The following is a 72,089-nucleotide window of genomic DNA, read 5'->3' as shown; positions in this document are numbered from 1 at the left end:
AACCATTAGAAATGTTGAGTAAGAACTTGGAAGCACACTTTTAATAGTGTCAATTTTATCCCTTTCAGAAATTTCCATTTTCATCTTGTCCATTTCAGCAATTAAATGACTAAATCTTGTAGTCATCTCTTCAACTGTTTCTCCCTTCAATAAATTAAAGTTTCGAAACTGAAACTTGAGCATCACTTTCTTACTCTCAGCTGTGTTTCCCATACTTCTCATACGCAGATGTTGAAATAAAGACGCACATCTCTTGATACTACCAACTTGATGAAAGATATTTTCTGGTAATGTCATAGTCAGAGTAGAATAGGCTTTTATCTCGATTTCTAAAGCTTTCTTCTCTTCTTGTGAGTATTGAGAAACAGCTTTAGGAGTATACCCAATAGTATCATCACCAATCATTGGTGCAACATAAACTTCATCAAGACAGTAAGAACAATCAGGATGAACAGATCCCAAATGTGCACGAAACCGAGGTTCCCACTTGGCAAAGTCACTGAACTTCATCAATCTTGGACATTTAGAATGCGAACCTATCTCGGTATCAAGTTGCAACATCTGTTGCATCAACATGTTTTGAGACGCTAATGCATACATGCCGGCCATTTTTGAAAAGTTTCAAAAAATTAAAGGTTTAACGAATAAGAATTAAGATTTAACGAACTGTAACTGTAGCAAACTGCAAACAGTTGTAGCGAACTGTAAACAGTGTCTAACGAATCAACCCTTAACGAAGTTAAGATTGATCAGTGGCGAAGTAACTTAACGAATGAGAAACTTGTTTAGCGAATCACAAGTCAAGTTAACGAATCAGTGAACAGTTATAGCGAACTGTGAATAGTGTAGCGAATCAAGTCTTAACGAAGTTAAGATTGAAAGTTAACGAATCACAAATAAGGTTAATCAACCAAATGACGAAACAGATAACGAATGACAAGTCAACTTAACGAATTAACCAAATGAATAACAAAGGATTAGTTTAGCGAATCAGATGATAATCAGCAACGAATCACTAAGGAATGCTTAGCGAAATAAGATAACGAATCAGCAACAGTTGATAGCGAATCAACTATAACGAATCAGGTTGTTACAACCGTTTGTAACAAACTTCGACACCTTATGCCATGTGGCAAAGGTTGTTATTACACAAATCCCAACGTGGACGCGTGTCACACGAATCAGTTAATCTAGTTAACGAACTAGATAACACGAACCAATAACTCACACGAATTGATTAACGAACAAAATTGACAACGAATCACAGATAAACATATAGCGAATCACCATACAGATGATAGCGAATTACTTTCATCTTCAAATCTTCAAATCTTCAAACAAGTTTTCCAGAAATTTTGAAGATCAAACCCAGAAACCCAGAAATATCAAATTTGTAATACTCTTCCAAATCTTAACCAAATCGTACAAGTAACCTATCAATCTTCTCGTAATCAAATTCCAAATCCAGTACACTAAACCTCGTAACCGATTAACATCAATAGCCAAACCAATTTTGACCAAAACACAACCCTGTTTCGGACTTAAACTGAAATCAATACCAAACCACTCAAATTCAAATCAAACCTCAAATCCTCTAATCCGAACCTATCCAATACCTTAAACACCACAAATCCTGTCCAATCTAACCATAATTCCATCAATTCAATCCAAAATTGATTCAAAACCTCTTAAACGAAAAACTTAAACATATCGAAATAATTAAAACACCAAATCAAGTGTAATGAGCACCAACAGCTCTGATACCACTTGTTTTAACCCGTATCAATAACGATTACAACTAACAGATCTCAGATCTGTGTATATACGATTAATATGATTAAGGATATAGCTCATAATTAACATCGATTCAGTGTTATAAATATGTGTATATATTATCAATATATTATCTGCATAATATTAAGGTGAAGCTTGAGAGAGAGAGTTTGGACGACAATTCGTTAATTAACTCAAAACTTTCTAAAACTCTCTGTAAAACAGTGAACAGGAGTTCACTATATATAGAAGGTGATCTGGTTCGCTAACATCCCCTAGCGAACCAGCTTCCCCTTCGTTACATAAATAATCTTAGCGAAACACCCCCTGATTCGTTAACATCCCCTAACAAATCAGGAGGGAATACATTACTTGGCTAGTTCGCTAACATCCCCCAGAGAACTAGCCTTTAACTTAGCGAACTGATTAATAAATAAACTATTTATTACATTAAACATAAACAAAAACGTTAACGTTAAATACAAAGACTCTAGACGCAAAACCGTGCACTAACAGAACATGAAATCATATTGTTTAAGGTGTTGTCACAAGGATTCATGTTCAACATTATTATGCCATAAAGAAGTAGGTTAATAGCATGTATAATAAACTTAGCATGATTTTCATTGCATCAATGATACGAGTTAGGTTTAGTTCGGCATAAATCTTAGATGGACATCACTTATGGACCTATGATGCCTCCTATCTCTTCACAAAGCGTATTTGGCTTTCCCCAGACCATCCCCATTTGACTTGAACCCCTTAGTTCTTGATCAAAAATTTAGGAAACAATATGAAACTTAGAGCTTTAAGCTTATCGAAAGACAACAACACAAATTATATACATACTTAACTACTCAACATCATTCATCAATTCTTTTTAATAAAAATAACAAGCACCTGCAAGTCCTGAATCTGGATCACTACAGTAAGATAGCACAATATTTTTGGTGATCAAGACAATAACAGGCTCGTGTATGACTGGGTAATTGCTTTTCTGCCTATCATTCGGAGAGATGTATATGGAGACATGCACATGTCTTCAAAATGACTCTCCACAGTAAGTTCAACATACTTAGTTTATATCACTTCTACTTTTACGAATCATGGAAAGCTACCATACAAATCAATGACTGTTCTAGAGTTTTTTAAGCTTAATAACTTCACCCGTTAGGCACACAGAAACAATTTATCTATCATTTTCTAAAGGTTGGATCAATTTTCATTTGAAAATATTTTGAAGCTTCTAAAAAGCTGTAAACTGAATAATCATATAATTTCCCAGAGAGTTACATAAAACACACATGTTAAGAACTCAGTCACCCCGGTCACTCTTAGCTTTCAGGTAAATGGCTATCCCGTATGACCACAAGTAGTTAACAAGACCAAACATATGAAGATACATGTCCTTCCAACTTAGAGTTACCGACATAATTTTAAGTGAAAGGATTCAGAACACGAAAACACATCACAATCGCTCAGATGCTTTCAGTCTTTAGATAAATGGCTATCCTGTGAATCTACAAGTAGATCACCAAGCCAAACATATACAAGTATATGTTCTTCAAACTTGAGCAACCGACATAATTTTAAGTGAAAGTGATTATTTAAAAAAAACACACACACACACACTCTTTTTGAATTTTTTTAATTTTCTCCCCCTAAATTTGTGCAAGTTAAAAAATATGTACAATTTTATTCCCAAAAAGACTCAATCCTCGAAACGAAGCATTTTAAGAAAACTTACAAGCACATTAAATTTGGCTGTTCCGACTGGTTTTGTAAATAAGTCCGCCACTTTATTATCAGTGTGAACTTGTTCAAGATGAATCAATTTTTGGTCGTAACAGTCAGGAATAAAATGAATTTTAATATCGATGTGATTGGTTTTAGAGTGTTGAACCGAATTCTTAACAATTGCAATGGCAACATCATTATCACAAAAGATAAGGGTGTAAAGAAATTCCAAACAGTAATCCAGCAGTTGGTTTTGCATCCAGATAACCTGTGAGATATCAACGAATCTAGATGTTGGTGCGGAAATACAACACTAGATGATTCAAGAACACAAAATACATACACTTAGAACACAAGGAATTACTTCAAAACACACGTTATATTAAACGTCGGGTGCTTAAGCACTATGATTACAACTTCGTCTAAACAACCTTAGACGGCCAAAACTACTAACTGAACGAACAACTCAACAACCCTAAACAATAAGTTCTATATATATGGTACCCAACATGCTAGCCCAAAGCCCACCAAGATCCATAAAGATCTCGGTTTACATACAACACCCAATAACAAGACAAACTAAGTACAACCCATCTAATCTAGGCTCAACATACAACCGTGTCGAAATTTTCATATCAAATATTTGGTGAGATTAATTTTTAATTTAATGAGATGTTATAACCCGTTTAAGGTTATCTGGGTTTGGTGAGACCCATACCCATGCATTCGGGCCAAATGTATGAGAAACCTTCATTTACAAATAAAGCAATTTGGTGGCTTGAAAAAAAGTAGGGAGCAATCAGAGAGCTTTTAAAAGTTTCGTTTATATATATTATAGATAGATAGAGAACTGCATATTTATACAATAAAAATAAAAACAAATAACACAAAATGTTAAACTATCAAAATTGAGCCGTGTAAATTGTAGATTTGTAAACCGGCCAACTTTTCTCCATCTATATGATTCAGCTAGTATTAATAGTAAACACTCTTATAGACAAACATATATAGGTTTTTAACTTTTTAATGATGCAATTAGTAATTCAAAGGTGAATGTAAGTTGGTGTTCTTCAGGAAATCAGCTCGAATGGGTTTTAATTAGGCTTTAACCTAGACCCAAGGTCATATTGTCATGTTCGAAAACACAAGTAGCTATGAATGAAAATGATTACTCACACAAGCCCATTGTCTAAGCCCACTCTACTTTTGTTATTCAATATTTCAATATATTAAAGGGCAGATTACCCTAATATTTTAGATATAATTCAATTTTCCATTAATAAAAAGCATTCAAACGATTCAATTAAGTGGAAGGTAAATGAGCAACAACCTGCGCCGCAACCCTCTTTTAGATAGCAAACCCAATCCTACTAAGAACAAAGTTTTGGTTCTCAGGATCCGAAGAACTACTATGCACAACCCGTTGAACCCTGTTTAGAAAGTCCACGGCCTCCGGGGATAAGAAACCAAATGTGTCAAAGGAAAAAGGGATAAACACGTGTTGATTCTCTAAACAAGCTTTCTCGTGTTTAGCAACCTTACCTGATGCTGCCCTCACCGCAACCTGACCTGCCACGAACCCGGTGTCCCTAAGCCCAACAAGAGGGAACACCCCCATGAGGTCCACACAAGCGTGTTTCCCTCCTACCCACCTAAAAACAAGGATATCATGTAACAACATTCTTTTGATGATATTAAATAAAAGAATTTTGTTTGTTTGTTGGTGTTTTATTATTTAATTGAGTTAAATAAAAATAATAGAGTGTGAAATTGGACAATAAAAGATGGAATAAGGGATGATGATGGGCCTTAGGTCCATGAGCTTAAGGGTATATAAACCTCCTTAAACCTCCCTAAAACCCTCATTTCCATCTTCTAGCCTCCATAACACACACATAAACTCTCTCATCATTTTAGACCTAGATCCGAGCTGGAGAAAGGTTGAGTTTCGTGTTTAACATCATTAACCAACGAGAGAAACACGTCCAGATTCACGAGTTGAATCCGATCCGAAGCAAAATCAAACTCAAAAGGTACGTTTTAGAGTAAAGGTTACGTTTTTTAGGTTGGTTTTCCCTAGGATTTGACATTAAGGAAAATCGGGCCTCATTATGTAAGAAAAATGTAAACTTGAACATAAACGAGATGTTTTGAATGAAACAGGACAAACGGGTAACGTTTGGACCGGATTAGTATAAGGAAACAATAAGGTTGAAGTCCTAGGCTAATTCCTTATGCAAAACTGGCAAAACAAGTTGAAAAGTAAGGCTGGAAGTGAAGAGCATAAAATCATATTCGAACAAAAAGTAATCGAATCGAATGGATAAAGTAATCGAATCGAATGGCAAGGTAATTGAATCGAATGGACAAAGTAATCAAATCGAATGAGCAAAGTATTCGAATAGAATGGGCACAGTAATCGAATCGAATGGGCAAAGTAATCGAATCGAATGGACAAAGTAATCGAATTGAATTGGATTAAATTAGAATAAGTTATTCGATCAGAATCAGTCATTGGATTAGAATCAACCATTCGATTAGATACAACCATTTGATTAGAATGGTCATTCGATTAGAATTATGGTCCGATTAGATTGGTTCAAGCTTCAGTTTTCTGATGAATTTTTAATAAAGGACTGTTAATAAAAATAAAATTTTTCCAAGCTGACTTGGCAGCTCAAACCCAGCCAGGGGTGTCACACTCCAACCTAAGGTGAAAATACTGGGGCGCGAACTGATTGCTCACAACTCACAAGGTATTATCATGCAAATTAATAAATGACAATATCTATTTAATTTATTTAAATTAAACAATTTACAGTTAAGTACATCAAGTATAAAAATATTACAACATGATCAATTAATTACTGAATAAGTTTGTATCCTAAAAGACATCTTTAAGTGATATTCATCTTGCTGAACAACCAAGCTGATAACCTGCAAATGCGTACGAAATATATTTTTGTCAACACGAGGTTTAGTGGAAATCACCAGTTTTTGACACTACAATATATATATATATATATATATATATATATATATATATATATATATATATATATATATAAGCAAACTGTTATCTGTGAGGATATACAATCAAACCATAGCAAGTAACATTGTAAACAAATAATGATAAACGGGCTAAACCGTTGACATGCGAATCGGGCATTGGTTACCATAAATGAGTAATTGATTTGTCGGTGGAACCATTGTCATGCGATCGGACGTCGGCCACTACGCCATGATGTGAATATAATGATGGACCTCTCCGGATGCGGTAAATAAACACATAAACAAATAACAAATAGCAAGTAGTCATTTAGTTGTTACATAACACAAATATTAACAGTTTGCATTTGAGAATATAATACAATGTGTAAAAATGAAGTTTGATAAAAGTACGCATAAGTCCCCAAAACATTTTAAATAAGGAAAATAGGGGAATGATTACTCACCTGACTGGATAAACGAAATACAAATGATGATGGGATAGCAAACAGTTAAATATAATACAATATAAATTTATTATAAAAGATATAACATGATTTAATGAATTTAGATTTCGATGTGATTTGAGTTAGGTTTTTTTTATTAGAATGTTTATTGATCGAACGATTGATTTCTATTATTAATAATATTGCAAACCGTTATTATTGTTATAATTTTAAAGAATTATTACTTTTATTATTTTATAGAATCACCATTACGTGTATTTGATATTGTTAGACTTATATATATATATATATATATATAAAATTTGAATAAACAATTTTAATGTAAAATGTGGTTATAATAATAATATTTAAATAATAAATAAATAAATAATTATAAAAATAAAATAATTTGGTCAAATATAATTTTGAGATATACCTATAATTATTTGAATAAATAAAACACAAATATATTAATATTTAAATAAATAATTATAATATGTAGTAATACACATAATAATATTTAATAAATTTTTATCTTGAATCTTTAACGAAATTTAACGGTAAACATTTATTTTTATTTATTTTAAATTTTATATGTTATATTGTTGTTATATATATCTATATATAATACATTACATATACATATAGTTAAAAAAATGTTCAACGACGAGAAAACGTTAAGTGTCGGTTACGTAAAAATACATTTGTTTATTATTAATATTAATTATAATAATTAAAATTCATATAAAAAGAAATAATAACAAAACTGGGTTAAGGGGAATTCGGAGCCGCGCCCCTGACGGGTACTCAGACACTAAACCAGGTTGCACCAGCCATAGGAGCCAGTGGCAAATTGGTTAAAAATTGAAACCATTAATTTATAAGTAGAACCCAGATTAATCCCCAATTTATTAGAAACCCTAGAATACAAAATCCTTCAATCCAAGCTATGATTGTTTAATTAAAGATAGGGTTAATGTTATTCGATAAAAAAAGAACTCGATGCACAAAGTTATTACCTTAAATGACGATTAATTGATGACGAATGACCAAAATGAAGCCGCGGCCAAAAGAACGAACTGGTTTGATGATATTAGTAGATTATATTCCAATTAAACTTAGGGTTATGATTGCGAGGTGAAGAAGAAGCTGCAGACCCGTTTAATTGCGTTATAATCAACTCAAAAGGGTAAATCGTTATAATGGTAATGACGATTTGATTATAATTATTAATCCGTATCATGAAGGTCACGTTTTCCAAATTTTTTATGACGGTGTGATCGTAATAGACGTATGAACGATCTCTAAATATCAATTCTTAATTTATTATGAAAATTAAGCTTCAAAAAATCAAAACGGGTTGTGGGTTTGGTCCAAACGGGTTGGTCAGCTTGCAAATCATCAACAACTGCATCAACTGTTGCATCTGGTTTGGGATCCTCATAAACTAGCTCACAAGAATCATTAGATTCATAGCCAGTATAAATAAGTCTCCAACACATGGAATTATGCTTGTACATTCTTCAATGACTGTTTCTCTCTTCATGATAGTCACTTGAGTTTCATATTTTGGCTTCCAAAGAAAACCATGTGGTTCAAAACCATTCTTCAACATAAAATTTTCATCTCCAGTCAGTGCATTTGATTTTCTTTTGTTGACCTTTTTCTTCTTAACTTTGCTCTCCCTTTCACAACTTGTTGACTTATCAGAGTCAGCGGATTTCATAGAAACTTGAGACTGAACAGAATGTTATCTGTTCAGTTTCTTAAGCAATGGAGCCTTTTTCTTGTCATCCACATCTCTTTTCTTTACTGATCTATTTCACTCTTGACTTGATTTTCTACCATCTTCTCACCCTTGCTCAAGTATTCATTGTATCTTCTCTTGTAGAATGCAAAGTCCTGTCCAAATTTGTATGGTCAGGGAAATGAAATGGTTCAGGTTTGAACGGTTCCTGACATGAGTCAGTGTGATGACCATAGACATCACATACTTTGCATCATACTTGTCCCTTGAAATTTTCACTTGAATTACCCTTCTTGTATCTCTCACTGGGTCTAGGTGTATCAACACCAATAGTCTTCTGATGAGTAATGAGACCATTAAAGTTAATTGCAAATGGCAGAAATTGCTCAATTTTTGTTTCTTCTCTAGACACAGTACCCTTTACAAAGTTAATTTTCTCTATCTTGATTGGGCTATCTTGTTTATCACTTATTTGTCTTGACCATCTTCTGATGTATTCATCTATGCTTTCCACCTCTCCAACATTAAATAGTTCTTGATTAAAGAAAACTAGATAAACAGGAAGAAATAGATCATCATTTTTGATGGTTTCTTCATTCTTCTTGTTGTTCTTGACACTTTCCCTTTTGATGACACTTTGCTAGTAGATATTTCAATGTTTTTCTTTCTTTAGATCCACCAAAAAGATCAAATATTGTATGTTCTCTTCTCATTTGCTCAAGATGTTTCTTCATCTTTGGAGTAATCTTAGGTAACAAAGGGATCTTTTTCTTTGACTTTTGTTTACCCCTTTTCACTTCATTTAGACTTCCATAGCTTGAACATTTGTCACTTGAATCACTCAAATCATCCTTATTCAACAAATCACTCACTTGTTCTTCTAATGAAACTTGTACACCAACATACTTTTCAACGTATCTTTCTTTTGTTTCAACAACCTTCATCACAAACTCACCTTTCTCATTCACCGCAATCCTTTTATAGTTTTCAACAACCTCCTTTCTATCTTCAAACACATATCTGAATTGATCAAGATAAGCACTTCTCTTTTCCTTGTCCACCTTTAATGAGTAATTATCATTAAAGGGTGAAGGAACAACTTTGTACTTATCTTTCTCTTTGATTTTCTTTAACTTTCCACAAATGTTTCATGTGGATACCAGATTCTTTAGAAAATCAACTTTAACTTGAAGTTGAGTATTTTTCAACTTCTCATCAAGATACATTTTCTTTAAACCTTCAATTTCAGTGGTATATCTTGACTGAATGTTGTAACTATCCATACAGTCCTGTTCCAAACTTTTGATTTGGTTTTCATATGTCAACTCACTGAACTCATAAACATTTATCATGCTTTGTTTCTTAAAGCACCCACTTTGCAATTTACCAACTTCCTTTCTCAAAGTATCATTCATTTCAAGTGATTCAAAGTTTGTGGAATTTGAATGTACCTGAGATGAAGAGGACTCAGCTTCATTTCCAATCTTTTCTATGAATGCTACATTAGCCTTCTCTATGTCTCCAAAATGGTTGCTCCAGTCAAACACACCATCTTGCTGTGGTTGAGCTAAGGCAACATTTCCTTGATTTCTTGGCTGATTGGCATTGTTCCTGTTTTGATTGGTAGGAGCTTGTGGAGGGATTTGTTAGTTTCTTTGAAATGGTGGTTGTGGGACTATTTGTTGTTGAAAGTTATTATTGTTGAATTGTCTTTATTGGCCTTGATTCTGATTTTGTAATTATAACTAGTTTCTTTGTTGGTTATTATATAGAAATTAACTTGGCTGGTTGCATTCTCTTGCAAAATGACCTGGTAGTTGACAATTATAGCAAATTGCTTTGGACTTGTTAAAGCCAATTCTGTCATTTGGTCCAGAAACCAAAGACCTACCAGTTCTGTTGTATAGCCTTTTACTTCTCACAACCAACATGGAAGCTTGCCACTTGAGATCCACGTCCTCCAAATCATCAGCATCAATATGTTCGAGATCTTCTTGCACTAAACTTGTGTGAATTAAATTATTGGCCACAAATGCATTGTAAAAATCAGTGAACATTGAGAAGAGAGCTTGATAATCATTTCCATAATTAATATTTCTAACAACATAGGGAGCATGTCCAGTAGCCATTGAGGATGTATCATTATCATCCATCAGTTGAACATTAAACCTTGACTGCCCACTTTGATTTCCAGACTTATCAGCTACAAAAACTCTTGGGGTTTCAGCATTAAACTCAGTTGGTTCTTCAATTATAGGGACTTGATGTTGGTTCTTTGCTGACAGATTCCCCATATGTGCAATTAGAGAATTTGCAACTTGGAAGCTTGGCTAATCATCCTTGATCATATGATTCTCAATCATTTCATGCTCAGCAGCTTGTAAAAAGCAGATAACATCATCAAGCTTGAAGGCTGGGAAATTTTCCTTTTCTTTGAAGAACTTGCTTGCAGTGTACCATTCTCCAGACATAGATGATAACAACTTCTTATTTAGGTTAAAATCTGTTATTGCAAGGTTAGTGGTTCTGATTTCATTGATAATAGCAACAAACCTTTACAAAACAGATTCAGCATCTCTCCTTCCTTGAACTTGAATCTCTTCAGCTGTTGCTTCAATTTTTCTTTCTTGATTTCTTTAAGCTCAATACTTCCTTCAAACATTTCAACAATTGCATCAAACATGTCCCTTGTTGTAATGTGATGAGCCACATTTGCCAAGATCTCCCATGACAGAACAAGTTTCAGCATAGACAATGCTCTATCATCCTTCTTTTTCATCTATCTTTCCATGGTCTGATTGTTGTTTGTGCCATCAGGGACATATGGGCCATTTTTGATGAATTCAACACGTCAACATCGTTATAGCACACAGCCGCCTCAAAACAAAACCTTCCACTTGATATAATTCTCCTATCCTAACAATCTCGGGATCTTGTTAGTAGACACTTCCTGATCATCTATTACTCTAGCCATATTGTTGGTATTTTGAAAAGGTTTAGAAATCAAAATTTACTCAAAACTTGATAAACTTTTTTTTATAAAAATAACTAGATTTGAGAATAAAGCTCTTAGATCTAATGAGACTAGATGTATATGATCAAGGTCTAGACTCAAAAAGAAAATAATTAATGTAAATATGAGGATAGAGAACTTTTAAACCTCAACAAACAATAGATATGTGAAAATGAAGAACAGATTTGCCGACGTCACCGATCAATGGAACAGTGCTCACCTGACGTTATCATTCTTCTTCTTCAAAATCAGCAAAATACTCAGTAAATCTCACAATCAACAACAACAAATCTTCATAAGTGCAGAGACGAAGCTCTGATACCACTTTTCACGACCGATCTATCAACCACAACAATCAGTCTCGTAACCAACAACAACGTGTTGACATCACGATTATGAGTTCTGCTCTTGTGAAGATCCAATGAACATTAAATTCATAATCAATAATATTCAAAGTGTTGCTAGACGAACATAAATGAAACAAACACACAAAGTAACTCAAAAGATTTCCATTACTAATGTCAAGGTTACAATGAAAATTGATTAGGGTTTCTAGGTGGAATTTTTGTATTTTAGACAGCTTTCCGTACAAAGGTATTCTTTTACAAGAAAGTGTCAACCGTCAAATCACAATATTCGCTTTGTGTCCGTTGTCATAAATGTGCCTTAAAGTTTCCTTAAATAGTCACACCTGATATCTTCTAGAAACCCTAATGATTGGTACATTACATATTCGAACGTATTCAAAAATACTACAAGTGTAAACAGTTCTTCGAGTAAGCTTGTAAGCTTATATCCTTAACGGAAAAACCTTGTAACCATAAGTGTGCTTGGAACAGTTCTCCGAGTAAGCTTTACTTAGAATATTTTCCTTAGAAAATATTCTTCAAGCAAACTTTAATCTTCATGATATTACCAAACTTTGCTTGATAAAATACTACGAGCAAACTTGTTCTTCATTGATCCTTTAAACCTTTAGTCTTTAACTTATTATACCAAGTTAAGTGTGCTGGTGACACTATAGCTTGCTCGGGTTGAACATTGCTCATTGGAAGTCCTTAGAATAATTTCTTTAATAACTTCCTTCAAGTGTGCTTGGACCACTGTTTCTTGATAAACCTTGCTCGATATACCAAAATACTTGGTTTCAACTTGGATAAGTCAAGGGTTTGCCCTAAAACAAACCTTGCTCAACTTGAAGAACAACCTTGCTTGATGAAGTGTAGTTTGCTCGAACTAACACTTAGAAGAATTATAGAAGATAACTTTGCTCAAAAGTAAAATACCTTGCTTGAATAAGTTATAGGCTAGCTCGAAGGGTTAAGTTTGCTCATTTTCCATACTTAGCCATTTCTTGAGGAGGTTGAGAAAATTCCAATCTTTCCTTTATCGAATCTTGATCCCATTAGGTTGGATAAAAGCTCCAATGGATAACCGGTACACTTTGATGCTTTGTTTAAAAATGAGTTTTGAATTAAAAAAATTGTAAACAAGTATAAAAACATGTTTGGAGGTTCTAGAATAATTATGGGTTGAGTCTTGGTTTGTTTGGATGGTTACAACATGAGTGCGGGCCTTAAACGAGCTTAAACGAACCAAAAAAACGTTAAAACTTATTATTGTTTTTTTTGCTGAGCGGTGGGCTCCTGCACAGCGGGTTGACGCCAGCCCTACGTGCCACGTGAGTGGGGTTTTTAGCCGAACTTTGTTTTTTGGCAATTTTAGTCCATGTAGCTCGTTTTAGGTCGTTTTTAGCACAGAATAAACGTTTTAAACACCGTTAAATACTTTGGAACAAAACGAAAAGTATGAAACATGATTATAACATAAAATTCTTTTTTATTAATATCCAATTATCAGATAGCCAAAGCGGGTCGGGTTTACAATACAAAAACGAGTACAAATGCGAACCGGAAATGACAAATGTCATAGTATTCCTTACTTTTTTCTATGACAAAGAGATGCAGGTACTTTTCTTTCATAAAGTCTTCACATTCCCAAGTAAATTTTGCGTCGCGCCGTGATTCTCAACCCGATTTAGACTAACCGGATGCGGCTTCTCTTGGTTTGTTTCTCATCACGATCCATGATTTCAACCGGTCTTTCAGTTATTTGCATTGTTTCGTCAACACGTACTTCTTCGAGGGCAGTGTGAAGATTACCCTCAATTAAGCACTTTTTGAGGATCGAGACATGAAAGGTCGGTTGAACAATGGTAAGTTCTTTTGGTAAATCAAGTCTATAAGCCATTTTTCCAATCCTTTAGGGAATCTTGAATGGGCCTATGAAGCGGGGTGCTAGTTTTCCTTTATTTCCGAAACGGACTACCCCTTCCAAGGGTATATTTTGAGAAGGAAAAATTTGTCAACGTTGAACTCGAGAGGCTTTCTCTATTTTTTGACATAACTCTTTTGACGACTTCTAGCAACGAGTACGATCGGTAGTGTCTTGAACCATCTCGGAACCAGTGATTTGGGCTTCACCAATCGCATTCCAACAAATCAAAGAATGAAATTTGCGACCATAGAGAGCTTCAGATGGAGCCATACCAATGCTAGAATGGAAGCTATTATTGTATGAGAACTCAATAAGCCGAATATAAGAATCCCAATTTCCACCATAATCAAGCACACACAATCGAAGTATATCCACCAGGGGTTGGATTGTATGTTCGGATTGGCCATCGTTTTGAGGATGATATGCGGTACTAAGATCAAGGCGAGTTCTCAACGCATCTTGAATTGATTTCTAAAATTGAGAGGTGTAACGAGCATGACAATCGGAGATAGTAGTCAATGGTAAACCATGGTGGCACAAGATTTCACAAACATAGATTTGAGAGAGTTGTTCCAAGGAGTACTTCTCTCGAAACGGAATTAAGTGAGCCGATTTGGTTAATCGATCGATGATTACCCAAATAATATCATTTTGCTTTTGAGTGGAGGGTAACTTGGTGATAAAGTCCATAACAATGTCTTCCCATTTCCAAACGAGAATCGGGTTTGCTCGAGTAGACCAAATGTTCTTTGATGTTTGGCTTTAACTTATGAGCATGTAAGACATTTTGAAACGTAAAGGGCCTCGTCCTATTTCATATTTAGCCACCAATAAATGGAACAAAGACCAAAGTACATTTTATCCACATCGGGATGTACAGAATATCGCGACTTATGAGCTTTGTTGAGAATCAAAGTATGAAGTTCATCAAGATCAGGAACCCATAAACGGTTGAGGAAATAAAGTAAGCCATCGGGTTTGGTTTCGAGATGAAGTTCGGCTCCACACGACATTTTATCGTACATGTTGCTTCGTCAACAAAGGCGTATTGGGCTAGGTAGATGTGGTTTTGAAGATCGGATTGGATGATGATGCTATGAAGCAGAATGGATTTGACATTAACCTTACGAAAAAGGCATGTACCATGACATTCGTTTTATTGGGATGGTAGCAAATTTAGATTAGGCCCATGGTCGTTGTCCCATGTTGAGATCTTTTTGGTTGAAATTCATTGAAGACTTTTATGATCGGTGAATACCACAAATTTTGTACTATAAAGGTTTTGTATCTATATTTTTAGAGCGAAAACAATAGCACCAAATTTGAGATCGTGAGTCGTGTAAATCTTCTCTTGAAGTTTAAGTTTCCTTGAGGCATAAGCGATAACCTGACTTCATTGCATAAGAACGCAATCAATACCTCGGTTAGATGCACCACAAAATACCACAAAGTCGTCGTTTCCTTCGGGAAGGGATAAGATGGGAAACATTGCAAAGCATATGCTTTAGATTTTGGAAAGCTTCTTCTTGTTTCGATCCCCGTTCATAAGGTTTTCCCTTTTAAGTTAATGCAGTGAGGGGTAAACCGATTTTTGAGAAGTTTAGAATGAAACGACGATAATACCTGGCCAAAACAAGGAAAGATCGAACTTCTGTAGGTGTGGATGGAGTATTCCAATCTTTTACGGCCTTAATTTTGGAGGCATCAACATGAATTCCTTTATCGGTGACGACGTGACCCAAAAATTGAACTTCCTTGAGCCAAAATTCACATATTGAGAATATGGCATAGGTTATTTTCTTAGGTTATCGAGAATGGAACGTTAATGATGCTCATATTCGGCTTTGGTTTTGGAAAAATTGAGGATGTCATCAATAAAGAGAATTACGAATTTGTCAAAAAAATGGTTTGCAAACAAGATTCATGAGATCCAAGAATACCGCAGGTGCATTGGTTAATCCAAATGACATAACCAAGAACTCGTAATGTCCATACCGATTACAAAATGCAGTATTGGGAATGTCATCTTCGTAAACACTCAATTGATGATAACCCGATTGAAGATTGATTTGGAGAAACAAGTTGTCCCTTGTAGTTGATCAAAGAGGTCTTCGATTCGAGGAAAAGGGTATCTATTTTTGATGGTGAGTTTATTGAGCTCTGATGTGTGCTGTGTTGCGTTGTTGGTAAAATTATAACGGATGTATTGGAGATTTAGCTTTTCACAAGATCGTGTTTTAAATTTATAAAAATGATTTCTACTAAAACTAAACACACACAAAATAGGCAAGTGTACCTATCGTATATGTAGGATAGTATTGGTAAGAACCAAGTATTGATCCGTCGACACAAATGTTTCTAATAATGAATCTTCGTTTTAGTTCAATCGGAGAGTTTTAATCTTTTTGAGGTTGATTTTCATACTTTTTCTAAAATATAAATGCTTATATGTAATATATAGGTGACAAGAAGTGAAATTCTAAACAAGTAGTTCAATTATATGAAGGTTACCATCTAATATCAAGAATCCACTCCATTTATTCTTGATGATTATAAAGTAGAAGGCCTATATTTATAGATCATCATTAGAAACAAATAAGAAGCAAGAAAATTCCACCAGAAAGAAAGAAATTTTTTTTAACATACTCAAAAATATTCCTATCAAGAATTATCTAGTAAAAAGCAATTATATACATATATGAAAAAAAATACAGATAGAAAATATCTGGGTTGAAAATTGAATAAAAATATTCAGGTTGAACCTAATAAGGACCAAACCAAAATAGGGGATAAAATTCATAATAATGGTCTTTTTACATTTGTTAAACTTGCCGTAATAATATATGGTAGAATAGCCCCTCATTTCTAAGTGAGCATATCCAATGACATAAAAGAAATAGCATGCGCATTTTAAAGTCAACCATTTCCTAATGTCATGTTACCACGAGAATGTCAATTTAAGTTATCAAGTAGTTTAATAAAGTAGAAAGATTAGGATTGACTTCGATTTCTAAAATACCAGTTCTAACAAATTTGGGTGGTTATATTTTAGTCACACAACCTTCCTTTGGTTGATTTAAGTAGGTTATAATTACACATTCCGTTAACATATGATTTCTTTAACTACCATGATAGCCTAAGCAATCGTGTTAACAATATTATTTCAGAGTTACCAAAACTAGAGAAATAGATCATAACTTATATCTCATCATTTCTAAGTACAATATAAGGATCCATGTTTCGATAAATTATCAAAGTATTTCTATATTTCAAGAACATGAATCGATCATGAATGATTGTCAATATGATTGTCAATCACCAACTTTGAATTGTTGAATTTAGATAGTGAAACATTTCTCATCAAATGATAATTGCAAGATAACCATGTACTTTACAAAACTAAATCACATATTTTATATAACCATCAAGTAAACCAAAAGCTTCTTCATAGATTTTAGATGGTAAATGGAGTTTAGCTCATAATGATCATCGTGTTGAATATTAAAACAGATGATGATAACAAACACATGATTAAACTAGAACAATCTAACCAAATGTGGATGAATCTCCCTTCTTAATGATGATGATGGATTATGATGATGTTGATGATGATGGATGATGATGGTAACCTCCAAGCCTTCAAACTCCTCACAAGATCTTCAATATGATTGTAATGTGGGTGTTTTTATAAGAGAAACCTATTTAGAGATCTTCTTCAAGCACACTAAGTGAGTGCAACTTAAGCCTCTATTTATAGGCTGTCTGGAGGGAGGGGCACGACCCCATGCTTAATGAGGCACGACCCTGTATCCACGTGTCCCAGTTGCATGTTGTCATATCGTACATGATGCTCACCACGGGGGTGTACTTTTGAGGCACGCCCTCATGCTTTTTATTGACATGTGCCTAAATTAATTTTGTCTTATATGAAGGTGACCATGGCCCCGTGGTTGAGGAGGGACGGCCCCATGCTTTTTATTGACATGTGCTTAAATTCATTTTGTCTTATCTGAAGGTGACCACGGCCCCGTGGTTGAGGAGGCACGACCCTGTGCTTTTGTCTTCAGTGTTTGTCTTTTCTTGTAGATTTTTGTCTTTTCTGTAACCAGAAGCATGGGGGCGTGTTTTCTTCTGCTTTTGTTTCTCTTTTTGCTTGTTTCTTCGTTTGAGGCTTGAGTTTACCTGAATTTGCATTTTATTATGACAAGTAGCCTTCTGAGCTATGTTATTTGATAGAAGTTGCAATTTTTAGAGATTATTTGATGCTGAAAAGATGTATAATTTTATATACATCAAACATCCTCACTCTTGAATATTGCTTGTTCTTAAGCAAGCTACTTATAAATATTCTCTAAAATAGCAAGCTAGGACCATAACTTCAGATACGCTCAAAAGAGTTCTAAGAAATTGGGAACAAAATAACCAACCTTAAATCATAGGAATATATGTAGTGATATATAAAAAGATGATTTGTTTTTATGAGCTTCTGTTTATGCAAAACGTCACATTCTCACAATGTTCACTCACACTCGGTTTATATAGCTGATAATACCTTTGATTTATGTATGTGAACACTCTTATTCATGATGTGACCTATGAAAAATAAGCTTTTAACAAGTTCAAATCTCCACCTATGTGAAGGGTTGCATAGATTATAAGGTAATTCGGGTTGGTTTTGTCTGAATCGGGATTGGGTGTTTTGTGGTGGTTCAAGGGTTTCGGTTAATGAGGATGGTAAATACAACTTCTGTTGATTTCTCGGGAATCTTAAGATGTCTTCAATGGTCAGTTTTTTCTCCTATTTGTGAATCTCAATTTTTTTAAACAAATCTAGTGACTCTTTTAAGGATGTGAATTAGTTCTACCTCAATCCTGCTCTGAATATAAGTACCAACTCTAATGATTAATATTATATAAATGGAAATCTTTTGAGTGAATCTTGTGAGTTGGTTACCTTTGATTAATTGTTCATCAACTAAATCATTTGTTATTGATTCCGCCTTTATCAAACGGGTTTCTTTCTAAAAATAACAACCCGTCATTAACTCTCTTGTCAACACATTATTGTGTGAGTTATGACTTAATTTGTTAACGATCTACCAACAATCGGGGACCTAACAAGTGGTATCAGAGCTGGTCACTGCTATTTTAGTAAGAAATTGTTGTTGATTGAAGATTTGAAGAACAATGACGTAAGCAGAACACTGTTCCATTAAAGAGTGACGTCAGCTGCCCTGTTATTCATTTCAGTCCATATCTACAACTTCACAAATGGAAGGTCTTATTTGAAGCAGCTGTTTGCTATAATGATGTGGATATGTGGAACTCAATCAAGAATGGTCCACAAGACACTACTGAAGGTGCCAATGCAATTGTTGATGTAAGAGACAGAATGAGGAAAGTGGATGACAGGGCCTTAGCCAAAGCTAGGTTTATCATGGGAAATATTGACCAAAGTTGCACATCACACTAAAGCTAAGGCTATGTATGATGCAATCCTTGAAATATTTGAGGGAAACACTAAATTGAAGAACTTCAAAAAGCAGAGGCTCAAGCAACAGTTAGAGAGATTTAAATACAAGGATGGAGAGAGATTGTCCTTCAGGCTGCTGAAATTGAAATGATTGAGAATGAAATGATCAAAGAAGAGAAGCCATGTTTCCAGGTCACTAATGCTCTCATTGCTCCAATGGGCAACTTGTCAACCAAAAATCAACAATAGATTCCTATCATTGAAGAACCAGTTGAGCATGGTGTGGATACACCTAAATCTTTTGTTGGTGGTTGTACAAGTCATCATGGAAACCAGATAAGGTTCAATGTCCGACGATGGATGATACTGATTCTGCCTCAATGGCTAGTGGATATGTACCTTACACTGGTGGAGGAAGTGGCCAAGGAAGTGAAACACATGCATTGCTTTCCATGTTTACAGAATCATACAATGCTTTTGTAGCAAAAAATCTGATTCATACCAGTGTCATCCAGGATGACCTTGAACAGATTGATGCTGATGATTTGGAAGACATGGATTTGAAATGGCGAGCAGCCATGTTGGCTCTTAGAAGCAAAAGGTTATACAACAGGACTGGAAGATCACTTCTATCAGGGCCTAATGAAAGAATTGGTTTTGATAAGTCAAAAGCCATTTGCTATAATTGCTAACAGCCTGGTCATTTTGCTAGAGAATGTAACATGCCAAGAAACTTCCAGATGAATCAATACCAAAGCCAGTCAAGAAATCAGCAAAATCAATATCAACAGAACCAGCAGAGAAACAACAACAACAACAACAACAACTTCAACAACTATAATCCCAACTTCAACAACTTTCAACAGCCTCAAATGAACAATTATCAACAAGTTGTGCCTCAGAATCAAAACTTTTAAAGAAACAACAACCAAAATCTTCAAACTATTCCAAACAACTTTGTCCCAACAAATCAAAATCAACCCAGAAATCAAGGGACTGTGGCAGTAACCACACTACATGAGGGTATTTTTGATTGGAGAAATCATGAAGCAGACATTGTTGATGATATCAAAAGGGCAAATGTGGCATTTATGGCATTGATTGAGAAAGAAGCTGGATCATCATCTCAGGTACACTCTGCTCCTACTGTTGATTTAAATGAAATTATTAATGATCTAAAAACAAAAGTAGGAAAGCTGGAAAGTGAGTGTTTTAGGAAGCAAAGTATCATCAATGGATATGAGTCTAGTGAACTGATCAGTGATGAAAAGATTAAAAGCTTAGAAGATGACTGCATAAGTAGTTATAGAGCTCAGAAAAGATACACCACTGAGATTGATGGACTGAAAAAGATGATTTTTGAAGAAAACGTGCAGAACACAAAACTGCGGGTTGAAAATGAATTCTTGAAGAACTTGGTTTCCACTAGAAACATCTGTGGTATTCTAAACCAAGTAAATGAAAGAGACAAATACAAAGCAGTTCCACCACCATTTAACAACAACTTTATGCCAAAAGTTGATAAAGAGAAAAGAGATACATACCTTCAACAATTCAGAGATGTCTTTCAAGACAAAGAGGAATTTGTTGACCTGTACAAGAATGTTGAGGTGAATCAAGAAGGTGAATTTGTGATCAAAGAAGAAGTAAAAGAAGATAAGTCAATTGGAGTTCAAGTCTCAGAAGATGACTTTGATTCTGTTGATCTGAATCAAGATGATTTAAGTGATTTGAGTGATCAAGTCACTGATGAGGAAATCAAAGCTGCTGAAAGAGGAAGAACATACAAGAAACCAGAGTCAATTGATAAACTTCCAATGTATCCACCTGTCACACCAAGAATGAAGAAACAGAATGAAAGAATGAAAAGAGAACACGTGTCTTTTGACATTTGTGAAAGGAAGAAGATAAGCTACAATGCAGTGAGGCCTCCAAGAAAAGCTGTGTTGGAAAGGATAAAGCAAAACAACAAGAAAAGGGTGACTGAAACTGTTGATGTTGAAAATTTTATTCCAGTTTACCCTATTTTCTCAAGTCATGAGGTGTTTGACATTGGAGAGGTGGAAACCATGGAAGAATATGAGAAAAGACAGTCAAGACATAGAGAAAGTCAAGATAAGGAACCTATGATTATGGAAAAGATTGTCTTTGTCAAAAGCAATCTTGAAAGACAAGACATCAAGATTGAGGAGTTTGTGCCCTTCTCAATTAACTCTGATGGTTTAAAGAATCAGAAGACTCTTAGAGTTAAAGCTCCCAAACCAAGTGAAAGATTCAAGAAGGGAAGCAATCATGAAAAATACAAGGGAAAAGTTTGGTGCAAGAAGTGTGATGAGTATGGTCATCACACAGACTCATGTAATGAAAGATTCAACTTCAAACCTTTCCATGTCCCAGATGAAACAAAGTATGGCCAAGACTTTGTTCTGTACAAGCAAAAGTATGATGCGTACATGAGAAAAGGAAAAAGTGTGTGGAAATGAAACCATAAGTAAAGATGAATTGAAATCAGCTGAGGAGACAAAAAATGAAAAGAAAATTGAAGTCAAAACAAAGAAACAAGTGACTAAATCAGTAAGAAGAAGTTTGTCTCCTAAGAAGAATGAGAAAGAAGTCAAAAAGAACTTTCAGCCTTTGAGAATCAGCCCCAAACAAAATACTCAATCAGTCATGTCTGATGGTTCTCAAGATTCACCTAGCAGTGAAAAGACAAGAAACAAAGGTGTCTTTTCAAGAAAGAAACCAACTGAACTGATAGGTGATGAGAAGTTTCTATTGAAACATGGTTATGAACCTGAAGGATTTCTTTGAAACCTATGGTTGAGGCTAAAGTAGATAAAATTGTTAATGTAAGAGACTACTCAGAAAAGAAATATTATGTAGTTCAAGAGTATGACATTGCACCAGAAGAATCCCAAGTCACAACCTCATTTGTGAAAACTCCAAGAGAGTGTGGATATGAAATTGATAACTCAGACAATATTGAATTGACTCATGAAGATCCTGAACCAACAACACTCACTTCCAATGCTGCCCTTGAAACTGAAATTGATGAGTTGCAAGTTGAGATAGCTTGCACATCATCACTCAACTAATCAAACTCATTCTTTTGTGCAGGAACAGTCCACTCCACTGAATGACATATGGTACACGGATAGTGGATGTTCTAGGCACATGACTTGTGACAGGAGGTCACTTGTCAACTATGAAGAAAAGTTTGAAGGCCCTGTGGCATTTGGAAGTGATGAGAATAGTGGAAAGATTGTTGGAAAAGGAATTTTGACAAATGGAAAGGTTTCATATGATAATGTGTTTCATGTTGAAGGTCTCCAGTATAATCTGTTAAGCATATCACAAATGTGTGATAAGGGTTACAAAGTTGGTTTTGATGACTCACACTGTTTCATCTTAAAACATGAATTTGTAATTCCACCTGAAGTGATTATGATGATGGCCTCAAGAAATGGCAACCTATATGAGCTTAACCTGAAAGAAGGTGTTTCAAGGGGTGGTACATGTTTTGTTTCCAAAGCCACTGAAAATTAGTCAAAACTGTGGCACAGGAAACTATGTCATGTGAATCTGAAGAACATGAACAGACTTGTCAAAGGTGAGCATGTCATTGGCTTACCTACAAGAGAGTTCAAATTGGAAGATCATTGTGATTCATGCCAGAAAGGCAAGAATCACAAATCCTCTCATAAGATAAAGCTCATCAACACAATTGATCAAGCACTTGATTTACTTCACATGGATCTTTTTAGTCCTGTGAGTGTGACAAGTATAGGGAAGAAAATATATTTTCTGGTGATCCTTGATACACTTGGGTTTATTTTCTAAGTACAAAGGATGAGACTGCTGAGCTAATTAAGGGATGTGTGTCAATGATTGAGAACAAACTAAATTAAAAAAGTTAAAACAATGAGAAGTAATAATGGTAAAGAGTTCAAAAATGGAGTCATGGAAGAATTCTGTACAGAAAAGGGAATATTTCAGCAATTCTCAGATCCTAGAACTCCTGAACAGAATGGTGTTGCAGAAAGAAGAAACAGGACACTTATTGAAGCTGCAAGAACCATGCTAGCAGATGCAAACCTACCAGTTACATTTTGGGCTTAAGCCATTTTTACTGCATGCTATGTTCAGAACATGGTACTAGTCAACAAAAGGCATGAAAATACACCATATGAAATTTTCTATAACAGAAAGCCTTACATCAAGTTTTTCAAGCCTTTTGGATGTAAATGTTTTCTTCTCAACACCAGGGATTACTTGAACTAGTTTAAAACAAAATCCTTGGACTGATTTTTTGTTGGTTATTCTACACACTCAAAAGTGTACAGGGTATATGTGAAAGATCATATGAGTGTAATTGAATCATCTGACATTGTCTTTAATGAAAATCAGTTCAACACAGTTGATGGTGCAGCATGGCTATTTGATCATGAGAAATTGATAAGGTCTTTCAAGATTTATCATGAAGACTTTGATGATTCATTTTACAAGACAAGTATGATTGAAGAGAAAGAGTAGAAGACTTTTGATTTAGAAAAGTTGTGGAAGAAGGTTGCTAGTCAAGAAAGGGAGTATACATTTACAAAGGGTCCCTCAAGTGATATTGTTGAACAAGTTCAAGATAATGATTAAGAAAACAATCACAGTCCAGAACAAGATCATGTAGATTCCAATCAAGACAATCAAGAAGTGAATATTGATCAAGTTCTGAATGAAGGAAACCCAAGCAACCTAACAATTGAAGAAGAAGTTGTAACAACAACAAGATTTCAAGACCTATTTGAGAGGTTGAATATAGGAAACAATGGTGCATCCACTTCAAGACAGAATAATGAAGAAGCACCAGAGTTTCATGATGCTGAAACAAAATTGATCAGGGAGTAACAGAACTCAATGAATCAAATCTTGACACAAATATGTCTGCAGATATGATAGTTCAAACCTCTTATGTTGAAAAGAATCATCCTTTTGAAAACATCATTGGAGATATATATGAAAGAGTTACAAGAAGTCATTCTGAATCTGTAAACATCTGTTTGTACTCCTGCTTTCTATCCCAAATAGAACCAAAGAACATTGTTCAAGCTCTTAAGGACAAAAGTTGGGTAGAAGCTATGCAAGAGAAGTTGGCACAATTCAAAGATCTACATGTCTGGGATCTTGTAGATAGGCCAAGAAATAGATATGCAATTGGAACAAAATGGGTTTTTAGAAACAAAAAGGATGAGAGGGGTATTGTGATTAAGAATAAAGATAGACTTGTGGCACTGGGATTTCTTCAGGAAGAAGGAATAGACTTTGAGGAAGTCTTTGAACCAGTTGCAAGACTTGAGGCTATCAGGATTTTTCTTGCATATGCTGCCTCAAAGAACATTAAGGTGTTCCAGCTTGATGTCAAGTCTGCATTCCTAAATGGAAAGATTTAAGAAGAGGTGTATGTTGCTCAACCTCCATGTTTTGAAGATCCTATGTATCCAAACGGGGTGTATAAGCTAAATAAGGCCCTATATGGATTGCATCAGGCTCCTAGAGCATGGTATGATGAGCAGTCAAATCATCTTCTTGAAAGTGGTTTCCAAAGGGGAGCCATTGACAAGACACTCTTCTACAAAAGAAAGGGATCAGATTTGCTGCTGTTATAAGTCTATATTGATGATATCATCTTTGGTTCAACAAATGAACAAATGTGTATGGAGTTTGAAGGGGTAATGAAATCCAAATACAGCATGAGCTCTATGGGAGAGATGAACTTTTTTCTGGGATTGCAAGTTCAACAGAAAGCTGATGGGATTTTCATTTACCAAACTAAAGATGGGCAGGGCATTTTGAATAAGTTCAAATGTCATGAATTTAAAACAGCTTCAACTCCAATGGACATAAAAGAAAAGATGATTGCTGATGAAAAGGGGGAGCCTGTGGATGAGCATGAATATAGAGCCAAAATTGGATCCCTGATGTACCTAACTGCTACAAGACCTAACATTATGTATGTTGTTTGTGTTTGTGCAAGATTCCAATCAAGTCTAAAAGTGTCTCACATGAATGCAGTTAAGAGAATTTTTAGATACTTGAAGGGAAGACCAGACTTGGGGATTTGGTATCCAAAGAACCAGTCTTTTGATAGCCAACACAGACAGTGATTATGATGGATGTAACATGAGCAGGAAGTCAACCTCAGGTGGATGTCAATTTCTGGGAGACAGGTTGGTGTCATGGCAATGCAAGAAGCAGACCACTGTGTCCATATCAACTGCAGAAGCTGAATACATTGCTGCATTTGCTTGCTGTGCCAAGTTCTCTGGATTCAGAACCAAATGCCGGACTATGGTTAACACTCCTATCTTTATTGATAATACTGCTGCATATTTTACTGTTAAGAATCCAGTGCAACATTTTAAGACTAAGCATATTGAAAGAAGACATCACTTCATAAGAGAATGCAGTGAAAAATGTTTGATTGAAATGAAAAAAGTTGATACAAGTGACAACTTGGCTGACCTATTCACCAAGCCACTTGACAGAACTAGGTTCAACTTTCTTTTGAAAGCCATGGGGATGATCAACTCATATGAAGTCTGATTGTGGATATGTGCTTAGTATGTGTCTCTATAATTATATTGTTTGAGGTTACACACACTGAATGTTGATTAAATACGCTTGCATATGTTACTTGCTTTGTGTTAACTGATAAGTTCTTAAGTAGTTATCTGTGCAACATAGGTGTCATTGATGCTTATAATTGCTTGTTAGTTAACTCTTTTTGATGTTATGATAAGTAGTTTGAATTGTCTAAACTGATTAAATGTTTATCTGATATCATGATCTGTTGGTTGATTATGTGTTTTATCTGATCATATGATGTTATTAGGATAGGCTAGACCTTGAATATTTGTCATGTCTGCTTGCCTTGATGATGTATATTATGATTAAGTTTTGAATATGTAACAACTGTTTATGTCAAAATTAGCTTTTATGTCAAAATTTAATGATAAAATGAATTTCCCAATGAATTTTGCATAATCACAAGAATTTTGATCAAACATGAGCAAGTTGTTAATAGTCTTGAGATATGATAATTCTATTCAGTTCAAGCTTTAAAAGAAGCTTAAAAGAAGAAATTTCAATAAAAGGTCTCAAGTAGTTATTCTTGCTAAAAATTATGTCATTTGCCCAGTTGGAAGGACATACACACATGTATGTTTGGTCCTATAATCTGTATTGATTTAGAGGATAACCATTAACCAGAAAACTGAAAGCATTTGGGGCAATTATAACTTGTTTTCTGTTCATTCACTTAAAATCATGTCAATAACTCTGACTTTGAAAGGACATATGTTCACATGTATGTTAGATCCTGTTAACCACTTGTGGTCAAACTGGATAGTCATTTACCAGTCAAATAAGAGATATTGGGGTGCTTGAACTTAAAACTGTTTAATGATGGGAAATGATAGTACATTGACTACTTAGCCAATCATATGGATTTAATAGGCCAAAAGGGCACTTAGTACAGTCATTAACATGTATGGTTGCTTTCTCATGATGTGTAAAATCTAAGGTGATATAAACATAAAGAAACTGCTATATCTTATGTGGAGTTACATTGATGTCTATGCATGTTCCTATATATATCTTTCCAAATGATAGGCAGAAAAGTGATTATCCAGTCATACACAAGCCTGTTGGTATTTGGTCACCAAAATGAAATGTCTGATTTACAAGAATGACACATAACAACTGTGAACAGCATAATTTTTAAATATTTTATCAACCAAAAGTTGATTGATGTTCACAAAACATTTTGAAAGAAAATGCAAACATGAGGGTTAATTCTAGAACTAAAGGGGTGGAGGCAATCATATAAGTCCTTTAAACATCCCGAATGAAAGGCCTGTAAGTCCGAATTGCGTGGCATGTAACTCCAATGTTCAACCTCACATATGTTTGTAAATTTGGAAAGAAAAAAATCTCAAAATTTTCTACAAAAATTGTTCTGTCATTAAAAGTTTTGACCAATCCAATGGGTCAAAGTCAAATTGGGGTGATCTGGAGAAAGCCAAATAAGCCTTGAGAATAGATAAGGAGCATCATAAAACATCATGTGTTATCCATTAAGAATCATGCATATTAAATGAAACTTAATCATATCACCAAAGAGATGAAATTCATGTTAAGTCTAGACCTGCTGCTGACCTGTCTATCTTGTCATAATAATGCTGAGAATGAAGTATTGAGAAAGCTACTTAGTCAATATGATCCCATTCTTGAGATCTTTTCGGTTAAAGAAAGAAAATGTTTTGAAGAGATACATGATTGAAATTTGATCTCTAAATGCACCATTTTCTCTTAAAACTATGATCTTTAATGAAACATATTTAACAAATATCATGACATGTGGTCTTAAGTCAAAAAGAGTTGCATTTTGCCTCAAAATGGTTGAATAAGTATTTTCAGGCAAGGTTTGATGTTTCCCAACCTTCCCGGGCATAAAACAGTTGAATATGTATTTTCGGGTAAGGTTTAGTGTTTTATAACCTTTCCGAGCAAGCTTAGTCACTTTGAACTAAGTTTATGATTTTCGGGCATGCTTTAAAGTGTTTACACTTACCGGGTAGAGTACACTTAATGTACTAAATTCCCGAGCAAGCTTTAAGTCTGAATATGTGAACAAGCAACCTTTTAACAAGATTTCTTGTTCTGGGCAAGCTTTGTACACTAAATGCTGCATATTGTATCGAGCAAGCTTTGGAGATTTTGGACAGTAGCACACTTAGGTGTTTTTATGTTTAATTTCATTCCGGGCATGCTATGTGTTAGTTGTGATTATGATTTCTTTGAAATTACAAGTGTTTCCGGGCAGACTTTGTTTTCCAGGCACACTTTATATTCCGGGCACACTTTTGTTCCCTCAATATACTTGGTAATTTCAAACTTTGACTTTCCGGGTACAATGTCTGCAAGATCTCTTTTTTCGGGCATACCTTGTACTCTAGGAAGGTTGTTCGGGTATACTTTGCATAGGAGGATGTTCGGGCACACTTTGTACTCTTATGAAGGTTGCTCGGACACATTTTACATCAAAGTATGCTTGATTGAATGTGTTTCTTATTCTGATTGGGTTTATGCTAGATTGAGTTATTTAATTTATATTTGAGAAATTTATATGGGTATCTTAACTGACTCCTAGCAAGGATGCTTATTTGATATTTTATACTAGATTATTTATCTTATGATTGAGTTCTCAAGAAATCTGGTATTTCGGGTAAGCTTTCTTCATCATACTTGACTTTAAATTATTTAACTTGACCAAGCAAGGTTTGTAAGTGGAAGGTACCGGGCAAACTTTGTCAATTTCTTAATGAAAAATTCCGGGCAAGGTTTGACACTTTGATTTTATCGGGTAAGGTTTAGGTGTTACATTTTTTTTATGGATAAGATTATTATGTTTGACAGCTAATGACTCACTACACGAAAAATGCATTTAAAACCCACTTTCAAAAGGTATATCATAGGGAGTTAGAGATAGTTTTCAACATTATTTTTCCCTCTCTCTCTCCCTCCTTCCACTGCATACTCTAAAAGCCTAACCGACTTATCGCATTCGTTTTAATCCAAACCCTAACTTTACCAGCCCTCTAATTCCGACTCGGTAAGCAATAATACTATGTTTTCCGATAACGGTTAGACATTAATAGGCTTTGATTATGTATTTATATGCTAACACTCTGTTTTTGTGTTTAGGTTATAAACTTGTCGAAGAACAGGTTCTTGATGATTTTTCTCTCTCTCTTCTTCAATTTTATAACTTGAAATTAGTTAAAGTAATGAAATTTATGACTAATTTCACTTTGAAATTGTTTGATTGTGTTTCCTTTCAGATATGGCAGATAATAATCAACCGAAGTATCCCTTTGAGCAGAAGCATAATATGTGTGCCATGTTACAAGTCACTCTTTACAATGAGGAGGTGGCTATGATGATCACGTTGGCTGTCAAGATCAAATGTCCGTTTTGCTTTCAGTGAGTGCCCTATCATTTATAGAAATCATTCACTGGATTTCAGGTGCTCGGCAAGACTGTATGATGACGTTAATGGTTGAAGGATTGAAGTTACAGTGGTAAGACAAGAAATTCGGATAACAGAACGATTGATCAGAAGATGCTTGCAATTACACGATGACGACCACAATCCTATCAACTTCAATACTGATCACCTGCTGAGAATTTTCGAACAAACAATGGGATACCAGGGGACAATACACGATGGGCAATTTCAAAAGGGCATGTTCCCTATGATATACAGATTTCTAATCCATCATGTAGTCAAGGATTTGCTCCGAGGAAGGGATCATGGACTCTGATGAGTCGTGACTTGGCAAACGCAACTGTTGCTATCATCTATGACCTACCATTCAACTTTTCCAAGATGATTTTCGAAGGTATGGTAGGAAATCTGAAGAAGGCTGAGAAGGATAGATTTCTGCAATATCCCAGATTTCTACTATTAATTTTCAATAGGGAGTTGCATGATTTACCCACTATTGGCATTACTCATGTTCTGCAGAACCCCAACACGTACAAAAGATTTGTAAATCGGGGAGTGCCAATATATTTAATCCAAACATTCCATTTGAGAATTTTCCATGTTATTGAACCATGACTTGGATATTATGCCAGTTCCTGAGCTGAGCTCACAGGAGGAAGATGGGGTTGCTGAGTTGGAAGATGAAGATGATGATGATGATGATGGAGATGAAGGAGGGGCTGGAGGAGCCATGATTGTTGATGCACTGGATCAGGGGGAGAACCAACCTATACCATCACCACCACATTCACCACTACCCATCCTAAACCAATCACCACAACCACAAGATCAAACCAACCAATCCCCAAACGAAACCTTGACCCAAAGCCAACCTGAAACATCAACACATACATCCTCACCACTACAAACACCACCAACCAATAGCCCAATCCATACAGATACTTTCATCCCTAGCCCACCCCATACCCAATCACCACCCCAAACAATTCCAACAACCCAGCCTACACCTATCCATACCCAAACCATACCTCAAACCACACAACAAACCTCAACCCCACCTGAATCATCTACACTACCCACATTGACCACAACCCAATAATCACTCAAACCACTACCCAAGACCAATCTAAACCTGACCATTTCTCTACCTCACCACCAATAACCTCTCCTACTGGAACCTATCAGTCTCAAAGATACTTGGATCTGATGTTGGAAAATGCAAAGTTAAAGGAAAGAAATGAAGAGGTAACAAAAGAGAATGTGATGCTACTAGATCAGTTGGCCCTGGAAATGATGAAAATTCAAACCCTGGAGCAGGAGGTTGAGAAGACCTCAGCTGCCCCAAAACAGGGGGAGAATATAATTGAGCCAACTTATGCTATTGTCAATATGGATGATGTAGTGATGGAGGTTGCAGGAGTGAATGTTGATGGGTTGACAAGTATTATAAATGCTTATGATGATGAGTGGGAGAGTGAAGAAACAAGGATGGAGGATGTTGAGTATGAAGGTGATAAATCTAATGTAGGAGAAGAAAATTATGATGTGAATGATGAAATAATGAATGTTGTTTGGAGTGAGGAGGAGGATAATGAAGAGGAGACAGAGGATGGAATTGAAAAGACAAATGATGAAGAAAATGTGGCTACCACTGATGTGGTCACTAATGTTTTAACAGAAACTCAAACTGATGTAATCAATGATGGGAATACTGCTACTGAGGAGCCTATTACTGAAACTGAACAATCTGAGGGCTCCAAGAGGGTAGATTATGATCCAGAGTTGGAAACACTTGAAAAGGAAATTGATGAGTTTGAACAGTCTGATGTTGAAGAAGATGAACAAAGGAGATTGGAGAAAGGTAAGGTAAAAGTCCTTGAAGAAGAGCCTGTTAAGGCAAATCCTAAGAAAGAAATTTTGTTTAAAGAAGATGAAGAAGCTGCTGCTGCTGCTGCAAGAAGACAATTTGAAAACATTATGAGAGAGATAAGGGACAGAGAAATACTAGCCCAAACCTTGACTCATGAGGAGTTGGCAGAGCAGGAAGCCTTGATCAATAAGGCCAATATTGCTAAAGTGATTAATGAAGAAGAGGCTGATGATCAAGATGTTATTGAAGCTTTGTTAAGTTGAAAAGAGTTGAGGAAGTAGACAACTCTTTGGGTATGGTGGTAAGCAAGATTCAAACTCAAAGTCAACCTGAAAAAGATTCAACTGAAACTGTTGAACCAACCAATGTGAATATGGACTTTAATGTGGAAGAAGAAATTGGTGAAACTATTGCCTCAATGACTGCAAAGAAATGGGCTCAACAAATTAAAGATGATATCAGACAGAACCCAGATGAATGGGAGTGTGTGGATGATCCCAAATATGGAAAGAAATACTCAAGAAAAAGGGATAAACCAGACTCATTTAAACCAACTGAAAGAGCTGAGTCTGCCAACAAAGGGAAATGGGATGATCAGAACAAATATTTCGTAGAAACCCCTGATGATGAAGCGATTCCAATAATCGCAATACCTTTGCAGACCTTAAGGCCTGATGAACATGTGCAAGGAGTGCCAAATGTGCCAATCCCTGAAAATCCAACTCCTGATGAACCAAAAATAGATGCTGTTAATGAATCAACTGAGGAGGAGGAGGATTCTGATGAAACTGATGATAACATTGATAATGATCAGAGAAAGGGTGCTGAAACAGCTAAGGTTATGTCCCCATAAGTTACTGTGACTGATGAACAGAGGACAAACATTGAGAAAAGCCTTTTGGATGCTAAAAGGAAAAATCCTTTGATTGTGAAATTGAGAAGCTATGGCATAAGCTTTGAGAGCTTAGCTGATTTAAATGATGATGAACTGGAGAAAAGATTGAACAAAGAAAGAGACACAATTGAAAGGTTAATACAACAGAAGAACAGAGATGCCCAAAAATACAGAGATTATCAAAGAACACATGGTTACTCTGAAAAAGATCTATCTCACTTCAAGGTTGAAAAGTTGAGAGAAGCCTATGAAAGCTAAAGGGAAGAGATAAAAGAAAAATTTGTTAAAGAATATGAAGAGGCTGAAAAGCTTGAAGCTTTGAAAGAAAAATTTGGAGGAAAATGTGGTTATCTGTTGGAGAAAGGGATGACACCCAGGATGATTGATTGCATAGGAAAAGATGCAGTTGAAACACTCTATAACAAAATGAAAAGAAAAGAAAAATTGACGGAGTTGCTACCAACTAGACCATCCAGTGATAAACAAAAGGGACCAAAGCAAGAAAAAGAAATGGAAAGATATAAAGAGTATCTGAGAATGCACAACTACTCTGAAACAGATTTGAATAACTATAATTTTGAGCAACTCAGTGATCTCTACAATAAAACCAAAGATGCTGAAAAGGAGATGGAATTTGAGAAAGCCAAGCTGAAAACTGTTACTGAAAAGGAAAGACTTGAAATGATCTATAGTAAATATGGGGAAAGTGCAAATTCCTGATAGAACATGGCAGAACACTAAATGTTGTGGAATCAATGACACAAGAATTAGTAGAAAAATAGTACAAATATCTAAAAAGAAAAATTCAGAAGGAAGAAAAAGAAAGACAGCCTGAGCCTCCCAAAAAGAAGAGAAAATTAATAACTTTGAGGAAGAAACAAGAGGTTGAAAAAGAAAAATCAATAGAGGCAACTGCTGATGAAACCCCAATCCCAGAGGAAGCAAAGCCTGAACCACAAGATGAACCTGTAATTCCTTGGGAAAATGAAGAAATGATTAAAATTTTGAGGGGTATAATGATAAACCAAAGGGGAATGGATGAAGCCACTTTTAATGCCTTAGAAAAGGAGGACTTGAAAGAACTTTTCTACATACAAAAGGCAGAATGGGAAAACGTATTGTTGGAGGGTGAGAATCCTAGAATATTTATTCAAGGAAGATTTGTGCCTGCAAGGCTAATGACTATTCCAAGGATAGTCAACATGATTATGAAACTTGTGGATGAAGCAGGTCTAAACTATGCAGAACTTATCCAATATCCAGCTGAGATGGTTGAATCCACTTGCATGAATGTTTTCAATGTGTCAAGGCCTAGCAAACCAATGAAGTCTATACCATTTAGGCCTCTTGTCTCAAGAAGGCACATGGCAGTAGGTAGAGGAGAATCTAGTAAAATTATTTCCCAAAGAACAACAAGACCACAATCCAGTGTGGATCTTCCAAGATCTCTCTACTATGATTCAGTCTCTGAATCTTTAAAAGTGATTATGGAAAGCAGGATGATGAGAGACATAGTCATTAGAAGTGATTTTGCTGAATACACTGAAGAGCAGTTGGAGAGAATGGCTACACTCAATCTGTATGATTATAGAGACAGAAACAAGTTGGCAGGGAGACAGCAAAATGACCTATCCAAATTCCTGAGAGATGAAGCTGACAGGGGATTCCCATTTATAAAAGAAAAGAAAAGCTGGAAATGACCCAACTTGACAAGGCAAGGAGGATTGCAAAGATGAAAAAGATGTCAAGTGCTGAATTGAATTACAAGTTGAGGGTCAAAGACGAGAACCCAGTGTCAAACATGAATACCTGTATAAGCTCTGAAAGAAGAATGACACGCCCAAATTACACAGTACATAATAATGGCATCATAGCTGAAATTGAATATAAAGAAAACAATGACCATTATGTTCTTAGAAACTCAGATGGGCATATTTTGGGGATAATTAAAAGAGATGAAGATTTGACCTACTTGCATAATGAATATTTAATGGATATATAGGATATGGTCATTCCTGAAAGTCACACTCACCACCCAAATCCTTGATATCTTCAGGAAAAGGGCAGCAGCTGTGATTGTGAATGAAAGACAAGCCGCTCACAATGCAAGGAAAAGACAAGATTCTTAGAATAGGCTTTGATTTGTAATGTCTTCGGACAGAATTCTGATTATGTAATTTGTTTATGTTTTTGATTACGTAAAATTTACTTTTGATTTGATATGTATTTTTGACTATGTGTAGAAGTGTTTTGGGACAGTTGAGGTGTTCCAATATAGGGGGAGATTGTTGAGTCAAGATTTGACCCAAAACTGACTACAAGGAAGATTGGAATCTTCTCAACCTCCTCAGATATTGTTATGTATGGAACCGGGCACATCTGAGATATCCGAGCAAGGTTTTACTTAGCCAGGCATGATATTTTGCCGATCGGGCAAGGTTATCTTTTTGAAGTCTTCTTTAGAGGATATACGGGTAGGGTTCACTAGTTAGTGTTTACCCGGGCAGGGTTCACTAGTTAGTGTATACCCGGGCAGGGTTCTCTATATCAAGCAGGCTTGTTCTTCATAGCCGAGTAAGGTTTACTTCAGAGTAAGCTCTTGGCTAACCAAGCTCATGAAGCCAAGTGATGGAAGATCGGGCAAGGTATTCTTTAATAATACAGTGGTCCGAGTAAGCTTGATGTGTAATGAAATATCTCAAGTAACATCGGGCAGGGTTCAACTCAAGCAGGGTACAGTGCTCCCAAGTACACTTTGCTAATAAGCTAATTCCAAGCAAGGAGTTGATGGGACCATTGAAGAGCAAGGTTTCTAGTAAGTTTATGTCGGGTAAAGTCTGATATAATCAAGAAGATTGAAGTCTGCTTGGTGAGTACTTTCCTTTGGAAAATACTCCAAGTAAAGCATACCTGGAAAACTGTTCCCGGGCACACTTCAAGGCTACCAAGTCTAACAAGGAAGGCAAAGCACAAAGTCTACTCGGTGAAGTTTATTTCTACAAAGCCTACCCAGAAGACTTGTTTTACACATAATATAGTTTTGAATATGTAATTTGAACGTGTACTATTTATTTAAGGTTTCTAGAGGGAATGACAGCTGTCTAGGGGTGTCAGGCCTATAAAAGAAACATTTAGGGCACGCCTCCAAAGAAGCAGCGACAGACACACTCATTAATTGTGAAAGAATATTCATAGAGTGACGGCTGTTCTTAAAATCGTACGAACATAACTTTCCCATAAAGAAACCCTAGATAGATTATCGTTTGTATGATTAATATTATATAAATGGAAATCTTTTGAGTGAATCATGTGAGTTAGTTACATTTGATTAATTGTTCATCAACTAAATCGTTTGTTATTGATTCCACCTTTATCAAACGGTTTTCTTTCTAAATATAGCAACCCGCCATTAACTCTCTTGTCAACACATTATTGTGTGAGTTATGACTTAATTTGTTAATGATCTACCAACAATCGGGGACCTGACATAATTATAAACAATGATTAAGTTAAAACTTGGATTGTTCTTAGAAATGTACCGTTTCCCTGGCAACGGCGCGAAAAACTTGATGTGTGCTGTGTTGCGTTGTTGGTAAAATTATAATGGATGTACTGGAGATTTAGCTTTGCACAAGATCGTGTTTTAAATTTATAAAAGTGATTTCTACTAAAACTAAACACACACAAAATAGGCAAGTGTACCTATCGTATATGTAGGATAGTATTGGTAAGAACCAAGTATCGATCCGTGGACACAAATGTTTCTAATAATGAATCTTCGTTTTTGTTCAATCAGAGAGTTTTAATCATTTTGAGGTTGATTTTCATACTTTTTATAAAATATAAATGCTTATATATAATATATAGGTGACAAGAAGAGAAATTCCAAACAATTAGTTCAATTATATGAAGGTTACCATCTACGATCAAGAATCCACTCCATTTATCCTTGATGATTATAAAGTAAACATGTGATAAACATGCCGTAATAATATATGGTAGAATAGCCCCTCATTTCTAAGTGAGCATATCCTATGACATAAAAGAAAGTAGCATGCGCATTTTAAAGTCAACCATTTCCTAATGTCATGCTACCAAGAGAACGTCAATTTAAGTTGGCAAGTAGTTTAATAAAGTAGAAAATTAGGATTGAATTCGATTTCTCAAATACCAATTCTAACAACTTTGGGTGGTTATAGTTTAGTCACACAACCACCCCTTGGTTGATTTAAGTAGGTTATAATTGCACATTCCGTTAACAAATGATTTCTTTAACTAGCATGATAACCTAAACATTCGTGTTAACAATGTTATTTCAGAATTACCAAAACTAGAGAAATAGATCATAACTTATGTCTCATCATTTTTAAGTACAATATAAGGATCCATGTTTTGATAAATTATCAAAGTATTTCTATCTTTCAAGAACATGAATCGATCATGAATGATTGTCAATATGATTGTCAATCACCAACGTTGAATTGTTGAATTAAGATAGTGAAACATTTCTCATCAACAGATAATTGCAAGATAACCATGTACTTTACTAAACTAAATCACATGTTTTATATAACCATTAAGTAAAACAAAGCGTCTTCATAGATTTTAGATGGTAAATGGAGTTAAGCTCATAATGAGCATTGTGATGAACATTAAAAGAGATGATGATAACAAATACATGATTAAACTAGAACAATCTAACCAAATGTGGATGGATCTCCCTTCTTAATGATGATGATGGATTATGATGATGTTGATGATAATGGTAACCTACAAGCCTTCCAACTCCTCACAAGATATTAAATATGAGTGTAATGTGGGTGTTTTTATATGGGAAACCCGTTTAGATATCTTTTTCAAGCACACCTAATGAGTGCAAGTTAAGCATCAATTTATAGGCTGTCTGGAGGGAGGTGCACGACCGCGTGCTTAATGAGGAAGGGCCCCGTGTCCACGTGTACCAGTTGCATGTTGTCTGATCGTACATGATGACTCGCCACGGGGGTGTTCTTCTGAGTCACGCCCTCGTGCTTTTTATTGACATTTGCCTAAATTCATTTTGTCTTATCTGAAGGTGACCACGACCCTGTGGTTGAGGAGGCACGACCCCATGCTTTTTATTGACATGCGCCTAAATTCATTTTGTCTTATCTGAATGTGACCACGGCCCCGTGGTTGAGGAGGCACGGACCCGTGCTTTTGTCTTCAGTGTTTGTCTTTCTTGTAGATTTTTGTCTTTTCTTGTAATCAGAAGCATGGGGGCGTGTTTCTTGGAGCATGGGGGGCGTGTTTATTGTCTTTCTTGTGTTTTCTTCCGTTTTTGTTTGTCTTTTTGCTTGTTTCTTTGTTTGAGGCTTAAGTTTACCTGAATTTGCATTTTATTATGATAAGTAGCCTTCTGAGCTATGTTATTTGATAAAAGTTGTATTTTTGTAGATTATTTGATGCTGAAAAGATGTATAATTTTATATACATCAAACATCCCCACACTTGAACCTTTCTTGTCCTCAAGCAAGCTACTTATAAATATTCTCTAAAATAGCAAGCTAGGACCATAGCTTCAGATATACCCAAAAGAGTTCTAAGAAAATGGGAACAAAATAACCAACCTTTAATCATAGGAATATATGTAGTGATATATAAAAAGTTGATTTGTTTTAATAAGCTTCTGTTTATTCAAAACGTCACGTTCTCACAATGTTCACTCTCACTCGGTTTATATATATGATAATACATGTGATGTATGTATGTGAACACTCTTATTCATGATGTGACCTATGAAAAATAAGCTTGTAACAAGTTCAAATCTCCACCTATGTGAAGGGTTGCATAGATCAGAAGGTAATTCGGGTTGGTTTTGTCTGCATCGGGATTGGGTGTTGTGGTGGTTCAAGGGTTTCGGTTAATGAATATGGTAAATACAACTTCTGTTGATTTATCTGGAATCTTAAGACGTCTTCAATGGTCAGCTTTTTCTCACGTTTGTGAAACTATTTTTTTTTAAAAAAAAAAAAACAAACCTAGTGACTCTTTTAAGGTCAGATCGTCAAGACCGGTTTTGTCGAGGATGTGAATAAGTTCTTCCTCAATCCTGCTCTGAACATAACTCCCAACTCTAATGGATCCATCGGCTTTAAGCCTAATATCCCACACCCTCATTAGTTTGGTATATTCGTGTTGAGACTGAGTTTAACTTTTTCTACATCTTCCTTCATGGGACCAGTTTCCGCATCCTAAGCATCGTTCATATCTTTTGCTCTTCATTTCATTGTGCTTTTGGAAACTCCACAAAATGGTGGCCTTTGTTCGTTTTGGCGCCACTTTTTCCTCAACTCATTGCTTAAGAGAAATATTCTCTCCCTAAGTTCAGGAAGCAACCTAGGTTTTGCGAAATGTACGCATCAAAGGAAATTGAAATCGAAAGAATGCATTTCCAGTTCTTTAGGTTCTGCCGGTAAAAGACCTGTGTTGTATTTTACTGGTTTGTGAGGGGTAAATTGGTAAGGTTTTGGTTTAGGGTTTTGTAATTTGGAGAATGGTTTGAGAGGTTTGTAGTGATATTACCTTCTTCCTTATATCACACTTCGTGCGGTCTTGAAATAACTATTTGTGACAAGTTCTAATTCACACGAAACATATGACTCACTCAAAGCTTCCGAAAAGATTTTTATGGCATGAGGTTAATCTCAAAGTAACGGAGGGATTGGGTATAAACGCCATATTTTGCATAAATTTATTCTCAATATTACAAAACTTCTTTTTTACTTTTTCACTTTTTGGTTATAATAGATTTTTAGTTTGGTTATTTGCAAAAAAAATTTCCTAGATTTTCTTTTGGTTTGATTATGAAAAATAGTCTTTGTTTGCTACAAAAAATTTTAGTTTAATAGAGAATTTTTTAATTAGTTGATCAAGCAATTGTTAAGTAATTCCTCTCTCCACACTTGAACGTTACATTCTCCTCAATGTGAAAAGATTTACAAGAATATTAAAATTCTAATTAAGTATGGTGGGTAATATAGAGAGTTTATTCCCTACGGGTTAACGAAATTTCGATAGTGCATCCCCTATTTTTCATCTGTTTTCCTGTTTTGTACCTGTATAATATAAAACTACAAACAACCAAGCATAACTCTACTGAAAATTGGGTATGGAATCATCCATACCCTGCCCATACGGGCTAAATAAGTACCTGCTAATATGTCTTGGCAGCTACATCCATAAAAAGTATCCAAATAAACAACCAACCAACCAACCAAACAAACAAACAAACGACAGAATGTAAATTGTTCAAACAAGCATAATAATAATGTTATGAAAACTCTACCACCTAAGCCCATACCCATGCCAATCTACCATTGCCGCTGCTCGTCAGTTACCCCTGTCCGGGTCGAACTGTCCCCACTGCCTATCCAAGCGATAGCCCAAACGGTCAATCTCTCGCCTCGTTTCCATGTATTCTGTTGCTCGATGTGCGTCAGATGCAGTAATTATTTTGTGATCCTGTCAAACGAGGCGGTAGTGTTAGCTTGGAATCGGTTTGAAATTCAACCCGGCAGATGGGTGGAAGACCGGAGACGTCTTCTGGAAAATGATAAATAACGGGAATGTCTTATATTTTTTGTTCTTCGGGGTCTTTTGTCACCGCTTATGCTAGGAATTGAACGTACTTTTGGAGCACGTACTTTGGAGATTGAGAGCATCACATGAGGTTGAGCCTTTTGGGAGACGTTTTGCTAAAGATCTTGAGATTTTTGCCATTGGTGAGCGGAATTCGAATAAACTTATCATAACAAACAACTTTGGCATGATGCAAGGCAAACCAATCCATGCCTACTATGACGTGGAAGCTTCCTTTTTTCATCGGGATGCGGACGATCGAGAATTTACGCTTGCAAAGAGTAAGGATGAAATCGCGGATGACCGAATCGATGGTGATGGAACTACCACTGGCAACTTCGATGCAAAAAGGTTTAGAAAGTTTAGTACGAGGTACGTCAAGAGTATATTCAAATTTAAAAGAAATAAAACTCCTATCGGCACCGGTATCAAATAAAATTGACGCTAAATTCTCATTTACTCAAAGCGTACCATTCACCACGTCGTTGGAAAATTGGGCATGGTTGGCATTCATCATAAAAGCACGCCCTTGGTTGACGTGGGTGACTTGCAGAGCTTGCGGGGGGGGGGGGGTGTGGATCTTGAATTACTTGGAGCTGTGGGTCCGGAGGTGCCATGAGTTGTAGGACTTGAGGTTGATAAGTTTGCACTTGGAATGCTTGAGTTGTATAGTAAGGCGTGCGCATGGTTTGGGCTTGATTTGCAATTGTGAGTCGGGGTAAACCATTGCGGAAATGATTCGGGTCTCCACAACTGAAACAAGCTCTCGATTGAGAAGAAGTTTGAGCAAAAGGCATGGTGTCACACCCTGACTTAGGGCCTAGTCGTGTTACCACAAGTTGGTATATGTTTTGTAAATATATCAGAGTTATAGATTTATTTTAGCGGAAGACTTTAGGTTTGAATATAATATTAATTTACATTGAAAATTTACTTGGGAGTTAAATACCCAAGTATTCGGTTTTACAAAATATGTATTTATATTACATGGATTTACTTTATAAAAAACGGAGCCATCTTGTAACGCACTTTTATCTTCATTAAAACTCCAATCCTTGCTATTGCTACTTATGCTTAATTACCTGCAATATGCTGGTGAACACGTATGACTCTATAAAACATTTAAATGACAGTTACGATACAAATATAGTTTTCTCGACATGCTCAACGGAAGTATGTCTACTTCCGGTATATGTACCACTGCCCTACACACACAAATGTATTCCCCGAGCCACTTAGCCCTTAATGGGGAACTTGTTATGACCGTTAGCCCGCGGCCACGTAGCCTTTCACTGTTTAGGCTGAATAGTTATGTTTGGATCCAGAAACATGTGTAATCGGTCTGAGTTGATTTTATTTTCTACTTTGTATTATAACATTTTAGAGATCACGTAATCTCATGTAAACATTGACTGATTCTTTAAGACAAACACCCATTCATTTTATCGAGTATAAATATTTTGACTTATTTGTAAAGGTTAACGTATTCACCTGTACCGTCGGTGTGCGTTTGAAACCTTGATTGTGAATGAGAATGATATTAACCTATACATAAATAGGTTTATATAAATATCTGAATGGTGTTTTGATTAAGATATGATTGCTAAGCTTAACCTTGAAATCATTTATCCTTGTTTGTGAATGAAAATACTTAGTTTTTATGTGACGTTTGATGTAGCATGCTTTGGCTTAATAGGTTACAACACGTTGGTAAGTTTCTCCAGGTAAGTAAACGGGTCCCTCGGTTGATTGGGATATGTACGAATTACTTTTCCTTAGGAAAGAAACTTACTACTAGTGATATCACCCTTACAGTTTACTACATTCCCGTCAAAATATATCTTTGGTTAACATTACTTTGCTATGACGTAACGTTTATGAAAAGTCGTTTATGAATGTGAACGTTTACAAAATACTTTCAAGGTTAAAGGCCATAGCCTCGATTGATATCTAAGCTATAATTTTAATAACTTAAACATAACTCCTACCTTAGTATAGATACTTGGAATGATAATACTAAGAAAAACTTGATGGTTGGATCTTGATCTACTCGATTATATGATTGCTACTCGTTTATAACCTCGTTACTTGCACGAACTTCGACAAAATGGCACGTCGGCTTGTTACGGCAATCGGACATGCCTCTGTAACTTAACTATATGAAATGGAGTGTGAGTCTGGGATGAGAAGACCTCAAACCCGTCACCCCCATTTATACGCATTTTCTGGGAACCGTCGCTATACGCAATGGGTTCCATTTTACCCTGTCGCGTAACGCGGCAACGCAATATTAATCCACCATGCCACGTTGTGACACGTGGCCGGTCATATTGTTCCACGTGTTAACATGTGGTTGGACACGTGTCCAATGACTCAGCATGGTCATCGCGATACGCGATGACCTTGATTTTTGGGCCGTAGCGTATCGCTATGCCGGCCTTTTCTGGGTCAATGTGCCAGTCCATCGATATACGCGATGGGTGAATTTGTTTCACCGTCGCGTATCGCGATGAGTCTAGAATTTCATAATTTTAAGTTTAGTCCCTATACTTCTAAAAGTTAGTATTTTTGGCTAAAGCCTATGAGGGTAAGTTACGCGGTGTTACATCCTCCCCACCTTTTGAATAATCTTGTCCTCAATATTTATTGTAATATATAGGGATACTTCTTTTTCATTTCTGATTCGAGCTCCCACGTATACTCAGGTCCTCGTCTTGAATCCCATTTGACTTTAACAAGCTTGAGTCGTTTATGCTTGAGAAACTTGATCATGTTATCTTCTATTTGAATCATATGTTCTGCAAATTTAAGCTTCTCGTTGATCTTAACGTCTTTTAATGGCATAGCAAGAGTTTCGTCGGCTAAACACTTGCGTAGATTAAATATGTGAAACATGTTGTGAATTCATTTTATTTCATCGGGTAACTCCAGCTGATAAGCAACCGGTCCGATTCTTTCGAGTATCTTAAATGGTCCAACGAATCGTGGAATTAGTTTCCCTTTCTTCCCAAATCTTACTACACCTTTCCTAGGTGATACTTTCAATAAAACTCTATCTCGTTTTTTGAACTCTAATGGCTTGCGGTGAATATCCGCATAGCTTTTCTGGCTATCTCTTGCTGCCTTCAATCGTTCACGAAATTGTATAACTTGATCAGTGGTTCTTTGAACAATTTCGGGTCCTGATTACAGACGATCTCCTGTTTCTGACCAACATACAGGTGTCCTACATTTCCTTCCATACAAAGCTTCAAATGGTGCCATTTGGATACTCGTATGATAACTATTGTTGTACGAGAATTCCATTAAAGTGAGATGAGTGTCCCAACTTCCGTCTAAGTCGATGACACAGGCACGAAGCATATCTTCTAATGTTTGTATTGTATGTTCACTTTGGCCATCAGTTTGGGGATGGTATGCAGTGCTTAAGTTTAGTCAAGTCCCCATTGCCTTTTGAAAGCTTGACCAAAAATTTGAAGTGAAACGGTTATCTCTATCGGAAATGATGGATACCGGCACACCACGCAAAGATACTATGTTTTCAACGTATAATTGTGCTAACTTATCCATATTGTAAGTCTCTTGTATTGATATGAAATGAGCAGACTTGGTAAGTCTATCTACAATAACCCAGATTGCATCGTTCTGGCGAGAAGTTTTGGTAACTTCATGATGAAATCCATGGTTATCATATCCCATTTCCATATTGGTATTTTAGGTTGTTGGTAACTTCATGATACAATAACGGATTTTTATGTTCGGCTTTACTTTAGAACACGTCAGGCATTTGGCTACACATAAAGTAATATCCCTCTTCATACCAATCCACCAATAATCATCTTTTAAATTGTGATACATCTTGTCGCTTCCCGGATGTATCATATACTTGGATTTATGAGCCTCGTCAATAATATTGTTTCTTAAATTACCGACCATTGGTACTCAAATTCTTGTACCCGGTCTAAGTATTTCGTCACTTCCTTTGACCAGTTGATCGATTGTACCGTTCTCTTTTTCGACTTTAATGTTTCCTTCTTACGGTGCCAACTACTGAGCTTTTTTTATCTGACTAGCTAAATCTACTTTAAGTTCCAATCTAAGAGCTTGTACTCTCTTTGGCTTTTCATGTTCTTTTCTACTTAAGGCATCAGCCACAACGTTGGTTTTTCCTTCATGATAAATGATTTCACAGTCGTAATTGTTGAGCGTTTCCATACAACGCCTTTGTCTCATGTTCAATTCTTTTTGATCGAATATATGATTCAAACTTTTGTGATCAGTATATACTATGAACATTACACCATATAAGTAATGTCGCCATAACTTTAACGCGAAAATTATAGCGCCTAATTCTAGGTCGTGTGTGGTGTAATTCTTTTCGTGGACTTTTAATTTCCTTGAAGCATATGCAATTACTTTCTTTCCTTGCATCAAAACACATCCCATTCCCGTGTGTGAAGCATCACAGTATATTGTAAAGCTATGTAACCCTTCTAGCAAAGCCAAGATAGGTGCATTGGTTAACTTTTGTTTAAGTGTTTTGAATGCTTCCTCTTGTTTCGGTCCCAATTCAAACTTAATCGATTTCCTAGTAAGTGTAGTTATTGGGACAACTATTCTAGAGAAGTCTTGTATGAATCTTCGGTAATATCCAGCTAATCCTAGAAAGCTTCTGACTTGAGTTGGTGTATTGGGTTTCTCCCATTTGGTAATAGCTTCTATTTTTGTTGGATCTACTTGAATACCCTTTCGTTTATAACATGACCAAGAAATTGGACTTCGGACAACCATAATTCACACTTGGAGAACTTGGTGTACAATTTCTCGTTTCTTAAGGTTTCAAATATGATCTTAAGATGTACTTGATGATCGTCTTTCGATTTTGAATAAACAAAAATGTCATCAATGAATACGATAACAAACTTGTCAATATATGGTTTACAAATACGATTCATCATGTCCATGAAAGCTTCCGGAGCATTAGTAAGTCCGAAAGGCATCGCAGTGAACTCATATTGTCTCTATCGGGTTTTGAATGTTGTTTTGGGTATATCTTCTTCTTGAACTTTCAACTGATGATATCCAGATCTAAGATCGATTTTTGAAAAACAACTTGCTCCTTGGAGCTGATCAAACAAATTTTCGATTCTTGGTAGTCGATACTTGTTCTTGATCGTAAACTTATTTAATTCTCTATAATCTACACACATTATCATTGATCTGTCGTTCTTCTTTAGAAATAAGATTGGAGCTCCCCATGGTGACGAACTCGGTCGTATAAATCCTTTTTCCAAAAGCTCATTTAACTGTTTCTTCAGCTCTTTCATTTTCGTGGGTGCTAGTCTATAAGGAGACTTAGCTATCGGTGAAGTTCCTGGTATACGATCGATTCTAAATTCTACTTCTCTAACTGGTGGGGCTCCTGGTAATTCATTGGGAAACACATATTGAAATTTAGATACGATAGGCACTTCTTCTATCTTCTTTTATTCGGGTTCTTTAGTTACATAGGCCATGAATGCAAGGCATCCTTTACCTAAGCAACTACTTGCTTTTATCTTAGAAATTATTCCTACCTTTCCAACTTTTTTATCTCTATTGATACGAATGATTTTATTATTAAACGTTCGGATATCAATGGCTTTAGCATCATATAAGAATGGGCTTGATTATATGACAACCAATCCATACCTAGAACTACATCAAAACTTGCCAATGTCATAGGTAACAGTCGTATAGGTACGACGTGATCGGCTAATGAAATAGTCGCGTTATTTAAGACTTCATTTATTCAACTTACATTTCCATCATCAGTCTCGACTTCATAATGTATATCTTGTTTAACTAAGGGTTCATTTAAAAGACTACGAAATTTATAATCTATTTTGGTTTGTACCCGAGTCAAATAAAACCCTAGCAAAAGCATTATTAATAGGAAACATACCGGTGATCACGTCCAGTATGTTAGCTGCCTTCTGCGCATCTAGCATGAAGACCCTTGCATTTCCTTTCTTGGCAATGGTCTTGGCACCGCTACCACTTTCACCACCCACTGTTCTCATCGGCTTCTTCTTTGGACATTCGTTGCTAAAATGCCCCTTCTTACCACAATCGAAACATACCACTGCCTTCCTCTTGCAGTGAGCTTCCATATGTCCTGGTCTCTTGCAGAAATTACATGTAATGGTGTTCGTTGGTCGAAGACATTTACCTAAATGTCTCCTACCGCAAGATTTGCAAACAGGGTGACTATACACAAACGCCCCTACCCTCTTCTTCTCAACCTTTCTAACTTTTACTCCAACTAGTGTCTTGCCATCATCTCTCTTCTTCTCAACCCCATTTCTAATCATCTCATCCGTCAAATATCTTGCTAACTCCATGGTACGTTCCGTCGTGGACATCATATGTGAGCGAACTAGATCACAGATTTCGATGGGTAATCCGTAAATGTATCTTGTCATGTTATTAATCAGGTGTGACCAAATGAGGGACAATTCTGCAGTACTCAAGAAACTTGGTGTTATATTCCTTGAGGTTTGTTCCCATAACCTTATGATTCCATAGTTTGGTTTGTATTTGATCCATTTCATAGATTGGGCAAAACTTCTTTAATATCATTGCTTTAAACGTTGCCCAGTCTAAATTATATAAATTCTCTCTACCCTTGACTTCAATAAGGGTATTCCACCATTCCAGGGCTTCCCCCTTGAACATCTGGGATGTATATTGAACTTTCTCCATTTCCGTACACTTGCTAATCAACACAATCGATTCCATTTCCTCCAACCATCGGAGGGTAATGATATCTCCTTAGTCTCCTTGAAACTCTTTGGGATTATAAACTTTAAAGATCTTGAAATCACAACCTTCGTGTATTTTAAGTTTCTTTGTTCTGTCACGGAGGTCAATCTCGGCGGCTGAGCTTTCATCGCTCGCTTCTTTCTTTTTCTCGCTTTCTTTTTCCTTTTCTTACTTTCTTTCTTCTTTGTTTCTCTTTTAGATTCTCTCTTTGAATTGACGGTTTCACTATTGCTTTGGCTCGCCCTTTTATTAGAATGAGAGGCGGTTCGACTAGGATCGTTTTTCATTAATTCATTGAGTGGTGTTACAGCTTCTTTTATCAGATCGTGAATACCGAGCACATAATCCTTTGGTATCGTTTGAATGTTCTCTTCTATAATCTTTACTTTATTGTTGTTTATTTACATATCGAGATTACTGTTAACTTTATCTTGTCCTGACATTCTGTTACATGAATAAAACAAGATTTAGGAAAAGACACTTTCTTATAATACATCATTTATTTTACAAGAAGGAGTACATAATTGTCACAACGATACATAATAATGATTCCTAATCTTTAATCCAATTTTTTACAAGATTTTTCATCTTGTCACATTTCTTAGCTATTTTCTTTCCTATTCTCTTCTTGTCTACTTTCTCGTTTCGCAACTCGTCCATCACCGAGTTAGGCGGGTTAGGATATCCCGTTAGTGCGGATGCAACTGGGAAGAGATAATGTTCTCCCTTGGATAGAGATGACGGTTTGCAACGTATGCATGCATTTCCTCATCGGGAATATTGGTAGTATAAAATTCTTTGATAAGATTTGCCTCATCGCGGATCTATTAGCTTGTTGGGTGATTTAAGGTCTCGTCCCAACATATGGAGGAAAATAAGGATTCTCGTTTTCTTCATCTTCTTCCTCGGGATCCTCTTCCGATTCATAAGGATTTTTGACTTGTGATTGAACTAATCTCTTTTTGTAAGGTAGGATAACCCTCATCCTTGGTTTACGGCTTGGTTCGAGAATTGTTTGTGGAACTTGGTATCTGTAAACAGGTGGTGGCGATGCAAAGTGCCATTTTCTCTGTTCGGAGTGGCAGTTCATCCAAATCGACGAATCAGTTTCTTCCTTGATCTTACTTTGAAATTCTTGCTCCTCGGAAGAATAGTAAGTTGGAATTTTAGATGGATAATATTGGGGATTATTCACAGCAGTATTGTCAGAGATTTCAATTGGACATTGCTGACTTCCTGGGAGATACACGGGTTGGCTCCCATATGGTAATGTCGGAATGATTGGTTGATCTTGATTGAAAAGGCTAGTATAATAACTATTGCTACTCTCCATATCGGAGGGTTCGTGGATGAATGTCTTTTTTGATCGAATGGCTACTCGGCGTCTATGACCAACATAGTTAACATAAGACATCTGCACTTAGTTAAATTTGGGGATAGGAAGTTTACCAATCATATCTTATCCCTACGAATAATAATAATGATAATAATAACTTTAAGGTTAAAGCTTAGGTACTAATGTTTAAATACCTAATTCACAGAAACCGATAGCTCTGATACCAACCAGTCACACCCTGACTTAGGGCCTAGGCGTGTGACCACAAGTTGGTACCTGTTTTTTAAATATATCAGAGTTGTGCATTTATTTTAGCGGAAGACTTTAGGTTTGAATATAATATTAACTTACATTGAAAATTTACTTGGGAGTTAAATACCCAAGTATTTGGTTTTACAAAATATGTATTTATATTACAAGGATTTAGTTTATAAAAAACGGAGCCATCTTCTAACGCGCTTCTATCTTCATTAAGAATCCAATCCTTGGTATTGCTACATATGCTTAATTACCAGCAATGAGTTGGAAAAATACGTCAGCTATATGCTGGTGAACACATATGACTCTATGGCACCGATAAACTGTATGTAAGAGCAAGGTGTGGGGTCAGGCTACGGCTTGGATAACAGTGGGTTGAGGGGTCTGGGTTGCTTGAATTTGGGTTATTAGTTCGGGAATCACAGCGGCTAAATCTTTAGTGACCAAGGCGGCCATCTTGCGGTTGGAGTTCTTGGGTTTGCGAGCTTGACAACGAAGATGAGGCATTCTAAAAATAATAAAAGTGAAGCAATATGAGATTTTGGGTAAATGGGGTAAATATGGGGTAATTAATGTAAATATGAGGTTAAGATATTTTTGTGAATCCTATAATCATGAGGATGAAGATAAATAAATATATTTTTTAAATAAATCAAATGACTTAACTAAATAAAGAAATAAATAATTTAAAATAAAGTATTAAGTTTAAAGGTGGGAAAAGGTACATGAACCACCTTGACTTGTCATCCCGACAATAAATCTTAAAAAAGAAAATAAGGTAAAATGGAGAGTCGAAATATTGCACGTATAACTGCATCTTCCATGTTTCAACCAAAAATCTTAACAATAAAAAGAAAGAAATGAGATGTAACGAGAAGTTAAAAACACTAGTCCACGTATCACCATGACTTTCATGCTTCCAAATAAAAATGTTAATATGGATGTAACCAGAACACTTACAATGACTATTTAAAATTGTTGATTCGTATAACATGGGTTCGCTTTGCCCTGTAAGGTAAACACTTAGATCCAATGTATAAAAGCAAAATTACTCACTTAGACAAAGTGACGTCAATGAAGAAAACTTAGAATAATAATAATCTTCAAAAAAGCTAGCCGAAAATTCAACGAGCGTTACCTAAATTGAAATATCTTAAGTTTATATTGAGTCTTGAAGATGGAATATAAATTATATAAAAGTGCATAAAAACAAGGCTAGGGTTTTCGGAAGTCTAAGTTATATTTTACAAAAATGCGGTTATATTAAAGTATAGAATAAATCAAATGAGTTTTTGTGACATTCGTGACAAAACGAGGTATATTATATTCACTATGTAGCAAGTAAACGATAAATCGGTTAATTCGTAGTGCTTAAACAAGTAACCGACCGATACTAATTATGACCCGTATACATACTGAGGGGTCATATACGAGTTATAGATATATTATAGAGGCTAACATATTGATATTTAGGCCCCAGTACGTTTAAAATTTTTTAAACAAAAAATGTTTCGTTTTTCGATACGCTATAAGCTTAAACGCAATCGTTAATATCAAAACGAGCATTGTAGCATTCGTTAAGCCGCAAAAGATTTATAAAACACTTATATGACATGTTCTAAGCAATCCGTGAAAATATTTTGGAATTTTACAACGAGTCAGTACGTTTTTCTTATTTTACAAAAAGAAGCTGAAAAACACTCGTTTTCGCGCTGGTTTTCGCACTCGAACTAGTTTTCTTGCGAAAAACCAAACCCGAATTAAATTTTGGACCGAATTTTACGTATGGCACGAATACCGAGGCACAATTGGGCCAAAATGAAGGCCCAATGGGCCTTATACATTGGCGCCCGCAAAGGGGGCAGCCCACCCCCTTCTAGTATTTTCTATATAAAAAAATTAGAGATTGGACCAAATTTTCCAGAAAATACTTACCCTTGCTGTTCTTCTTCATCCTCCAGCCCAAACCCTAAGGTAAATATTGATTTTTACATTGATTTTAACCATGATTAACATAGTTTAACCATGAAAAATTAATCCTTGATTAGTTTTAAACATGTTTAACCATCCAAAAAGCATAAAAATCAAGTAAAATCATGTTTTGATGTTAAACATGTTTACAAACCAGGAACATATACTTTTTTGATCAAAAACGCGGATTAGAACATGAATACAACGTTTTTATGGTTTGAAAGTTCGGTTTGAACCCAAAACCGAAACCCTAATTATCAAGGCTGTTACATGGATGATTTATGCTTGGTTTGATGTTATATGATTTGTGGATACACTGAATTTACAACCCGAGACCCGGAAAGTCGTTTAAGCTAGCAAAACTCATCGAAAACCGACAAGGTAAACCCGTAACACTCGTTTAAGGGCTGTTTAGTATTAGGTTGTGAAGTGCTTGTGAAAATTTTCAGGGACATTAGGGATCATATAAATGAGTCCCTGTTCAAATTTGGTAATTTTTCTATAAACGGAGAATATTTGGTGAATTTATTTCCGTTTATGAGCGTTTATTTGGGAAAAATAGCTAAACATATTGAAAAATTATGAAATTTGGTTTTGGAGATTAATATATGATGGTAAGATTACTGGAAAAGTTTGGGGATCATTGGAAGTGCCTAAGTATGGTTTGTGCAATTATGATTTAACCGAATTTTAACAGCCGAAAAATGTACAAAAAGGTATTTTGTCAAAAGATTTAGGTTCTGGAGATTTTTCTGGGGCTATGTAATAACACTGAGGCCATTTTTAAAAATTTCCGGATTTTTCAGAGGTCGTTTGATATAAACGGGCCATTTATTACACGATTATAACCTATTAAGTGAATTTTTATAAATAATTAGTTAATCATAAAATTTCTGAAAACATTTTTATAAAATTATCCATATTTTAATGTATTTATACAAAAATTTACATAATTTATATATAAGTACATATTTAGTTATGATTAATCAAAGATTTAAATTATTATTGTTTTAACGAAACCGGCAGTTTGATGTTTAACGGACTGACTGGTACGTCAAAATATCAAAAGTGGTCAAATATTGTATTTTTGGATGAAATTGATAAAAACGAACTTTTTATGGGAATTCCGGACAATTCTGGTGGATTTTATGCGTCTTGTATAATCAAACCCGTGTGAAAACGGAAACGAACCCTGCGATCAATCCAGATACCGAAACCTTAAAATTCTTCTATAAATTAAATCATTTTATCAATCAATATGTTTACTTAAGTTTTATGATCTTACCCATTCCCGAAACGCGTAAACGATCAACTTGGCTAGGCTCGGAAAACGGTGAAACTAAGCCAAATCTGATTTTAAGTATTTCACAGTATACAACGTCACAATCTAAGACTATGGTCATGTTTTGGGCCTAACAGCTATAACCAGACTAGTTATACAGCCCAATTTGGTTAAACATTATACTAGTATTAACAGTACGATACCGATTATAGGATACGAGTTATAATCGAGGCATAACACTTATTGACGTATATTACCTACTCGAACTACACTAAGGTGAGTTTCACGACCCCACTTCCTAAACTGTTTTACGAACTTTTGGGGTGGAAAGCATGTTTACATATACTTATATACTTGAAAATGTGTGGTGATGTGAATTATCTAAGTACTAACACTTGAAAGTCCCCACAAACACAAGTGATTAACTTCGTGCTGGTGACGTGTGGATAATACTATCGGTTTGACAAACCCAACTGACAGAGCCGGTGGGGTATGCCGGAACATGTTAACCTAGTTGCACATTGTCATTTAAACTTATTACATACTGCTATGTGGTGTTAGACATAGTACATACTTGGGACAAAGTGGTTGTTAAATGCCAACGGAAGTGCATGGGCAGGGGTGGCCATGTGTTTTAGCTCGTTTTGGTTTCACTTGTGGCTTAGTATAATACATCATACACATACATGTATACATACACACTGTAAACTTTACGAACTCGTATACTGATTTCGTTGATACTCGTGAAACTCGAAACTCACCAACTAGACGTAGTTGACCCGTTTTTACATGCTTTTCAGGTAAAGCAAAGGTGGAATGATTTGCTTACGTTCTTGGTGTAGGAATGAAGTTGAATAGCTGTGAATAGACGCAGATATATAATATTGAATAAGAAGCTCGTAAACCGGTTATGTGATTCTCATCTAGTTTGTAAACATAGTACCAACCCATGTAATATGATGTAAATTATTTTGTGAATTTATTTATAAACAATGTTGTTGATACCAGTATTATCTGTTACATTCCCGTTTTACGCTTCCGCAACTACCTAGTCGGGGTGTGACAGTTTTATATGAAACCAGGTCTTTGATGTTAAGTATTACCCAACCTTTGTTAAGTTTTACACATGGAAGTTGGTTTCGTGCTAGTGTGAACGATCCCGCTAATTTAAGCATCAAGATCTGATTCTTAAAAAGATGTGTTCCATTTAGTTGGTTCAGGGCTTGATAAAGTAACAAAGCCACATCCAACTTACCAAACCTTTTAAATATATGAATAACTTCAATAAAATCAGTACCTAAAACAAGATTGAGATATTTTATTAATTAAAGTCCCAAACTCGGGATTAAGTGAGTGTAAGTCGGCCCAATTTTGATATAAAGATAAGTTTATATCGGTCCTCCACAATAACGATCGAATCACCACTGTCGTAACCCACACCGTGAGGTGTTGACAAGATAGTGTTTTGGACAAAAATTTGCTATGGATAATGTATCCAAATATGTTATGTGAGGTTTAGTGCTAAAACGGTAACAGTGATTATATGAACGAAATAGAGATGAACACTGTGATTTGGTACGAGGGAAAACCCTTTGATCTTGTTCAGATCAAAAGAAAAAAAACCCCGGGTGATGACAACTCGTCGATCACCAATTTATTAATGAATAAATCGGGTTACAATGGGTGGAGATATTGATCAGTGTTACAATGATAGCTAAGTGAACGAGCTGTGATAGAGTGAATGCTCAGGTGTGTGCGTGTTTACAAGGTGTGTTCTAACTGATTAATTATCTCATGTTTAAATAGAAAATAACAACAAACAAAAAGTCCTATTTTCTTGGCACTACTCCCACAAGCTTAGTCTTCAGTATTGACCACGTGCTGAAGGTGCCTTATAGCGAAATATTAGGTAGACCACGTCCTGGAGCCGTTATATCTATCAAATATAAGACTACACATGAGAAACAATCGTTAGTAAATAAAAATACCGAGGATCCTTGATCCTGACAGGATGTGACTAAGGATTACTGATCCAAGAACATATGCCAGGATAACGTATCCACGGTGTCAAATTTCTGTGCCCTAACAATTGCCGCCAAAATGGCGGCTGTGATAAGTTCACAGCTGTCATTTTGCCTTTGAAATCAAACTTCCTGCAAAAACAGATGAGATTTGACAAGCTAGATATAATTATCAAATATCTATAGAGTTTCCTTAGGAACTTCCCTTCTAGCTATATATCCAACTCCTCTTATTCTCCCTACACATCATGAACAACTAGTAACACATGTTTAACCAGGATAGATGGTCCATATTTTGAATGCTGAAGTCTGGGTTAAAACTGTAAGTAAGTTTAATAAACGACATCTTTTGACTATTTGCTTGTTACTTGTTATTTTGAAAGTTTGTTTGATAGAGCTTTAGCTTTATTGAAAGTTTTAAGAAATAATTTTGCATAAAAAGTTTTAGGATAGAATATCCATGCAAAAATAATTTAAAATTTTTAAATCCTTAAGTAAAAGGGTCTACAAAGATCTTAGCCAAATAAATATAAATTGACAAGTAGAAATCATTCCATAAGGTCTAATTAGACCTAGGTTACCATAAGTAATGATCCTTTCGTGATTCTTGTAGAAGTAAGTTATGGATTTTGGATCCATAAGACTTTGTTTTCGTGATGAACTAAGTACATCTGTTGCAAACAACTTATAATATTGATCGGGATTAGACCCAACAAGCTGAGGACAAGCTCATAAAATAAACTGGGGACAAGCCCGTGAAATTGGGGACAAGCCCGTGTACTGGGGACAAGCCCGTGAACTGGGGACAAGCCCAAAACTGGTGTTAAACTAGGGACAAGCCCAAACTGGGGACTGGCCCAAAGATACGGATGTCAACTGGGGATTCGCCCAGACCGGGATTTAGCCCAAACGTGATATAACTTGAAAACGTTATAAACTGGTTGTATGGTACGTCTACCATATATCGTAGGATCCTCCATATAGCCGAAGACAACGAAATTGTCAGCCACTAAGCGTGTACTGGTCCCGCTGCCCCGTACTATACGTTGGATAGCGTGCGCTCCAGGCGAGAGTGTAGAAACTCTAATATATAAGAAAGGTGAAAACCTTTAAACCTTAGGGGATATGACCATCGGGGGTCATACCCAATCGTGGGCTAGGCCAAGGGAAATAGTAAAGTACATTAGAGGTGAAGGAGAGGTGGCCAACCTCTTGGTTATTACACATCTTATTAATATCCTGCTGTTAGGCCATGAATTTAATACTGAGGATCCTTTATCCTTAACTGTCCTATGGATAGGTTATCCTTGAAATATGTATCAGGATATAAAGGATCGACGATCCTCGGTATTACTTGTTTTCTAATGATTGCGTTTAGTATGGTTATGTGTTAGACAGGTGTGGCAGCTTTAAGACGTATTTGTATCAACTATCCTTATAGAGCAACCTCTAGCTGAAGCATGGATCCAGGATCCTACTTCAATATAGCTGTTAATGGATGAACTAATGTGGAGATGAATGCATTAATATCAACAACGGCTATAAGACTTGGTCTACCGCTTATATCGCTACTGGACGGCTATTGGCACGTGGTCAAAGATCGTGGAGCAAATAGGTGGAAGACTTCCGGATAATTAGGAAATATTGTTATTGTTGTTATCCTATTTAAACGAGCTATGATCGAGTAGGAAAACACATGTATTAATACACACACTAGAGCAGAAACTAGCATTCTCTCTACACTAGCATACATTGTAATCTCGATCATAAACTTCACCGCATTTGTAACCCGATTTTTACCATTAATAAACTTGACAGTGTTGAGTCAAACAATTGACCTAAGGGGGAGATTGTTGAGTCAAAGATTTGAACAGAATGAAGTATATGGAAGATTGGAATCTTCTCAACCTCCTCAGAATTCGCTAAGTATGGATCCGAGCACACCTTAGACATCCGAGCAAGGTTTTACTTAGCCGGGTATGAAATTTTGTCTATCGGGCAAGGTTTACTTCAAGAAGTCTTATTTAGTGGATATCCGAGCAGGGTTTGCAAATTAGTGAATTACCGGGCAAGGTACACTAGTTTATGTAAATCCGGGCAAGGTTCACTTTATCAAGCAAGTTTGTTCTTCAGAGCCAAGTATATTACTCTTCCGAGTAAGGTTTGGTTAACCAAGTCCAAGAAGCAAAGTGATTGGAAGACCGGGCAAGGTATTCATTAATAAATATGGTCAAAGTAGGCTTGATGAAAATGGAATATCTCTAAGTAACATCGGGCAAGGTTCAACTCAAGCAAGGTATTATTCTCCCGAGTACACTTTGCTAATAAGTTATTTTAGCAAAAAGTTGAAATTGATCATTAAAGAACAAGGTTGCTCGTAAGGGTTTGTCGGGCTAAGTCTGGCAAAGTCAAGAAGACTGAAGTCTACCCAGACTCTTCAAGCAAAGTCTACCCGGAAACTGATCCCATGCATACTTCTATGTTACCAAGTCCTGAAGGATGGCAGAGTACACAGCGTACTCGGAAAACGAAGATTTATGAAAAGCCTACCCGGAAGACTTGTTTTACACTTTAGTTTATTTTGAATATGTAATTTGAATATGTACGTTGTATTTAGGGTTTCTAGAAGGAATGACAGTTGTCCTAGGTTGGCAGGCCTATAAATAGAATGTTTAGGGCAAGCCGCCAGAGAGACAGAGGAGAGAAAGACACATACACACGAGACACGATATTCACGGATAAGGATAGACAGACACATTTATTGAGAGAGAATATCGTGTGACGGCTGTCCTAGGATTCCTAAAACCCTAAATCGATTATCCACTTTGTATGATGAAAATTATATATATGGAAATCATTTGAGTGAATCATGTGTGTGCTTTCTACCTTTGATTATTCATTGCAACTACCCTGTTTGTTATTGATTCCGCATTTAACAAACATTAATCTTTCTAAATATTGCAACCCGTCATTAACTCTCTTGTCGGCACATTAATCTGTGTGAGTTATGACATGATAAGTAAGATCCAGCTGAAATCGAGGGGCCTGACAAGTGGTATCAGAGCTTGTTACTGCTATTTTGGAAAGATAGTTGCTGATTGAAGATTTGAAGAAGAATGACGTAAGCAGACCACAGTTCCATTGATTTGTGACGTCAGCAGCCCTGTTTTCACTTTTCTTCCAGACCTACAATCTACCGGTGTTTTCTCTTCCTTATTTCAATTAAATTCCTAATCTTTATATCTAAATCTTGTTCTAATCACATCAGACACATCAGATCTGAGCATTCTGTTTTCAGATCTGATTATTTTGAAACTCTCTCTCTCTTTTTTTTTTTTTTTACAAAGAAACTGATTTTTGGTTTCTCAAAATGTCTGGATATGAGGAACAAGAGGTGTCTACTAACAAGATACCAAGGTTGTATGGACAGGAAAACTTTACCAAATGGAAAGTACTATTTGAAGCAGCCGTTTGCTACAATGATGTTGATATGTGGAATTCCATCAAGAATGGTCCACAAGCTACTGTTGAAGAAGGTGCAAATCCGCAAGCAACTGCTGCTGTGAGAGAAAGGATGAGAAAGGTTAATGACAAGGCTTTAGCTATGTTGAAGCTAGGTCTGTCTTGGGAAATACTTACCAAAGTTTCACATCATCCCAATGCCAAGGCAATGTATGATGCAATTCTTGAGATGTTTGAAGGAAATGTTGAACTCAAGAACATCAAGAAGCAGAGATTGAAGCAGCAACTAGAAAGATTCAAGTATAAAGAAGGAGAAAGGTTGAAATCAATTCTGGAAAGGATTCTGGGAATTGTGAATGAGCACAGAACCACAGATTATGTTATGACTGATTTTGATCTCAACACCAAGCTGCTAAACTCTATGCCAAAGGAATGGTATACTGCCTGCAAGTTCATCCTCACAAAGCACAACTTCAATGAGCTAATGGTAGATGATGTGGTGTGTTTTCTTCAAGCTGCAGAGATAGAAATGATAGAAAATGAAATGATAAGGGAGGAAAGACCCTGCTTCAATGTTTCAAATGCATTGATTGCACCTATGGGTAATCTGACTACCAAGAATCAGCAACAGATTCCTATCATTGAAGAACCTGTTGAGCATAATGCTGACAATACAAAGGCTTTCATTGGTGGTAGCACAAGTAATCAAGGAAACCAGCAAAGATTCAATGTGAAACTGATTGATGATACTGATTCTGCCTCTATGCCAAGTGGAAATGTTCCTCTTACTGGCACAGGACATGGTCAAAGCAATGATACACAGGCTTTGCTGTCTATGTTTACTGAGTCAAATAATGCATTTGTTGCAAAGAATTTGATTCACACAAGTGTAGTGCAAGATGATCTAGAGCAGATAGATGCTAATGATTTGGAGGACATGGATTTGAAGTGGCAAGTTGCAATGTTAGCTTTGAGAAGTAAGAGGTTGTATAATAGAACTGGTAGATCTCTAGTTTCTGGTCCAAATGAAAGAATTGGATTTGACAAGTCAAAGGCAATCTGCTATAATTGCCAACAGCCAGGACATTTTGCAAGAGAATGCAACTTGCCAAGGAACTATCAGATGAATCAATTCCCGAATCAACAGCCAAGAGGTCAACAACAATACCAGCAAAATCAGCAAAGAAACAACAACCAAAACTTCAATAACAACTTCAATCCCAACAACAACTATAATCCCAACTTCAACAACTTTCAGCCTCAAATGAATAATCTGAATCAAAGTATGCATCAGAATCAAGGTTTTCAAATGAACAACAATCAAAACCTTCAAGCTGCTCAAAATGTTCCAAACAACACTGTTCCAGCCAACCAAAATCAATCAAGAAATCAAGGAAATGTGGCAGTGACTACACAACATGAAGGAAATTTTGATTGGAGTAATCATGAAGAAGACATTGCAGATGATATCTAGAGGGAAAATGTGGCATTCATGGCTATAATTGAGAAAGAAACTGGATCATCATCTCAGGTACACTCTGCTCCTACTGTTGATTTAAATGAACTTATCATTGAATTGAAAACAAAAGTAGGCAAGCTGGAAAGTGAGTGTTTTAAGAAACAAAGTATCATCAATACATATGAGGCAAGTGAACTAGTGAGTGAAGAAAGAATGAAAAGTTTAGATGAAGACTGTGTAAACAGTTACAGAGCTCAGAAAAGATTCACCACTGAAATTGATGGGTTGAAGAAAATGATTATAGAAGAGAAGTTGTTAAACACAAAACTGCAAGTTGACAATGAATTATTGAAGAACTTGGTCTCCACTGGAAACATCTGTGGAATTCTGAACCAAGTTAATGAAGAAGACAAATACAAAGCAGTATCTCCACCATTCAACAACAACTTTATGCCAAAACATGATAAAGAGAAAAGAAATGCTGAAGTCAGTGAAGAAGAACTTGTAGATTTGTACAAGAATGTTAAAGTCAGTGAAGAAGGAGAGTTTGTTGTGAAGAAAGAACTGAAAGAAGAAAAGTCAATTGGTGTTCAAGTCTCTGAAGATGATCTTGAATCAATTGATTTGAATCAAGATGACTTGAGTGATTTTAGTGATCAAATTACTGAGGAGGAACTTAAAGCTGTTGAAAGAGGAGAGAAAGACACATACACACGAGACACGATATTCACGGATAGGATAGACAAACACATTTATTGAGATAGAATATCGTGTGACGGCTGTCCTAGGATTCCTAAACCCCTAAATCGATTATCCACTTTGTATGATGAAAATAATATAGATGGAAATCTTTTGAGTGAATCCTGTGTGTGCTTTATACCTTTGATTATTCATTGCAACTACCCTGTTTGTTATTGATTCCGCCTTTAATAAACATTAATCTTTTTAAATATAGCAACCCGTCATTAACTCTCTTGTCGGCACATTAATCTGTGTGAGTTATGACATGATTAAGTAAGATCCAGCTGAAATCGAGGGGCCTGACAAGTGGTATCAGAGCCCCTCTTGATTCTCTGATAATTCTTTCTTGTTCCCTTAAGGCAGCATCAGCAGCAATAACATCATCTCTAAATAATACATCCTTTTCAGGATATGCCTTAACAGGCTCTTCTTCTGTAACTTTTGCTTTTCCTTTGTCCATCCTTTTCTTTAACTCTTCTTCACTTTCTTGAGGGAAATTATCAATTTCTTTATCAAGTTCATCCATCTCATCATCACATTCTACATTCTTGGAGCATTCTGCTTGTTCATTTTCTGGTTCAGTGAGCACAATCTCCTCAGTATCATAATCTTCTTCATTTATCACTTCAGTTTCTACTTTTGTCTGTATGTCAGTCAAGACATCAGTAGCAATGTCAGTAGGAATATCAGTTGCCACATCAGTGATAGTCACATTTTCTTCTGTATTCATTCTTCAATCCTTTCCTCAGTCTCAACATGCTCTTCAACATTTGTCATTTCAGTCTCATTTATTCTTTCAACATTCTCCTCATTCCTCCTTTCATCAATGTAATCATAATCTTGTTCTGCGCCCTCAGACATATCACCTTCATACTCATCATCATCAATCCTCCTTTTATCACTGCTCTCCACTTAATCATCATACATATTCATAATCAACTTTAAAGCATCAGCAGTCTCTGCAACTGTTGCAGTTTCTTCAATATTCACATTAGAGACAGTTGGCCTTTCTTCATTCTCCCCCTGTTTTGGGGCAGCTGAGGTCTTCTCAACCTCCTGCACCAGGGACTTAATTTTCAATTCAGCTTCTACCAACATCTGAATCAACATCACATTTTCATTTGTTACCTCCTCATTTTTTCTTCTCACCTCTTCAATTTTTCTTTTCAACTCAGCATTTTCGAATAGTAACTCCAAATTTCTTTGAAAGGTGTCTGTATGTGGAGTTATAGGTGGTGATGTAGAGAAAGGTTCAAACTCAGGTTGTTCTGTGGTATGAGTTTGGAAAATGGATGGTGGTGGTGATTGTATATGAGGTGGGCTAGAAATGAATGGATCAGACTGGATTGGACTAGTTGTTGGTTGTGTTTGTGGTGTTGGTGATGTATGTGTTGAGATTTCTGTTTGGCTTATGGTTAATGTTTGAGGTGGAGATTGTGGTAGTGATTGTGTAATGGATTGGTCAATGTGTTGTGGTGACTGTGGTGGTGTTGGAATAATTTGTTCAATTTGCTCAAGTTGCTCCCCCTGACCAAGTGCAACAACTTCCAAAGCTACTCCTGCTCCTCCTTCATCTCCATCAACATTACCATCTTCATCATCAGAATTTCCATCATCATCACTGTCATCATTATCAACACTTTCCTCCTTTGAGCTTAACTTGGGTACTGGGCATTATCTCCAAGTCATGGTTTAACAACCATGGCAAGATCTCAAATGGAGCTTCAACATTGAATCTATTAGCAACACCTGGATTCTTAATTCTCTTGTAACTATCAAGATTTTGCAGTAGGTGTGTAATTCCCATAGTGGGTAGATCATGTAATTCTCTATTAAAGATTATCTGCAGGAACCTTGGATATTGTAAGAATCTGTCCTTCTCTGCCTTATTCAAGTTTGAAACCAGTCCATCAAAGATCATTTTTGAAAAATTAAAGGGTAGATCATACATAATCCCAACAGTAGCATTTGCTAAATCATGACTCATCAAAGTCCATGATCCTTTTCTTGGAGCAAACCCCTATACCACATGGTGAATGAGAAATATGTACATTATTGGGAACATCCCCTTCTGAAATTTTCCATCAAGGACTGTTCCCTGATAACCCATAGTCTCTTCAAATATTCTCATCAGGTGTGCTGTATTGAAATCTATATGGTTATGATCATCATCATTCAACTGTAGACATCTTCTTATTATCCTTTCAGTCACATGTATCTCATGGCCAGCAACAGAGGCTTCAATTCTTCGGCCATTGATGTCATCTACCAGTGTTGCAGATCTCTAGAAATCAAGTGAGTGATTTCTGTAGATGACTGGATTTTCAGTTAAGGCAAAACTGACATTTGAATGAGCCATCCATCTAATCATTGGTGCCACCGGCTCATTGTCAGGTGTGACGTGCAGAAGTGCACACATATTATGTTTCTTTTCAAAGAAGTACTTCGGCTGTTCTTCTTCTTCCATATTTGAACATCACAATCAAAACATATTCAAAGTGAAATTAGTCATAAAGTTCAGTACTTTAGATAATTTCAAGGTATAAAAATGAAGAAGAAAGAAAAGAGAGAAATTCATTAAGAACCTGTTCTTCGACAAATTTATAACCTAAACACATAAACAGAGTATTAGTAATCAGATACATAATCAAAGCCCATTATAGTCTAATCGTGGTCGAAAAACACATTAATGTTGCTTACCGAGTCGGAATTAGAGGGCTAATTCAAGTTAGGGTTTGGATTGAAGTAAAATGCGATTAGTCGGTTAGGTTTCTTTGAGAGTAAGCAGTTTGCAGTGGAAGGAGAGAGAGGGAAAAATAATGTTGAAAATTTTGCCTAATTTCCTCTTTTATACCTTTTGAAAGTGGGTTTTAAATGCTCTTTGTCCTTTTGTAATTATTAGCTGTCATATAGTAAAATTATCCACTTGATATATTAAAAACAATATTTATCTTGAGGTAGTAAAACCTTACTCGGAATTATTCTTTTCAAAGTCTACTCGGTATACATCCACTTACAAAGCTTACCCGGTCAAACTTTGCTTGGAAAATTTTCATTTTTGAATATACAAAGTTTTCCCGAATCCTTCTATTTATAAACCTTGCTCGATCAAGCTAATTAATTTAAAGTTAAGACATAATGCAGAAAGCTTATCCGAAATACTAGATTTCTTGAGAAATTAATCACAAGGCAAATAATCAAGTATAAACATCAAATAAACATCCTTACTAGGAATCAATCAAGACACCCATATAGATTTCTCAATTTCAAATTATAACTTATCTAGCATAAACCCTAATAAGAATCATAATCAATTTTATTATACTAAATAACATATTCAATTAAGCATACTTGAAAACATAGTGTGCCCGAGCAACCATTCAAGAGAATAGTGTGCCCGAACACCTTTCTAATGCACAGTATACCCGAATAACCTTCATATAGTACGAAGTGTGCCTGGAAAAGGATTTCTAGCAGACAGTGTACTTGGAAAGTTGTGATTTAAAATTACCAAGTATATTGAGGGAACAAAAGTGTGTCCGAAATATAAAGTGTGCCCGGAAAACAAAGTTTGCCCGAAAAAATTTGTAATTTCAAAGAAATCATAAACACACATATCACAGAGCATGCTCGGAATGAAATTAAAACACATAAACATTTAAGTGTGCTATAGTCTAAAATTTCAAAGAGCTTGCCCGAAAATCCTATGTTAGCACTAAGCTTGCTAGGATAAACACATTCAATCATCAGGTATGCCCTTACCCGAGGGATTTCAACATGCCAAACCATACCCAAAAAATGACAAACTTAAATAGTAATATCTAAGCATGCCTGGAAAGATTAACAAACCTTTCCTAACAACATATTCACATAAATCACAAAGCTTACTCGATGTACTTGACTAAGTTCATAAAGTTTGTTTGGACTCACAATCAGCATATAACATGCATAGCTTACCCGAAACAAGAATTTCTTGTTAAAAGCTAGCTATAACAACAAATAATCATCTCAAGACTTCAAGCTTGCTTGGGAAATGAGTACACAGTGTAATCTACCCGGAAAGTGTAAACACTTCAAAGCATGCCCGAAAATCATAAAGTTAGTCAAAAATGACTAAGCTTACCCGAAAATCATAAAGTAACATATTCAAACATATTCATTTGTTTTGTGCCCGGAAAGGTTATAAAACATCAAACCTTACCCGAACTTACATATTCAGCCAATTAAAGGCAAAATGCAACACTTTTTGACTTAAACCACTTGTCAAAATATATTTTTCATTAAAGATCATAGTTTAAGAGAAAATGGTGCATTTAGAGATCAAATTTCAGTTATATTTCTCTTCAAAACAGTTTCTTCCATTTTCTGAAAAGATCTCAAGAATGAGATCATATTGACTAAGTAGCTTTCTCAATACTTCATTCTCAGCATTATTATGACAACATAGATAGGTTAACAGCAGGTATAAACTTAGCATGAATTTCATTTCTTTGGTGATATTAATAAGGTTCAATTTAAGCATAATGCATTAATGGTCAACACTGCGCTATGATGCATCATATCTCTTCTCAAAGCTTATTTGGCTTTCCCCAGATCACCCCAATTTGACTCCAACCTCCTGTATTTGGTCAAAAATTGTTTTTGTATGATAGAACTTATTGTATTTTTGTATTTTTTTGAGATTCAAACATATATAGAGGTTGACCGTTGGACTTACAGTTAATAACATGCCTTTCATTCAAGATGAGATAGATTTTGTCAACATCTTTGTAGTTCTTGTTGTAACCCTCTTGTTTGATAAAATATTTAAAACACTTATCAAATTTTGGTTGATTTATTCATTCTTCCCCTTGTTTTTGATTTTCTCAAATTTTCTTAAAGCATGTTCTTTGTCATATTTAAAGATGTTTCATTTTTGGTTGACCAAATAACAACAGGCTCGTGTATGACTGGGTAATCACTTTTCTGCCTATCATTTGGAGAGATTTATCCTGAGACATGCAAAGACAACTATGTATCTCCACATAAAGATCAGCATATTAATTATGTTTATATCACCTAAGATTTTACATCATCATAGGAAAGCAACCATACATGTTAATGACTATACTAAGGTCTTTTTAGCCTATTAAATCCATATGATCAGCCAAGTAGTCAATGTACTATCATTTCCCATTAAACATAGTTTAATATTCAATCACCCCAATATCTCTTCATTGTCAGGTTAATGCCTATCCTGTTTGACCAAAAGTGGTCAACAGGACCAAACATACATGTGAATATATGTCCTTTCAAAGTTAGAGCTATTGACATAGTTTTAAGTGAAGGTATAAGAAACAAGTTATTATTGCCCCAAACGCATTCAGTTTTCAGGTCAATGGCTATCCTTTGAATCTGTAGAGATTTAAGGACCAAACATACACGGGTGCATGTCCTTCCAACTGGGCAAATGACATAGTTTTCAGCAAAAACAACTACTTGAGACTTTTCTTAAAAAAATCCTTCTTTTAAGCTTCTTTTAAAGCTTGAACTGAATAATCTTATCATATCTCTGCACCATTAACAACATGCTCATCTTTTGATCAAAATAAAGTAGTTATGCAAAATTCATTAGAAATTTCATTAAATCTCTTAATTTTGACATAAAACACATTTTGACATAAACAGTTGCAGTACATAATTAAATCTGAATGACACTCAATATTATCAGGACAAGCAAACATTTAACAACATTCATGTGTAAGCCTATCCTAATAACATCAGATGATCAGATAAAACACATAGTCAAGCATTAAAGCAGTGATGTCAAATAAGCTTACTCTCACAAGTAAATCATAACACAGACACTTATTCTAACATCACAAATGAACATCAACTGATAATCATGCAAACCTATCTATCAGATCAAACATGTCAAATTTTGCATACATACACATTTAAAGCAAATAACAGTTAACATATTCAGTAGCATATTCAAATATCATACTTAAGTAACATAATCAAGAATATTCACTAAACATTCAATATGTGTAATCTCTAACAAAATAATCAGTTATCACAGAGAGACACACAACCAGGCACACATCCTTAATCAGATTTCATCAGAGTTGATCATTCCCAGGGCTTTCAGAAGAAAGTTGAACCTGGTTCTTTCAAGTGGTTTGGTGAAAAGGTCAGCCAAATTGTCACTTGTATCAACTCTTTGCATTTCAATCAAACCTTTTTCACTGTAGTCTCTGATGAAATGATGTCTGATTTCAATGTGCTTAGTTTTGGAATGTTGAACTGGATTCTTAACAGTAAAAATATGCAGCAGTATTGTCAATAAGAATAGGGGTGTTCAAGAAATTCAAACCATAGTCCAGCATCTGATTTTGAATCCATAGAACTTGTGCACAGCAGGCAGATGCAGCAACATATTCAGCTTCTGCAGTAGAGATTGAGACTGTAGTCTGCTTTTTTGCATTGCCATGACACTAGCCTTCCACCCAAAAATTGACATCCCCCCGAGGTTGACTTTCTGCTCATGTTACAGCCATCATAATCACTGTCTGTATATGCAATCAGATCAAAAGATTGGTTCTTTGGATACCAAATCCCTAGGTCTGGTCTTCCCTTCAAATATCTGAATATTCTTTTAACAAATTTCATGTGGGAGAATTTTGGACTTGATCGGAATCTTGCACACACACATACAGCAAACATGATATCTGGTCTTGTTGCAGTTAGATACATCAGATATCCAATTTTGGCTCTATATTCATGTTCATCTATAGGCTCCCCTTTTTCATCTGCAATCATCTTTTCTTTGGTGTCCGTTGGAGTTGAAGAAGTCTTGTACTCTTGACAGTTGAACTTGTTCAAGATGTCCTGCACATATTTGTTTTGATGAATGAAAATCCCCTTAGCCTTCTGTTGAACTTGCAGTCCTAGAAAGAAGTTCATTTCTCCTATAGAACTCATGATGTATTTGGACTTCATTACCCCTTCAAACTCCATACACATTTGTTCATTTGTAGAACCAAAGATGATGTCATCCACAAACACTTGTAACAGAAGCAAGTCTGATCCCTTTCTTTTGTAGAAGAGTGTCTTGTCAATGGCTCCTCTTTTGAAACCATTTTCAAGAAGATGATTTGACAGCTCATCATACCATGCTCTAGGAGCCTGATGCAATCCATAAAGGGTTTTGTTTAACTTATACACTCTGTTTGGTTACATTGGAACCTCAAAACCTGGAGGTTGAGAAACATACACCTCTTCATCAATCTTTCCATTTAGAAATGCAGACTTAACATCAAGCGGGAACACTCTAATGTTCTTTGAGGCAACATATGCAAGAAAAATCCTGATAGATTCAAGTCTTGCAACAGGTGCAAAGACTTCCTCAAAGTCTATTCCTTCTTCTTGAAGACATCCCAGTGCTACAAGTCTAGCTTTATTCTTAATCACCAAACCCCTTTCATCCATTTTGTTTCTAAAAATCCATTTGGTTACAATTGCATATCTGTCAAATGGCTTATCAACAAGATCCCACACATGCAGGTCTCTAAATTGTGCCAATTCCTCTTGCATTGCTTCCACCCAACTATTGTCTTTTAATGCTTGTGCTATGTTCTTTGGTTCTATTTGCGACATAAAACAAGAGTAAAGACATATGTTTGCAATTTCGGAATGACTTCTTGTAACTCTTTCATGCAAATCACCAATGATGTTTTCAGAAGGATGATTCTTTTCCACGTAAGGAGTTTGTACAATCATATCTGTAGACATGTTTGTGTCAAGATTTGTTTCATTGAGTTCTGGATCTTCAATGATCAAATCAGCTTCTGCATCATGAAATTCTGGTGCTTCATCATTATTTTGTCCTGAAGTAGATGCACCATTGTTTTCTAAGTTCAGTCTTAGAAATAGATCTTGAGATCTTGCAGTGGATGCAGTTTCATTTTCACTTGCATGGTTGCTTGTGTCATCCTCAGGCTGAATTGTATCATTCTGTACATCTGGATTGTCTTGATTGTGCTCAGCATGATCAAGTTCATCAGTGTTCCATGAGGAATTCTTCACAAAAGAATATTCTTTCTCTTTTCTAGCAACCTTCTTCCATAATTCTTCCAAGTCTAATATTTTCTTCTTCTTTTCTTCAATTACACTGGTCTTGTAGAAGGAGTCATCAAAGTCTTCAGGATAAATTTTGAAAGACCTTATTAACTTTTCATGATCAAACAGCCATGCTGCACCATCAACTGTATTGAATTGATTCTCATTAAAGATGATGTCAGATGATTCTATAACACTCAAGTGATCTTTCACATAAACTCTGTAGGCTTTTGAGTGTGTAGAATATCCAACAAAGAAGCAATCCAGGGATTTTATTTGAAACTTGTTCAAATAGTCCCTTGTATTCAAAAGAAAACATTTGCATCCAAAGGGCTTGAAAAACTTGATGTAAGGCTTTCTGTTGTGAAATATTTCATAAGGAGTTTTGTTATGCCTTTTGTTCACAAGTACCCTGTTCTGAACATAGCAGGCTATATTTATGGCTTCAGCCCAAAAAGTGACAGGCAGATTAGCATCTGCTAACATGGTTCTTGTAGCTTCAATTAAAGTTCTGTTTCTTCTTTCTGCTACACCATTTTGCTCAGGAGTTCTAGGAGCTGAAAATTGTTGTATTCCTTTTGCTTCACAGAATTCTTGCATAACTCCATTCTTGAACTCAGTGCCATTGTCACTTCTCATCATCTTGACTGTCTTATTCAACTTGTTCTCAATCATTGTTACACAACCTTTAATCAACTCTGGAGTCTCATCCTTGGTACTTAGAAAATAAACCCAAGTGTATCTTGAATAGTCATCAATGATTACCAGACAATATCTTTTCTTCCCAATACTTGGTACACTCACAGGACCAAAGAGATCCATGTGAAGTAATTCAAGTACTTGATCAATTGAATTGATGAGTTTTGACTTATGAGTAAATTTGTGTTGTTTTCCCTTTTGACATGAATCACAATGATCTTCCAACTTGAATTCTCTTGTAGGTAAGCCTATGACATGCTCACCTTTGACAAGTCTATTCATGTTCTTCAAGTTCACATGACACAGTTTCCTATGCCACAATTTTGACTCATTTTCAGTGGCTTTGGAAACAAAACATGCACCTCTTCTTGAAATAGCTTCTTTCATATTCAATTCATACAAGTTACCATTTCTTGGTTCCATCATCATAATCATTTCAGGTGGAATTACAAACTCAGGTTTTAAAATGAAACAGTGTGAATCATCAAAACTGACTTTGTAACCCTTATCACACATTTGTGATATACTTAGAAGATTGTACTGAAGACCTTCAACATGAAATACATTATTTTCCCATTTGTTAAGATTCCTTTTCCAACAATATTTCCACCATTCTCATCAGTCCCAAAAGCTACTGGACCTTCATACTTTTCTTCATAATTTACAAGAGATCTCTTGTCACAAGTCATGTGCCTAGAACAACCACTATCCATATACCATATGTCATTTAGAGGAATGGACTGTTCCTGCACATACAAAGAAAGTTTGATTAGTTGAGTGATGAAGTGCAAGCCTTATCAACTTGCAGCTCATCAGATTCAGTTTCAGACACAGCTTGGGAAGTGAGTGTTGTTGGTTCAGGATCTTCATAAGTAATTCTAAGTTGTCTGAATTATCAGTTTCATAACGACACTCTCTTGGAGTTTTAACAAGTGAGGTTGGACACTGGTATTCAGCTGAGTCAGTGGCATACTCCTTTATCACATAGTCCTTCTTCTTAGAGTAGTCTCTCACATCAGCAACTTGCTCAACCTTACTCACAGTCTTAGGTTTCCAAAGGAAACCATGTGGTTCATATCCATGCTTTAGTAGAAACTTCTCATCACCAGTGAGTTCTGTTGGTTTCTTTCTAGAATGTGCATCTTTTCTTCTTGTTATCTCACTGTTTGATGATCTTTGAGAGCCATCAGATTTGACTAATTGACTGTCTTGTCTGATTTCCACAGGCTGATAATTCTTCTTCACCAATTTCTCATTTTTCTTAAAAGACACACTTCTTCTTACTGATTTAGTTATTTGTTTCTTTGTTTTAACATCAGTTTTTTTTTCACTCCTTGTCTCCTTTGCAAATTTCTTTTCTTCTCTGTTCAAAGTTTCATTTCCACACACCTTTTCTTTTCCCAGATATATATCATACTTCTGTTTTTATAGAACAAAGTCTTGGCCATACTTTGTTCCATCTGGTACATGGAAAGGTTGGAATTTCAATCTTTCATTACATGAGTCTGTGTGATGACCATATTCATCACATTTCTTGCACCAAACCTTTCCTTTGAATATTTCATGTTCTTTTAGCTTCTTGAATCTTTCACTTGGTCTTGGTGGATCAACTCTAATTGTCCTTTTAGACTTTAAACTGTCAAAGTCAATTGAGAAGGGAACAAACTCAGCTATTCTTATGTCACTTCTTTTCACTTTCCCTTTCACAAAAACAATTTCTCTTGTACTCAAGGATTCTTCCTTAATGTTTTCCCTTTGTCTCAATTTCCTCTTTTCATATTCTTCCATTGTTTCTACTTCACCAATGTCAAAATCTTCAATGCTTGAGAAAATAGGGTAAACTGGAATAAAGTTTTTAACATTCACATATTCTTTTATCTTTTTCTTGTTGTTTTGCTTTATCTTATCCAATACATCCTTGCTAGGAGGCCTTACAGCATTGTAATTCACCTTATTTCTTTCACATAAGTCAAAAGACACATGTTCTCTTTTCATACTTTCATTCTGTATCTTCATTTTTGGTGTGACTGGTGGGTACTTTTGAAGTTTATCAATTGATTCTGGCTTCTTGTATCTTCTTCCTCTTAAAGAAAAGGATGGACAAAGGAAAAGCAAAAGTTACAGAAGAAGATCCTGTTAAGGTATATCCTGAAAAGGGTGTATTATTTAGAGATGATGCTATTGCTGCTGATGCTGCCTTAAGGGAACAAGAAAGAATTATCAGATAATCAATGGAAAGGGAGAAAATAGCCTAATCCTTAACTCCTAAAGAAATGGCAGAGCAGGAGATCTTGATCAAACAAGCCAATCTTTGCAAAAGAAATGATTGATGATGTGGCTGATCAGGAGATGATTGAAGAATTGATTATGATGAACAGAGCTGAGGAAGTTGGCAATTCCCTAGCTATGGTGGTTGCAAGTTCCAGTCTCAAAGTCAACAATCAGAAACTACTAAACCAACCAACTTGAATACTGGTCTGATTATTGAAGAAGAAATTGGTGAGTCCATTACTTCAATGGCTGCTAAGAAATGGACTGAGAAAGTAAAAGAAGATCTGAAGAAGAATCCTACTGACAGCTGGTCAGAAAGGGTGAATGATCCTGAGCCTCATGAAACACTTAACCAGAAAAGAGAAAGACTTTCTAAACTTCATGAAGAATTTGCTGAAAAAGTCAATAGGTTTGCCAAGACCTACATGAGGAGAAAGAGGACATATGAGCAGTCTGAGCATGAAAAAGCTGCTAAGAGGGGCAACTGGGATGATAAGAACAAGTATTCTGTTGAAACACCAGAAGATGAAGCTAGTCCTATAAGGGCTGTCCCACTACAAACCTTGCAACCAGGTGAAAGAGTTCAAGGTGTCCCTGATGTGCCAAACATAAGTGAACCAGATCATCCACCTTCTGATGAACCACAGATTGATGCAATGAATGATCTATCTGAATGAGAGGATGAATCTGAGGATTCTGATGATGATGATGATGACCCTGAGAATGATCAAGGGAAAGTTGGTGCAGCTACTTATGTTATGTCCCCACAAGTTGAATTGCCTGATAAACATAGGGCAAACGTTGAGCTGAGTGTTCTGGAAGCTAAAAAGAAAAATCCATTGGTTGTAAAGCTGAGAAAGCATGGGATAAGTTTTGAATCTTTGACTGATCTTGATGATGATCAGTTGCAAAGAAGACTTGATAAAGAGAGAGATTCCTTGAAGAGAAAGATGGAGGAAAAGAATAGAGATGCCCAGAAATACAGAGATTATCTCAGAAGGCATGACTATTCAGAAAAAGATCTATCTCACTTCAACTTTGACAAACTCCAAGATCTTTACAACAGTGAAAGGGAGAAGGTGATTGAAAAATGTGTAAAAGAGAATGAAAAGCTTGAGAAGATTGAGGAGTTGAAGAAAAAGTTTGGAGGAATGTGTGGTTATTTATAGCAGAGAGGTATGAAGCCTGAGATTGTTGAACATTTATCCAGAGAATCAGTGTTGGACCAATACAACAAACTGAAAAGAAAAGAAAAATTGAAAATGGTCCAAGCCGAGAGCTCTACCAAACAGGCTGAAGCAACTTATGAACCCCAAGTTAAAAGAAAAGGAATTCAAACTCTGAGGGAGAAGGAAAAAGAACAAGACAGATCAGCTGAAACCTCTGCTCCTCCAGATGTGTAACCTGAACCTGAGGATGAACCATTTGTTCCATGGGAAAATGAAGAAATGATAAATATACTGAGGAACATAATGATCAACCAATGGGGAATGAGTGAAGCAGACTTCAATGTCTTGGAAAAGGAGGATTTGAAATACCTCTTTTATATTAAAAAGGATGAATGGGAAAAAGCCCTAAGGGAAAGAGAGAACCCAAGATACTATGCTGATGGTAGGTTTGTACCTGCTGGATTGGCAAGAACTCCTGGCATGGATAAAATGTTAAAAGAACTTAAAGCAGCATGACACAATGTTGTTGAACTTACCAATCTACCAACAGAGATGGTTGAGGCTGTATACATTAATGACTTTAACTTGAGGCCTAGCAAACCAAAGAAGTCCATTCC

The sequence above is a fragment of the Bidens hawaiensis genome, unplaced genomic scaffold (genome assembly GCF_021521415.1).
Source record: "Bidens hawaiensis isolate Kalapana, Puna unplaced genomic scaffold, B.hawaiensis_p1.1 tig00003654_1, whole genome shotgun sequence".
NCBI lineage: Eukaryota > Viridiplantae > Streptophyta > Magnoliopsida > Asterales > Asteraceae > Bidens > Bidens hawaiensis.
This window is presented reverse-complemented; position numbering follows the sequence as displayed.